The sequence below is a fragment of the Urocampus carinirostris genome, chromosome 13 (genome assembly GCF_059441175.1).
Source record: "Urocampus carinirostris isolate Australia breed hairy pipefish chromosome 13, RoL_Ucar_1.0, whole genome shotgun sequence".
Classification (NCBI taxonomy): Eukaryota; Metazoa; Chordata; class Actinopteri; order Syngnathiformes; family Syngnathidae; genus Urocampus; species Urocampus carinirostris.
Window position 1 is genome coordinate 4,468,171 of NC_142361.1, and position 72,089 is coordinate 4,540,259.

General features: G+C 41.7%; 2 protein-coding genes, 3 long non-coding RNA genes and 2 pseudogenes across 7 annotated transcripts; 5 read left to right on the plus strand and 2 right to left on the minus strand.

Moving 5' to 3' along the window:
* Window positions 1-5,261: 5,261 nt before the first annotated feature.
* Window positions 5,262-6,063, plus strand: LOC148353526 (uncharacterized). Its single transcript, XR_015852384.1, has 4 exons — window positions 5,262-5,401; window positions 5,535-5,627; window positions 5,709-5,788; window positions 5,931-6,063. It is a non-coding gene; the product is annotated as an uncharacterized LOC148353526 (long non-coding RNA).
* A 3,443-nt stretch (window positions 6,064-9,506) lies between these two features.
* On the minus strand, window positions 9,507-11,132 carry LOC148353527 (uncharacterized; annotated as a pseudogene). Its single transcript, XR_015852575.1, has 5 exons — window positions 10,940-11,132; window positions 10,345-10,488; window positions 10,125-10,236; window positions 9,849-9,963; window positions 9,507-9,636 (listed from the first exon to the last, which is right to left on the minus strand). The product of XR_015852575.1 is annotated as an uncharacterized LOC148353527 (transcript).
* Window positions 11,133-11,945: 813 nt separating this feature from the next.
* LOC148353528 (uncharacterized) lies at window positions 11,946-15,970 on the plus strand. The gene is made up of 2 exons (XM_088351454.1): window positions 11,946-12,640; window positions 13,440-15,970. Exons 1-2 carry the CDS (start codon window positions 12,200-12,202, stop codon window positions 15,435-15,437), a joined length of 2,439 nt encoding a protein of 812 aa, XP_088207580.1. The 5' UTR covers window positions 11,946-12,199; the 3' UTR covers window positions 15,438-15,970.
* Window positions 15,971-32,148: 16,178 nt separating this feature from the next.
* LOC148353529 (uncharacterized) lies at window positions 32,149-33,052 on the plus strand. The gene is made up of 3 exons (XR_015852578.1): window positions 32,149-32,340; window positions 32,406-32,783; window positions 32,900-33,052. It is a non-coding gene; the product is annotated as an uncharacterized LOC148353529 (long non-coding RNA).
* A 2,952-nt stretch (window positions 33,053-36,004) lies between these two features.
* LOC148353530 (uncharacterized) lies at window positions 36,005-51,308 on the plus strand (annotated as a pseudogene).
* A 2,768-nt stretch (window positions 51,309-54,076) lies between these two features.
* On the plus strand, window positions 54,077-56,154 carry LOC148353531 (uncharacterized). Its single transcript, XM_088351993.1, has 4 exons — window positions 54,077-54,263; window positions 54,405-54,656; window positions 54,826-55,015; window positions 55,364-56,154. The coding sequence occupies exons 1-4, from the start codon at window positions 54,077-54,079 to the stop codon at window positions 55,767-55,769; spliced, it is 1,035 nt and encodes a 344-aa protein (XP_088208119.1). The 3' UTR covers window positions 55,770-56,154.
* Window positions 56,155-56,709: 555 nt separating this feature from the next.
* LOC148353532 (uncharacterized) lies at window positions 56,710-58,355 on the minus strand. 2 transcript variants are annotated; one of them, XR_015852509.1, is made up of 3 exons: window positions 58,109-58,355; window positions 57,569-57,645; window positions 56,710-57,475 (listed from the first exon to the last, which is right to left on the minus strand). It is a non-coding gene; the product is annotated as an uncharacterized LOC148353532 (long non-coding RNA). The 2 variants fall into 2 exon arrangements; XR_015852510.1 differs by having other exon boundaries at window positions 56,710-57,435; window positions 57,516-57,645.
* Window positions 58,356-72,089: the final 13,734 nt, after the last annotated feature.

The following is a 72,089-nucleotide window of genomic DNA, read 5'->3' on the forward strand; positions in this document are numbered from 1 at the left end:
GGACATTTCACTGTATTTTGCACCAGGAGGCATTGTGTTGCAAGTCGCTGAAAATGGACCACGTCATGGAGGTGGTTGTTCGCACTGTAAATTTCATCCGGTCCAGAGGTCTGAACCATCGTCAGTTTGACAAACTTCTCAGCGACAGCAACATTACCCACAGCCTGCCATACCACACTGAAGTGAGATGGTTAAGCCGAGGCGCTGTGCTGAGGCATTTCTTTGATCTACGAGAGGAAATCGGACAGTTCATGGAAAAAAAAGGAAAACCGGTGTTGGAATTACAATCTCAGGAATGGCTACGGGACCTTGCATTCTTGGTTGATATTACTGAACACTTGAACAATCTGAACAAAATGTTGCAAGGCCGCAAAAAAGTTGTCATACAGTTTTCTGACAACATACATGCATTTAAGTTGAAGCTGACTTTGTGGGAGATGCAACTGGCAACCCTGCTCATTTCCCCTGTCTGAGAGATGTGTGTGTGACCAGACCTGATGCGGACATGAAACGGTACAAAGACAAAATTGCAGGACTACTGCGGGAGTTTGAGAAACGTTTTCAGGTATTAGGTGAACTTGAGACAGAATTTTCTGTTTTTCGCTCACCTTTCACAGTTAAAGCTTCTGATCTGCCGATCGAAATTCAGCTAGAAATAATTGATTTGCAGTGTGATGCAGATTTGAAGGGCAAATTTGCCTCTGTAGGTCTGGACAGATTTTATCAGTATCTACTACCAGGGTACCCAAAATTAACAGCCCTGGCTGCTAAAATTTTGTGCATGTTTGGGACAACCTACCTTTGTGAACAAATTTTCTCAGTGATGAATATCAATAAAACAAAAATGCGTTCAAGGCTCACAAACAAGCACTTAAATGACATTCTGAAAGTGACAGCTAGTCAGGACATGACACCTGGTGTTGATGCACTTGTACAGGCCAAAAGATGCCAAGTTTCAGGAACAAATACAAGTCCAGACTAGACTAACACCTTTAAAATGCTGCCTTAGATACTGTTTGCATTGAAAGAATACAGCTCTGTGAAGATGAATCCTTACTGTGACGATTTAAAAAATGTGCACTTTAATGTTAGTCAGCAGCTTCAAAACAAAAGTTGTGTGATGGAATTCTACTGTTCATACAACTCCATAAATTTTCAGTATGTATTGTATGTGTACTGGACTGTCTCAGAAAATTAGAATATTGTGATAAAGTTCTTTATTTTCTGTAATGCAATTAAAAAAACAAAAATGTCATACATTCTGGATTCATTACACATCAACTGAACTATTTCAAGCCTTTTATTATTTGAATATTGCTGATTTTGGCTTACAGCTGAAAAAAAATCAAAAATCCTATCTCAAAATATTAGAATACTTCCTCAGACCAAGTAAAAAAAATAATTTTATAACAGCAAAACTAAATCAAACATTTGAAAATGTCCATTGATGCACTCAGTACTTGGTTGGGAAACCTTTTGCACGGATTACTGCATCAATCCGGCGTGATGGAGGCAATCAGCCTGTGGCATTGCTGAGGTGTTATTGATGCCCAGGATGCTTCGATAGCGGCCTTCAGCTCATTTGCATTTGTAGGTCTGGTGTCTTCCATCTTCTTCTTAACTATACCTCACAAATTCTCGATGGGGTTCAGGTCAGGGGAATTAGCAGGCCAATCAAGGACAGTGATGCCATGGTCAGTGCACCAGTTACTGGTGGTTTTGGCACTGTGGGCAGGTGCCAGATCATGCTGGAAAATGAAATCCTCATCTCCATAGAGCTTTTCAGCAGATGGAAGCATGTAGTGCTCTAAAATCTCTTGGTACACAGTTGCATTTACTCTGGACTTGATGAAACACAGTGGACCTACACCAGCAGCTGACATGGCTCCCCAAACCATTGCTGACTGTGGGAACTTCACACTGGATTTCAAGCAACTTGGATTTTGCTCCTCTCCAGCCTTTCTCCAGACTCTGGCGCCTTGACTTCCAAATGAAATGCAAAACTTGCTTTCGTCTGAAAAGAGGACTTTGGACCACTCTGCAACTGTCCAGTGCTTCTTCTCCATAGCCCAAGTCAGACGCTTCTTCCGTTGTCTTGAGTTCAGAAGTGGCTTGACCATGGGAATATGGCTATTGTAGCCCATTTCCCGGACACGTCTGTGAACTGTGGCTTTTGATACCTGGACTCCAGCTTCAGCCCACTGTCTTTGAAGCTCCCTCAAATTCTGGAAGCGGCTCTTCTTCACAATTTTGTTAAGGCTGCGGTCATCTCTCTTGGTTGTGCAGCGTTTCCGGCCACATTTTTCCCTTCCAACAGACTTTTTGTGGATATGCTTTGAAACTGCACTCTGTGAACAGCCTGCTCTTTGAGAAATTTCTTTTTGTGTCTTACCCTCCTGATGGAGGGTATCGATGATGGTCCTCTGGACAGCAGTCAGATCAGCAGTGATTTAGTTTACTGAACCAAGCTGAGTGTTTTTAAGGCTCAGGAAACCCTCGCAAGGTGTTTCGAGTTAATTAGATGATTCAGGTGATTAGTTGAATAGCCTACTTGTATACTTTTTCATGATATTCTAATATTTTGAGATAGGATTTTTGAGTTTTCTTAAGCTGTAAGCCAAATTCAGCAATATTAAAATAATAAAAGGCTTGAAATAGTTCAGTTGATGTGTAATGAATCCAGAATGTATGACATTTTTGTTTTTTTAATTGTATTACAGAAAATAAAGAACTTTATCACAATATTCTAATTTTCTGAGACAGTCCAGTATGTATGTTTCATGTATGAAGTTTACAGATTTACAGGACAGGCGAACACTTTCTTCATTACACATTTAAAATCACTCTCCCTAGTTTGTAAGGTGTACGCAGGGATTAAATTTTGATTTTATATGTGTATGTGTAAGTGTAAGTGGTTTAAAAATTCCTTTCTTTAAAAGTCTCATTTAATCTTAAAAGTGCATTACTATATTTTTCAGTACCAATTAAAGTTTTGTGCCTTTAGTGGGATCAGTTGCAATGCATATTTGTGAATGATAAAAGTAAATTGCACATTTGTCTAAGGAAATATGAGGTGTTTTATGAAATGTTTTGTAAAAGGATAGTTCATTAAATTTCAATATTTTCATAATGTTCTTGTGCTTCTTTACACCAAAACAAAGGAAAGACATGATATTTTTGTTATTTATAGCAGAGTATGGTATAAATTTAATGGTCCGGCCCACTTGACATCTCCCTAGGCCATATGTGGCCCACGATGCGAAATGAGTTTGACACCCCTGGATTAAGGGCTATATAAATACATTTGACTTGACTTGACTTGAGGAAGAGAAAGGGAGAGGGGAAAAGAAAGTGTAAAATTGAGAGTGGGGTGGAGAAGGAGAGAACTTATGTGGATATTATGACATCCATGATATAACACTGTTGCTTTGACACATTCTTAATATTATGTTCATTTGCAGGAATAGCAGAGGCGTGGGCAGGAAAGTCAGTATATGTCTTGCTTTCTAAAATAGGCCCTTGTAAAATATTCTATGCTGACAAACAAACGGCTCCGAATGTAGAGGTCGAAAGTGAGGTAAGCAGAACTACGTTGTAGTTTGACATCAGTAATATTACAGTACACATTTTGTTAAGATATATATCTTATTCTATTTATCTCTTTCAGGTCCTTAATGGCTACATGTCCATTTTAGTGAGGGACTTCAATGAGAAGTCCACTGAAAAAGCTGTGGCACTTGACTCTTATGCCATGTCAAAACTTTGGCAACACAAAAAACAAAGAGTAAATGTTAGTAATCCCCTTTCCATTTTTCTGCACATTCCTATTAACTCTATAAATAATATTTATATTTTCAGTTGGATCCTCTGCAGTTCAAATACATCTTTGGCATCATCAACGAGGACAATCATTTCATGCTGACTGTAAGATAAACATTACCTCATTCATAGATGGACCATTCTCAATTAATTCTACCATATCCATTGCTCTCTACATTCCATTACAATGTTTGTAAAATAAGTCTTTTGTGTCTACAGTGAAGAAAATAAGTATTTGAACACCCTGCTATTTTGCAACTTCTCCCACTTAGAAATCTTGGAGGGGTCTGAAATTGTCATCGTAAGTGCATGTCTACTGTGAGAGAGATCAATTAAAAAGAAACATCCAGAAATGACAATGCATTTTTATTTAATTATTTATTTGTGTAATATAGCTGCAAATGCGTATTTGAACACCTGAAAAAATGAATGTTAACATTTGGTACAGTGGCCTTTGTTTACTATTACAAAGGTTAAACATTTCCTGTAGTCTTTCACCAGGTTTGCACACACTGCAGGAGGGATCTTCGCCCACCCTTCCACACAGATCCTTTCTAGATCAGTCAGGTCTCTGGGCTGTCGCTGGGAAACACAGAGTTTGAGCTCACTCAAAAGATTTTTGATTGGGTTCAGGTCTGGAGACTGGCTGGGCCATGCTAGAACCTTGATATGCTTCTTACGGAGCTACTCCTTAGTTTTCCTGGCCGTGTGCTTCGGGTCGTTGTCGTGTTGGAAGACCCAGCCAAGACCCATCTTCGATGCTCAGACTCAGGGAAGGAGGTTGTTCCCCAAAATCTCACAATACACGGCCCCACCCCATTCATCCTCTTTAGTGCAGTGCACTTGTCCTGTCCCATGTGCAGAAAAACACCCCCAAAGCATGATGCTACAACCCCCCAATGCATCAGAGTATGGATGGTGTTCTTCGGATTGTTAAAAAAATCATGCATTGTGATTTCTGGATTTTTCTTTTTAGTTAATCTCTCTTACAGTGGACATGCACCTACAATGAAAATTTCAGACCCCTCCATGATTTCTAAGTGGGAGAAATTGGAAAATAACAGGTTGTTCAAATACTTTTTTCTTCACTGTATGTGTGGGTGAATTGAATATCTGCATTAATTTCTACTTATGCATTTTATATCATTAAAAACAGATAATGATCCCACCACAAAAGAGGGCCCTCTTTCTTGATCTTCTTGGGGAATCCAAGAACCAAATAAACAGATGCCAAAATGTTACAAGGTATATATACATTCACTCGTTTAATGTCTATTGTAAATGTTGGTTAAACTCAGTCACTTGTTTAGAAAGAAGATACAGCTTTGAGTTCTGTCGATTACAAGTACAATAACATCCTATAAGAAATGCAAGTATTGGGTCAGTTGCTTTTTATAAAAGCATCTGCTAAATGAGTAATGTCCATTAGGACTAAGATCAAGAATGCATTGTAACAGTGCTTTGTTATGTCTTAGAGCGTTCATAAGAGCTCAAGGGGTCAACATTTCTTGATGGATACAGTCACACAGTCCTACACTCATGCTAGCCAGATGCCACTTCTTGTGGTCCTTTTGTATTAAAGGTAAGTGCTATTATTTAGTTATCTGTCAACGGGACGTAAAGTTGTGACAATTAATCCAAAACAAATAGTATTCCTAATAGTAACATAAAGGCAGCTTTGGAAGATAAATGTTGATCTCTACTCTTTTCTACAGTTTGCTGAATGTTTCCTTACAAAGGAAAGAATTACATTTCCAGCATCATTAGAATGCGTTCGTGAATTGCAGCTGCTCTTCTTGAGAATACAGGTATCTATACATTTAATCTCAACAGTAGTAATAAACAAATGTATAGCCATTTAGGAGTAAATTGTCATTATATTTTTGTAGAGGACCTTTCTAACCTGTGCCGCATCTGTGGCGAGACCGACCCTAGTGAAGTGGCAGGAAAACAAAGACAGACCGCCTGGGTGAGAAATGCTATTATCTGTTGATATTTTTTTAAACCCATGTTAGTGTCAGTGGCACAGAAATTGGTTGTATGTGCCAAGTTATCAAAAGTACTTGCAAAGTTCGGACTCTTCATTTTATTTTGTCAATATCATTTTTCAGATTACCTGTGAAAGCTGCGATTTGTGGTTTCATACAAGCTGTGTTCAGTCTTGCATTGCCACAAGTTGGTTTTACTGTCCTGCATGTATTTTTGACCAAGAAGGCCTGGAGAAACAGTAGTGGCTGGATAACCTTGATCATGTCTTTTATTTATATTATTATGTTATTCATTATTATTAAGTTATTTATTTTTACAAGTTCTATGTGTTAATAGTTATTTATACTTAATTTTACAATTTGCCCCCTCTCTCTGAATTAATTTCCCCCTATGTTACTACACGGAGCCTCCACTCGGAAAATGCTGGTCTACTTGTGATTCCAAGAGCCAAGAAAAAAATCTGCAGGCTCAAGAGCGCTCTGCCTCCGGAGAAAAGATCTGCAACCTCAGTGGACGTTTTTAAGTCTAGACTTAGCTGATGACTGATGCCCAATTCATACTTTTTTTGAGACACTCTGTGATTGAGAGCTATATAAATAAATATGACTTGACTTGACAAGTTCTATGTGTTAATGCGTAAATATTTGTATTTTTGATACAATCTTGTGAAACATTGAAAAGAACAAACTACAAGAAAACAAGAAAGTATACTTTTGCATTTGAAGAAACTTGTTCTCTGGTCTTATTTTTGAACACAATAGTTTACACAGTGATAATGTGGAATGATGCTAATAGGAAGAAATCAAGTCACAAATAAACAAGCACAACATAGTATACAACTTATCACACATTAAAAAAAAAATCCAATATTCTCATACGATATACCCTTAGGTATGCTATTAGGTTGCCTTAGCAGGAAGCACTACACAATATATACATGACCCTCTCCATAAATAGATAACATTTTAGGCTCTCTACATGGGGTGCACTAAACTGTAATAAAAATCTATGTGGTTCAATTTAAAAATTTAAGTTCAATTGCCGCCTTAAAAAATATGAGTAAACACAACTGAAAGATAAGCTTTGTTCCCACACACAAGGTTCAGTCAAACAAGTTGTTCAATTAATGATCATTTGTTGTTTAAACTTGACACTGAGTCAAAACAACTCATGTTACATTATTCATTTAAAAAAACTTGCTTTATCTTGTTGAACACACAATTTATAATTATTTCAACTCACAATTTGGAGTTTGGATAACTTTTACCATATTCAAAACAATTGCCAATTGTTAACTCATGTTTTAAGGTTGTAAATCAAATTGAATTATTTAATTAAGTGGACTAATGTTTTTATTTTCTATTGCTAATCGTGGCTATTCAGTCAAATATGCTCCGTGAACTCATGTCACACACCACAACATTTTAGCCAGAATAAATAGGCGAAAAACCGCTGCGGAGAGCGCAGAAAACTGACCTAAGTCATGATAATACTGCAATGAAAAAGAAGAGTGCATTGTAGCAATAGTGCAATGAAAATAAGTACTATGGCTTTTAGCAGCAGCAATTAAAAAACAGAATTCACAAGGTACAGATTTTTACAGTTTTGTGTAAAAGTACAGTATATATTATTCTCACAGTTTCATTTTAGTAACAGAACAGATCATTGGAGTTTTTTGCAACACAGGGCAGTCACAAGACAAAGGAGTTTTAATACGTCATGATTACGAGATGTGTTTATTTTCCTATTGTAAATGGATTCATCCCCAGGTCATGAAAAACGGAGATGACACGCTGGAATAAGGTACATATAGAAAGGAAAGGACAGCGCAATATACATTATGATTATGCGAAATTAAGTACAAAACCAACAATACATACACTGAAAATACAATGGTCGCCTGGTTACCAAACTAACCAGCAATCAATAAACAACTACCTACAATAAAAGGCACACATAAGGCTATTATAGTACATCAAATAAAGACCATTTGTGTACAATTAGTTGTGATCGTGGAAATCATAGCGTACATTGACGTTGGTGACTTTTGCATCCACGTTAACAAAAGCATTTTGTAAAATACGATCACGCTTTATTGTTTTAATAAACGCGTTATATAGACTACCCTCGCTTTATTGTTTAAATAAGCTTATTGTATAGAATGCGATCGCTTTTGTCGGAGGCACAGCAGAATGTGCGTTCACGCGAGGAGGGGAGGATTTTGCATGGGAGTCGAAATTAGGCACAACATCGGCGGAGGGGTCAGGGCCTCCAGTACCTGGTTGATTGGGAGGGTTACGACCCAGAGGAGAGATCCTGGATCCCTACGCGGCAGATTCTGGACCGTGCCCTCATAATGGAGTTCCACCCGCAGTATCCCCACCAGCCTGCTCTCCGCCGAGGTCGCCCGAGGGGCATCCGCTCGTCAGCCCAGTCTCTTCCAGATCCTGCTTCTGCCACGCCCCCTGATGCTGGTGACGGAGCATCGGTCCATTCGGAGGAATATTAATTTTTGTTTTTTGTGTTTCTGTTCTTTGAACTCCTTCAGCCACCCCCTGAAGCTGATGATGGGGCATCGGCTCACTCGGATTATTACTTTAACTTTTTTTATTTTGGTGTTCCTGTTTCTGGGGAGAGTTCTGCCATGATTATTCATTTGACTCACCTGTCCCCGCTCCTTTGGCGCCAACTGCATTGGACACTGATTGGCTCCCTGTCACGATTCGAAACCACTGCTTTCTGTCACTTGTTGTCACTACATCTGCGAACCTCATTCTACTCGAGGCATGCTTTCTGACTCACACCTGTTTTTGCTCCCGTCTGTTCCCCGGCTTCTAACAGTTTTTTGATCCTGATCACGTCTACTCTCCTCTCCGGTCTTTCGACTCGTTTCTGATCCCGACCACGATTTTTGCTCTCCTGTCCCGACAACTGACCCATTTTTTCCATTCCCGACATCGCCATCGCTCGCCACGGAAGTCCCACTTCCGCATTCAGAGCGACCTGCTTCCCGCGACCAGTGATCACTGGATCGTGGGTGCATTCCTTTCCTTTCTTCCAATAAAACAGAGAAACGTAACCCAATTGGTTCCTGTCTCTGTTCTGGTCCTGACTCAAACGCTAGCATCAAGTGAGCTACCTGAGATGATGAGTGTAGCATATGCATCTTAATTGGAAAACAGGTGAGACCAGTGCTGCGTCCCATTCTTCTCACTTTCCCTCGCTATTTGCCCTAGTCACTCGGTTTTGCGTGTGCAAGAGCAATGTGTCCCAATACTCTTAAGACCAAGGGAGAAGTGCCCTTTAACCTATAAAATAACCACTTCAGATGGAGGGAGGTCAGGAGCTGACTTGGGGCGAAGTGACTTCCTAGAAGGCTTTATGAATATTCAAAACACACATGGCTGGAAAGGAACCGCAAAAATGTAACAAACAAAGCATAATTTACAGCGAAATCAGTGAACTGTCAAACAGACAACACATTTTTTTTGCCTTCAGGATATAAAGTGCAAGTTACCAAATTTCTCAAAGAGAACTGCAAACATTCTTTTTTTGTCTAATTTTAAGAACATCAGTTGTTTTGTTTTTTTAAATCAATGCTTAAACTCATTACAAGGCAATTAAAACACACACGTACATTACAGGGAGACTGAGAGGCCAAAGCGTGAGGGGTCACAGATGACGGCACATGATGTCAAATCCCTCTCAGTCCAGGCATTGAAAAGAAGCGTCCCCTACGCTCTCCGGACAGGATTCATTTGGGTCCGAGCATTTCCTCCGGCTTAACCCAACGATCAAACTCCTCCTCGGTGAGGTGACATGTGTTCACTAGGGGAGGCAACATTATACAAAGTTATGCAAGAAAGGCCATCCAATCACTTCTTGCTCATTTGAAAGCTGGTGTGGCATCTTTTTCATGGATCAAGTCCCCCAGGACCTCAGTTTGTAGAAGGGAAAGAACAGAGGCCACGCATTTGGGGTAGGTCATATGTAATACATAATAGTATGCAATTATGTACAATGCTGCATCCCCTAGGTACCTTTTGGGTAATGGGATTGCTTCGGTTCCAAGGCAGAAAAAGGAGTCTAGATTTTCATCCACCAAAAAGAGTGGTGTGGTGAGTGGCCTTCTGTTCAGGAACGTCTCAGGTTCCTCTGTGGGCTTAACAGAAAAACACAACATCAGTAAGACAGGAATCACATCCCTCCATTCCCCGACTAAACATGACAATTTAGTATGAACAAAATAGTGGACCAACAAAAGAAGCAAACATATTTGAAAAAGTTTAGTAGGCACTTATGTAAAAGTTTCTGACTTCCCAGAAGAACATGGATGAGCGCTTCAGAGGCAGATATCATCTTCTTGGGCACAGCAACATTAGACGGGAACAGAGCTGGCAGCATGGTCAAGAGGTTTATTGCTTGCTCCTCAAAAAAAAAAAAAAAAAGAAATTAAATCAAATATTTGTCTCTCAGTATACAGAAACAAACAAAGATACAGATTCTATTGGTATTGTGTTGGCTGTCCTTACCAGCTGAAAGTGACAGTGGAGGTTTCATTGCCCTCTTGTAAACCCCATAGAAGCATAATCTCGATTTGAATTCGAGCCACCGCTCCCTCAGCTCTTGCACGTATTTGGAGTTGTTGTTGTCTATCATTCGTCTTGGTTCATCAAGAACCTTTGGTGGGGAAGACACACAGAAATGTTGTATGGAAATATCCAACACATAGTAGTTAAAGCATCACTTGAAAACGACAATTATATGTAGAGAGGTATTTTAAAAAACTATGTTCCCCCTTCCCCTCCTCCATTTGAGAAAATAATTCCATTCACACTGATGATAAAACGCAAATAGACAGGTGTGTTGCAAATAACTTGCGAAACAGATGGACTATCAGATATTCTAAAGAAGGAAAAATCACATCACAATGCATAAATGCTGTTTTCCCTGTCTACATGCAGAAATAAAACCAGATTGCTCATTTTCTTTTTTCGGAGAAAATACATGAACGGTTTACCTGCATGTAAATGGGGTCTGAAACAGCTATTTAATGTATCAAAGCAGTATGCATCCAATGTTCAATTTCTCTGTTCAACTGAATTAAAGTGTGAATTGTGATCATACTTACATGGTCAATATCTCTAAAGCATGGATATGCCTCGAATATTTTTGCCGGTCTGTCTTGTTTCCTTATTGTGTCCGAATCAATGAAGGCCCTCCTCCCCTCAAACTCAAGGTCAAGAAGTTGTGCCACATCATCTCTGTTCTGTTTGGTCTTGCGATATAGCTCCTGCAGTTTTGTAGTGTTTAGCCTGGGCCATCCGGCTGTCCTGCCTACATTCTAAAAAGGTAAAAGAAAATATCACAACACAGTTGAGGTCAAAATTATTTGCTTTTTGTTTAAGTTATTCATGCTATTGTTTCTACTGGAACAAAGATAAAATGTCCACTACATCTAATGAAGACATTCATTAATATTACATGAATAGAAACAGGAAAAGGCAAAAATTAAAAGGTCAAAATTTTCACCCGCCCGGTAAAAAAAATAGTATTTATGAGAGTTTTCTGGTATCTGGTCTTGTCCTTTTCTGCTTTTTCTTGTTTCTGTTCAGCCCACCAGTTGAAAATTTCAATAAAAGCTGGAGATTTTTGTCTGTGCCCTCTTAAAAGAAGTAGAACCATGTGCCGTGCTGATTTATCTTTGATTGTGTGTAATTTCAATAAATGGATCTACTCCACTGAGAATGCTACATTTTTTTTTATACAATTACCAAGAGCATCAGCTTGTTTTGCTGGAGTGATGGTTATGACTTGGGGGTCCCCTTCACTTTCTGGGCTGCTGATGGTGCTACTGCAGCTTGAGGAGACAATGACAGTGGAAGTGCTGGAGTCAAAGTCCCCCTCATCTTCTTTCTCTGTGGCGCCAAACTCAAGGAGTCTCTTTTTTCCCCTTGGTGTAGCCCCCTGGGTTTTGCGTGGAGTCCTGATGTTTTACTTAAAGAGTTTGAACTGAAACATGAATTATAAAGACCATGAGCAAACAAAAAAATTTAGGACAACGCATGGACGAACAAAGACAAACAATCCATTTACTTGTGTTGGTTAGGAGTGTGCAAGGGTACAGATGTTAATCAGGGATGTGATTTTTCCGCTAATTCGCGGAATTCCGCTTTTTTTATCTCCAAAAATAAAATTTTAAAATTTCCGGTGTTTTAATTGGTAAAAAAAAACGATTTCGTCTCGACAGCATGCCATTTGAGTGTTTCCGTAACTGAAATGAAACGTACTTGCGATTGGTTGAAGTCTCGTGTTGACCAATAAACGCGCTTGTTATAGGAGTGTGCCATTGTTCATTTCTCACACGTTTTTGCCGGGTGTTTAAAGAAAGATGTCCGTGATCGAACGCAAAGATGCTCCGCGAGCTAAAGAAATTGATAAGATTGTAAAAAACAAGTTTCGATGGGACTGGTTGGAGAAGGAATTATCTACGAATGTTGGAAAGAAGACTGTGACGAATTTGTTCAATGACTTTATTCGGAAGATCGATCGTGCCGGGAAAGCACTTTGCATTTGGTGTCATGATACCATCGACTATGGTGGGAGAGGTTTCAAAGCTCTTGAAAGTCACGCAAAGAGCAAAAAACACGTGAAAGAACTCCAGTCAAGAACGACAAATTATTCCATCGCTGGAAGTTTCGGTGCCCAAACGAAAACTCCAAAACTTTACGGCCTCCATCCCTTATTGACATCACAATCGGAAGCGGTAATAAAGAGACGTGATCCACCCCAACAACCTGTACCAGTTGCTGATAGAGTCGTGAATTTTGAGGTAGGTGGTAAACTTTTCAAATTTATTTGACAGTTTTCCCATTTTTTTCGAAAATATTATAACGTAATAAAAATGGCCATAAATATTTAACAATTACAATAATAGATTTTCATGTGTACATTACACCAACACTTTACTGTAGGGCCTATACTTATTGTACTTTCATTTATCAAATACTTGGATACGCTGCTATTAAAGAAATAAATTATTACATTTAAAATATGATTTAGGAAATTTAAAAATATTATTAAGCCTAATAGTAATCAAAACTATTGTCAGTATTTATATTTTTTAAATTAAGTACTTGTATGATATTCTACCATTGATTTTCTTAATGGCCACGATATTATTATGGTACATAATTTACTTAATATTAATAACATGGTTAATCATTGACACAAACTCAAATGAATGCTGCATGTTTGCACTTTTTAGGTTTCAAGATGTTGAGTGTCTTGATGTATGCAGTTACAGAGATGATCTTAGTCGAATGCATGATTGTGTTTTTATCAGAGCTTGCTGCATGAGGTATTTTATGTTTTTGTTATCCATTATGTATTAAGAATGATTGATTAAATGATTTATTGCATGGTAAATATTATTTCCAATGGTTTGTAGCTAATTTTCAACATTTTTTTGTCACCATAATAAATACTCTGACATGTGAATGTGCATGAAAGTTTAGACTAAATCCTTTTTTATTTACTTTGGTCGCATGACATTTTGGATTATAATTCAAATAATTATTTAAATTATTTAATTGTTTACTGATTATTGTTAAATTTCTTTTATTCTTCAGGCAATGCTGTTGGGAGTGCTGGCCGAAAATTCTCTTCCGTTCACCATGGCCCCAAAGCTCATCACACTGTCAAAGGAACTGGCAAGGGATCCAAAAGCTCTGAATGGACTGTCCATGGATAGAACCAGTGCATCCTACAAAACAAAGTATGGCCTTGCCCATACTATGCTTGATGAGACTTTAACAAACTTAAGATCCTCCCACTTTTCAATGAACATTGATGAGTCCACCAGCAACAATCTACACCGTGTCCTGTGTGTTCTCGTCAGCTATTTCTCCCCGTCGACAAAGTCTGTTGTGGTGGAACATTTAGCATCTTTGAGTGTTGTTAAAGTTGACGGCAAATCTCTCTTTGATGAACTCTCAGCCCTCATGACCAAGAACAATATTCCCTGGAGCAATTTGGTGTCTGTGTTGATGGACTCATGTGCAGTGATGCGGGGTTCCAAATCTGGAGTTGAGACGCGTTTGCGAGAGGGACCAGCACCACATCTCCTTGACATAGATGGGGATACCTGCCACCACATCCACAACGCCTCTAAGCATTTTTGCAAGCCATTTGAGTACAAGATTGAAGGACTCCATAATGATCTCTTCAACGATTTCAAGTGGTCAACCGATCTGAAGGAAGCTCTTCAAGAAATTTGCTTTCTGACAGGCATCACCTTCACCATGCCAGAGAGATTTGTCAGCCATCGATGGCTTTCAAACTATAATGTTTCAATGTCCACCTTACGCCTCATGGATGTCTTTACCATCTTCTACTATGCATTTCTTGGCAGAGGAGATAAAGAACTCTATCTTCCCACCATCATGGCCATCTACCACAAGAAGGATCTTTCAAGAGAAGTCAAAGCCAAACTCAAAGACATACAATCAGCTTTAGGCCAAAAGAACATGACTGAGGAAGGAAGGAAGAGGAAGCAGAGGATCTATGAGAAGATATTCTTCACAAGATTGGATACGCTTCTCACCCTCAACCTGTACACAGCAGTTCTGCCCTTGCTGAAGAACTATGTGATCACCTTTGAGACGAAAACGCCAATGATCCACAAGCTGAACGACAAGCAAGTGTCCTTCTTCAAGAAGTTCTTGTCCTGTTTCCTAAAGCCAGAGTCCCTTCAAGGCTGTAAACTGACAGAAATTGAACTGAACAACAAAGCCAACCAACTCCGAGAAAATGATATTTTCTATGGTGGTGTCACCAGCAAACTGATGGATTCTTCTAACAAGTCGTCAGTTGTGTTCAAGTTCAAAGCCAAAGCCAAGGCAGCATATCTGGCATGTGGTCTGTACCTTCAGAAAAAGTTGCCCATGAACAGCAAGCTTCTGAGAGCAGCCTCTGCCATTGACCCACTTGCCAGAGGACACAGCTCAACTTTAAACCAACTGAAGAAGCTGTCGTCGTTGGTCACCAATGTCCTTGATGAGTCAGAGCTGGGGAACTATGATCTCGAGGTGAGAGAATACCAGTTGGACAGTGAGTTGCCAACACCTTTGGACTCAGAGGGGAAGGCAATTGCACTGGATCGTTGGTGGGCCCAAGTCTTTGCTGTTGGAAGATACCCAACCCTGGCCAAGATGGTGAAGGCTCTCATGAGTTGCTTCCATGGGCCGCAAGTAGAGGGGGCTTTTAGTGTCATGGGTGATGTCCTGAACCCCAAAGCATGCAGAATGGACATAGCCACATACAGTTCTATCCAGACTGTAAAATATGCCCTAAGAGCAAGAAATACCACCTCTGTCAGCCATTTTGGAAGGAAAGACATTCTGATGGATCCTGTGCAGTCCATACTGTGCCTAAATCTGAGGACATCCTCCAAAAAGTACAGGGAGGAGAAGGATGCAGAAGCAGCTATGTTGTCTGCAAAACGAACAGAACTTGCTGTGAAACAGGACACCCAAATGAGCAAGGCTGCCTCAAGAAGAACCATCAAAGCTGCACAGAAGCAGGCTAGAAAGACCCATTCCAAAGCAATGAAGTCTAGGAGGAAGTAGTGTTTGGGTCATGTGAATGGATTTAGCTGTGTCCCGACGGATCACCACCTTATCGTGGTGGGGCACTTTGCGCGTCTCCATGACCCCCAGAGCTATGTCGGCGGGAGTCTCGTACTCCTGGTAGGGTTACCCAAGCCGAACAGGTCGAAGGGTAGAGTCCAGACTAAGAGTGATCCCAAAAGCTGGTGGCGGCACGCTTTGAGGCGGTTTCCTACAGACCTGGATCCCGTTAGCCGCCTGCAGTTGTAGAAAGATGCCGGTCGTCTAGGGTCTCCCTTGCCACTGGAACCATCTTCTTTACAATTAAGATAGTGGCGTTGGGGAAATGTTTTTTAATGTGACTGATTTTGAGTTGACTTAAACTGTAATTTTATATGGGATAGTTCAATATACATTGAAAATTTATGCTGTTGTCTTGTCTATTTCTTTGTCATCTGAGTGCATTGAAAGTACTTAAAAAAACCCATGAGCTCCGGGGGGGGGCTTCGCCCCACTTTTCCCCCCACCAGGGCACTGCCCTGGTCCTACCTGGTTTCCCCCCCCCCCCCCAGCTAGCAATCACCCCCCCCCCCCCCCCCCCCCCGCTAATTTTCAGATAATTTCACTTTGGTCAAATCACATCCCTGGTTAATACAAGATATCAATAAGTTTATCAAACTTCGTTACTTATCTATAGATAAGATAGATAGCATACTATCTACCGTAAATTCCGGACTATAAGCCGCTACTTTTTCCCGCAAACGTTCAACCCTGCTGCTTATTCAGTGATGCGGACAATTTATGTAATTTTTCTAACGGCCGCCAGCGGCTCTCGAGTACAAAAGGTAAGATTTAGACCGGTGGAATATATGCGCCGAGGAAGACTGCAACTTCTTGGGTTGTGCATACAGTAAATCAAATTAGCGTAAACATACCCTTATGATGCAAAATGCAAAAAGACAGGCACATGACGCAGCTTTCAAGCTAAAAGCAATCGAGCAGTCCGATAAAGAAACAGAGCTACTGCACGTAAATTTTACTCTACGAGCGTGTTGCTAGCATGTTTTTGAATAAGGGAGCGTGGGACGACGTCTACATGACAAAGTCTTTTTCCCATCTGAGGAAGACGACTTTGATGACATCAGGTATAAGGAGGAAGATGAGGACGGTTTACCTTGATTCATACAAGTACGGTATGTTTTTTTAACAGAGCCGATTACTGTGTTGCAAGCGTGTTTCTAGTAGCGTTTTGCTATCCTTCACAGGCACGGTTTGGAATGAAAGTTATAATATCATTATCAAAGCTTAGAAAACTCTCTCGTTGTACCGGCTCTACGGTAGATCCCAATTCCCACCCATATTGTCTGAGACTGGAAACAAACTCCCATCAGTCAAATTAAGTGGCTGACTATATCCAATTCATCAATTCATATAAAAAATAATGACAACAAAGGATACCAATCACCAAGTCATTGTACCCTTCCACCCATATTGTGATGAAATGATTACATGTTGAAATGCTTGCTTACCCATGGACGTTGTAGATCCATTTTATCGGACAACATTGGGTAATACAAAACAAGTCTCCTTGCCATTGACTGCAGGTCTTTGGTAGGGTATTTGATGAAGTCTTCGACGGTCAATGCCCTCACTATAGAGACCATGTTAGTCACTGTATTTCTAATGAGCCTACAAGACAGCTCTTTAGAGAGCTCACTCTCCTCCTTGTCCATTTTTTCATCTCATCTCATCAGCCGTACCGCTTATCCTCATTAGGGTCGCAGGGGGGCTGGAGCCCATCCCAGCCATCTCTGGGCAGTGGGCAGGGGACACCCTGAACTGGTTGCCAGCCAATCGCAGGGCACACAGGGACAGACAATTCATTCGCTCATTCACAACATGCTCTAATTCACTATCTGTAAATAATATATTGGAGGCTCGGAAGTTGTATGGTTTTGGCTGGACTTCTCTTTGTTGGTATCATCGTTTGTTGGGTGTTGGTTGTGGTTGCTGGATGAGGCCTGCTCCTATGAATAAATCCATGAAAAGAAGACAAATTTACCTTTGTTGAGATGGTGTTTTAAGAAAATCTTAAGGGACAATGAAACAAGTTTGTCATACCTCAGGATGCACAACATTCCAAATGGATTTTTTCCTAAGAAAATGTTCAGGCTCTGGAAAAAGGTCTTGCAGATCATCCCTTAAAAGTGTGCAGAGCATCTGCATCAATATGTGCCACTGTGTGACCAACAGAGACAGAGGAAAAATAATTGAAGAATAATGACAACTGATTAAGAATAATCCAGAGATTACGTAGTTCCAGCACTGTTACGTTCCTTAACCTAAAACTCTTGTCCCAACATGCTTAGAGGTTAAGACATGCAGGCCATAATAGAGACAGCAGCACAATATCTCTAACTTTTGTAGTACTGAATAAAACACATATTTCCTGAGTAACTAACTCAGAAATATGAGTAAAGAAAATGAACTGGGAAAAAGTTGAGCGAGGCAAAGACATACAATACCTGTGGAATCTATCCAGTAAACTTGAGAGTGGATGAGTGTTCAACATGCAGCAAAGAATACTATATTAATGCTGATATCTTTTTATCCAAACATTTGAAGTTTACATAAAATAAAATAAATCACCCTGTGTTGGTTAAGACTAGTGCTATACAGTTAAGCTGTGTGTGATGTACAAGTAGTGTGCTGTTGATATTGCTACAGTAAGAATCGTCTGCATTCAATTGTCAACACCTTGTCCAATTGATTCATAGTCTAAATATCCAGACCCATATCTACCTCTGGACATCCAGGGTAATTGAATGATGTACCTTGCTGTGGCTATAGCCAGACCACAACTCAATCTCCTCTAAGATTGAGAATTGATTAGGAATTTGTGTGGTGCACCCCTTGCCTGGCAAATGCCAGACCAAGCCGTTGTCATGCCCAACTTTGAACAGGACTGAGCAACAGGAGAAAAGCCAGTTTGTAGCTGAGGTAAGGCTGCAGGACACAATGGAATCCCTACCCAGGCTATGAGCCACCAATAGTTAGATCATGTGACAACCAAACCCAATGTAATTTGTTAAATAGTAAAATATGACATCATTCTTACCTGCTAGAATGTCCTTTGCCACCTGGTCCAATTTTTCTAGGGCATTCATGCTTCTGTTAAAATTTAAACAATTAATTTGATGCATTATACCTTGTTTAAAAACTACCCAAATAAGTTCATTACTACTCTTACTTTAGCAAAATAGTTTAAGTTAATCAATCTAATTAATAAATCAATCGACCAAATGTTAAGCTAAAGCAGGATATGCATGTGTGGATATATGAATTTATATTCATGCTGAACAAAGAGAGAAACTGTGTAACATGTTATCCTGGTTGCTTAGGGCCCGGTCACACAGCCTTTCACGGGCGTATCGAGGCTGAATCACAGCCAAAAATTTCTGCCTGTGAAGCAGACGCTGTTGGACGCTTTGAGATCGCCATACAGACGAGATACAGCCGTGCTTTACACGCGGTCGGAAATTCACACGCGGTTGGCCGCGCGAAGAAGTTTTGCGCTGCTCAAAACGTTAGACCACGTGTAACCGCGGGCGGCACACGTGGCACACACGAGGTAATGACGCGGTACAGACGCGGGACGACGTGCTATGGCCGCGGCCAGGGCATGGTTACACATGAATAGGACGCGAAATTTCAGCGGGTAATTGTGGGTGGAACACGTTCATAGCACGTTTGTTCTGCGCCTGTATCGCGGTGTTATCACGTGAATTAGCGTGTGTAACGCGTGTGACGGTCAAATGCCTTTCTCCACGTATATACAGCGCGATTTGCCGAGCACACGTCAGTTGTGCTCGAGACGTCAAGGGGTGAATCCCCGTCACCGTAGTGACCTCGTCTTGCTGCTCCAGCAGCATCAGAAACAACTGGTACTGGTCCATCAGTTCCTCATTGATAGAAGAAGACGAAAGAGGAGGAGGAGGAGGGTGGTCCGGAACATCTGGGTGCGCGACTGGATTGGCAGGAGACCTGAGCTGGGGCTGTACGATCGTCTCATGGTGGAGCTCCGTAACGAAGATCCAAGGGCCTTCCAGAACTTCATGAGAATGCCACCTGCCATGTTCGATGAAATTGTGCAGAGACTGACACCAGCCCTTACCAAGGAGACCACCAACTGGCGAGCACCCCTTGATCCAGGCCTGAAGGTCGCACTCACCCTGAGGCACCTTGCTTCTGGCACAAAGTACCGTGAAATGCAGTATGGCTGGAGGGTCCCTCACAACACCATCAGTGTGGTGGTGCGCGAAGTGTGTGTGGCCATCGTCAAGGAGTATCGTGATGAGCTGCTCTCGCCACCACAGACTGATGCAGAGTGGCGTCAGATTAGTGACAATTGGATGAACAGTTAGAACTTTCCACACGTCATCGGTGCAATAGACGGCAAACACATTGCCTGTAAAGCTCCTGCCAACACTGGGTCCGACTACTTCAACTACAAGGGCTTCTTCAGTGTCATTCTCCTGGCAGTCGTCACATCTGACTACAGGTTCCTCTGTATGGACGTCAGCAGCAAGGGGTCTTCGTCTGATACCCAAATCTACAATGCAAGTGATTTCAGAGAGGGTCTCCAGAACAATGACATAATTGGTTTCCCACAGCCTGATCCTCTCCCAGGTGACACTGAGGATATACCTTACTTTCTGGTGGGAGATGATGCTTTCGCACTCCGGACCTACATGATGAAGCCGTATGGTAACAGGGACATGACCAGGAAGCAGAGGATATTCAACTATAGACTCTCGCGAGCCAGAAGGGTAGTTGAGAATTCGTTTGGCATCCTTGCCAACCGATTTCAAGTTCTCCTGACTACCATGATGCATGAAGCTGACACTGAGGGTCCTGGTCAAGGCGTGTGTACTCCACAACCTGATGAGAACACGTTATCCGGTAAAAGAATATGTTATTATGCTGTGCTGCTGAGCGGTTGCGGTATGCGGTGTGCTTGTGTTGCCATATAAGGAGTGATTGAGTGCGAAAGCATGACTGGAATGTTACAGGAACACCCAGATGAGATAAAGAGGCGCCAGATCACCCAACAAGGCTCAACGGCTGCATACCACAGAAAGGAGGAGTCGCCACGCCATCCTGCAGAACAAAGAAAGCCAATCATAAGAAAGCTAAAGTTAACTGCAGCATATACATAGCCAATGATTTTATGCCAGGTTGTTGTCTTTCCATATTTAGCCATATTATTTGCATATTGTGTAATCTAAAACCGCCCTGGCCAACTCGGAAGAGAGAGTTCGTCTGCTGAGGTGACAGAGACGCACAGGGTTGTATTGAGAGGGACCCGAGATCCAGGTGTTTGTATTAGATTTGTTTGTAAAGGAATAAATCCACTCGTGTGTGAAAATGCCGGCTTCCTAAGACCTCTCAATTGCAGAACGAGCGCGCGTAATTGTTGGATGAATGGCGGGTAAGGTTACCGTAATTTGGAGTCAGATAAGTAACTTTTGTTTGTTTTGATAATAGACGAAAATTACCCAACAATTCTTTGGTGACCCCGACGTGATGCATGAGAGGTAAAGAAGTTTGGAACTTCGAGAAAACCACAGAGTCTGGGACTCAGGGTCTGGGACCCTAATCCACACCAGGTGACGACCTGAAAAAGGAAAATCCTGCATCCTACCTGTTTTCCTCTGGGTACCCACAACTGAAAGGTAAGCAGAATACCTGTTACTATATGTCTAAATTCTGCATATTGGAGAAGAGTATAAATTAAAAGAGGAAAACGGTGAGGAAGGGATTGCAGTAAATCTGGGATTTACGTGTGGATTATAGTAGGGTGTAAAATCTGGGATTTACCTACTAGAATAGTTTGGAACTATTCGTGGTTTTGATACGGTTTAAAATCTGGGATTTACGTATCGGTGTGAGAGTCGTGTGAGTGTGAGTGTGAAAGAGGTCTAAATTGTTCTGTATAAGAGTGATTGGGACACGCACGGGTGGATTGGAGAATGGCAGAAGGAAAGGAGTGTGATAAGGATCTCGGGTCCGGTGGCACAGACGAACAGGCTGACGTGTGGTCAGAGATTAATGGTCATTACTCGAAGTTGGAAACGCAATTGATAAGCGGGATTCAGAGTAAGAAAATTAAGAAGGAGAAAGAACGGAGTCGGAAGTTGTTTTTGAAGTTGAGAAAGGATGAATTGTTCCGCGGAAACCCGGGAACATGGGATATGTCGAAGCTGGCGAAACGATTACAGAAAAAGGAAATTAGAATGTTGGCTTGTATTCAGGAAATGAAGGGAGATAATGACCAGGGCGGATGGCGACACCGTAAGAAAGTTGAAAAGAAAGTGAAAGAGTTGGAAGAGGATCGACGGGGCATTCATCAGTTGGCAGTTATAGCGACAGCATTGGCGGTGATCGCTGAGGAAGAAAGTGAGAAGGGTGAAAGTAAAGAAAAAGCAGAGAAAAGTAAGTTAGAAAATGAGACGAGGAGTGGAGGGGGCATCTATCCACAGCTGCCCGCTCCTCACCAGTATGTTGTTGAGCCCCCGCCGTACCCGACCGGGCCAATTATGGCTCCGGTGGTTACACTGGGTGGCAGAATGGTGTTAGATGTGGAAGGAGAGGATACACACATGGCCCCTGCGTCGATTCAGTTAATCGAACAAGCAGTAAATATTGAAAGGAGGAGGCTGAGAGGAGAGCAGCAGGGAGTAACAGAGTCACCCGCGCACACGCCAGGGGCGGCGCGAGGAGGAAATGAGGGCACACCCAGCACAGGGGGCAGGCGAAATTTAGAGTTGTTAAAGAAGGAGGAGTCACGAAAGTTGTTTGAAGGAGAGAGAGTGCAGAGTGAGGAAAGAGAGATGTTAGAGGAGGTGATGGCGGAAACGCGGAAGCAAAAGCAGGCTACGCCCAGTAATAGGGGGGGCCGCGACGAAGCGAAGGAAAGTGATGATGATGATGAAGAGTTGATGAGAGAGCAGAAACAGATGCTCAGGGCTCTGAGCAGAGGGGAAGTATCTGATAATGAGGAAGTGAGTGTAGGAGGATACCAGACACGCAGTAAAAGGAAGATGATGCCACAACAGGAGCGCCCGCAGACAATGGCGCCCCTTGTGGTGACACATGCAGGTCGACAGTATGAGCCATTAGTGCTCCGGGATGTGGCTGCGTTGGTGGAGAAGTTGCCTCCCTTACACAAGGGGGCCCGAGCCTGGATTACTAAATTTTTGGCAGCCATGTCAGGACAGGGAGTAGCATTGGGGGATTTACGACAAGCTATTTTGGGATCATGCTCCCTTGTTCAACTACAAAGCCTTGAGGGGGCAGCAGGCACCCGCCAGTTGGGGAGAGAGACGCCCCTGGCTGAAGTGTCAGAGGCTCTCTTTCGGGAATTAAAAGCAGCTTTCCCCTCCCCAGTGGATGCGGTGCCAACAATTTTTAATCTTGGCAAAGATGTGACACCTGAACAGCATTATGCTCAGGCATTGGAAATTTGGATTGATACAACAGGTAAACATCCAGGTAGTACTCCTGAGGCTGAGATGATGTTCAGGACGGCGATGTTGAATGGCCTCCCAAATGAGGTACAGACGATTTTGAGAGTTGATCCAGATATTTTGGTTTGTCCAGAGCCGAGATTTAAGAGGCATTTGATACACCATTGCCGCATATATATGGAAAAAGCTAATAAAGATCAGAAGGAGACTGATGCTCTGGCGACTAGCTTGGTCAAGCTGCAGTTGGCAAAGTTGCATGGTGAGACAAAACAGGAAAAGGCAAAACAAAAACAGATGTTTCAAGCTCCAGCGGGGGCTGGACGAGGCCGGGGCCAGGGGTTCCGAGGTGGATACAGAGGGCGTGGGCGTGGCGCCCCCCCAGGTCAGGGGAGGAACAGATTTTCCCCTGGGCCGTGTTTCAACTGTGGATCTCCAGATCACTGGGCACGTGATTGCCATGGAAACCCACCTCCACCAGGGGCGGTGCAGCAGAACCAACCAGCGGGGCCCCCACCCCAAGGGGGACCACGACAGCCCCGCCCATGGCCCCAACCGAATCCACAGGGTCAGTACTACCAGGCTGATCCGTGGTATGGCCAGGACGAATAGGGGGGCCTGGGAAGCTCGGGAAGCACTGGCCAGGCAGAGCCAATGCTTCAGTTGACAGTGGCGGATACTCCAGTCCAGATGTTGGTGGACACGGGAGCGACACATTCATCAATTAATATGCCACTGCCAAGCTCAGCGTTGTCAAGACGAGTCACAACGTTGGTCGGCTTCTCGGGACGTCCTCAGACTCTGCTTTTCACTCGACCGTTGAAAACTGAAATTACGAACACTGGACAGAAACTCTATCATTCATATGTCCACGCAGTGGACACTCCCATTAACTTGATGGGAAGAGACATGTTGTCAGCACTGAGAGCACAAATTTTGTGTGGAGACAAGGGACTCACTGTGACATTTCCGGATGGCAAAACTTTGGAATGTTCCCAGCCAGTTACAACCAGGGGTCAGTGGTTGATGGCGCCACTCCCCACGGTGCCAGAGACGGCACGGATTTACTGGGCCAAGCTGAGTCCTGAAACCCCATTTGGGGGAGGCGTTTACTCCACTTACCTTTTGTGGAAACCCTGGATCCAGGCCCTGGCACCATACCATTCCCCGGTGGACCCGTTGCATTGCACTCTATATTATGATAGAAATTCGGATGATGTGTATAGAGATGCGTTTGAAGACATTGAGGGAGATGATTGGACATTGAGAGCACCATGCATCTTTGTGGGCCCCGAAGGGGTGGCAGCATATGTTCAGTTGTCGCCTGAGCAGGAGCAGTGGTACAAAATGAGCGATGAGGGTTTGCCTCACGTGTCATTGGCTGTGTCGCCAGGCCATGAGCCCCGCCAATTGGGTCCCATGGTGAAGCGGCTGACACAACAAAGTGATTGGATGTTAACTGAGATTCCAGATGTGTGGCATTCAGCCACGACGAAAAGTTGGAGGATAATGGCTAGGATGGTGGATGAATCAGAATTGGAACTGGTCTTTCTGGACCGTCATCATGGACGAGAACAGACTGACCATGAGTCAGCACAGGCAATGCTGGATCAAATGCCACAGACCTTGTGGTCACAGGGTCCATTTGATGTGGGATTTTGCCACACAGTGGAACCAATTCAATTGGAAGTTGATTGTTCCATTCCGGTGCGCCGTCCTCAATATCGCTGGCCGAAGGAAGCAGACAAAGGTATGGAGGATACAGTGGCGGGACTCTGGGATGCGGGGGTGTTGGAAACTTCGGCGTCCACTTGGAACACACCTCTGAGGCCGGTCCAGAAGGCTGATGGGGTGACGTGGAGGATGGCCCACGATTTACGGCCAGTAAATGATATCACAATAACTCCAGTTTTGCCGGTTCCTGACCCCCACCGCATTTTGTCCTCACTGGATCCTCAGAAACAGTGGTACACGGTGATTGACTTGGCCAACGCCTATTTCTGTCTACCACTGGCTGAAAATATAAGACATGTGTTTGCATTCACATATAAAGGGGTGAAATTGCAATACAAACGACTCCCACAAGGGTTTAAAATTCACCAGGAATTTTTAATCAAGTATTGAGGGATTTGCTGTTTTTATGTGAATTACCTCAGGGCTCGGTCCTCCTACAGTATGTGGATGATCTTCTCATTGCAGCAGAGACATCCCACCAGTGTGTGGAAGCCACACGTGCAGTGCTGTTGAAGCTTGCAGACCTGGGCTTCAAAGTCTCGAGGAAGAAGTTACAATGCTGCCGAAAGTCGGTGGTGTTCTTGGGACGTGTGATTACACCTGCCGGTTTGGCAATGTCCCCAGATCACCGTAGCTCCATTCTGCGACATCCACGTCCGGAAACAGTACAGGAAATGTTGTCATTTTTGGGACTGTGTGGTTATAGTCGAGCCTATATCCCATGCTATGTGGATAAAACAGCAGGCTTGCGGGCCCTGGTCAAACAACAGGGGGTCCGCAATTTGAAGGCTACACTGCAGTGGACCCCAGAGGACGACGCGCAGTTTGTAAAATTGATTCAGGAATTGGCATCGGCAGCATCCTTGGCCACTCCGGATTATACTAAGGTATTTCATCTGGATGTGGCCACCAATGAAAAGACAGTAAACGCGGCATTGTATCAAAAGCAGGGTGTCAACAGGGCAGTTTTGATGTATTGCAGTGTGCCCTTAGATGGAATTGAACAAAAGCAGGCGGATTGTGTGAGATATGCTGCCGGATTGGCGAAGGTCCTACAGAAAACGGCACATGTGGTTATGGGATATCCAGTTCAGGTGCTAACTGACCATGCAGTGTCGGCTTTTGTGGCCTCTGCAGCATTCACATTGACGCCGTTGAGACAAACACGGATGATGAAAACGTTAACAGCTCCGAATGTTACGTATGTGTATGATGGTGTTAACATGGCAAATCACCTACTTGAGGGCGCACATGAGTGTGCATTGAAAGTGCAGAAAGACCAGAAGGTCCGTGGGGACCTATATGCGGAACCATTGGAAGGTGGTCGAGTGATGTTTACAGATGGGTGCTGTTGGCGTGCAAAGGATGGAACACTCCATGCTGCGGCGGCGGTGGTGGAGTGGAAGGATGGTGCTTTTGTGCCAGTGAAAGCCCAACGGTTGACAACAAAACCTTCTGCTCAAGCGGCGGAAGTATTAGCCTTGGTGTTGGCCTTGGAATTGTGTCCTCAGCAGCAAGTGACTGTGTACACTGATTCGGCATATGCTGCGTCAGCAGCTCTAATTGACCTTAAAGGTTGGCTACACAATGGTTGGCTGACAGCAAAAGGCAAGGAAATTGCTCATAAAACCTTGATGGAGCGATTGTATGAAGCAATCAAGGGCCCTCACGAATTGGCAATTGTGAAGGTCCCGGGACACTCAAAAGCCAACACCATGGTTGCAAAAGGTAATGAGAGGGCTGACGCCCTTGCCAAGGAAGTGGCTGGGTACAGTCCACAGGGGGAGATGATGCTAGCATCTTCCGCTGTGGTGTGGGATGGCGAACCTCCTGATCTCCCAGTGGACCCCGAGGTGGCACTGGATGAGATCATGGAGGCTCAAGGTAAGTCGTCGCCCGAACAAAAATCTGTGTGGATTGCGTCAAAAGCAGTTAGGAGGTCGGATGGTCTCTGGGTGGGACCCAGGGGCCAGCCGGTTCTCCCGGAAGGACAACTCATGACCTCAGTGTTGTCTGAGGCCCATACTGTAGCACATGTGGGGCCTCAGGCAATGCTTCCCAAACTCCGACAATGGTGGCATCCAAAGTTACAGGAGGTGGTTTGGCAGTTTGTGGCGGCCTGTAACCTATGTCAAACTTTTAATGCCAGGCCAACATTAAAACCTAAACCTGGAGCATTTTCTCCTGTGGCTTGGCCTGGTGCTGAAATTGTCATTGACTTCACAGATATGAATGAGAGAGTAAATGGTAAGCGCTTCCTTTTGGTCATCGTTGACTCATATTCACGTTGGCCAGAGGCTTATCCGTGTGCCAAGGAAGATACCACGTCAGTGATCAAAGCTCTAGTGAATCATTACATCCCGACACATGGCTTTCCTGCATTGATCAGGTCAGACAATGGGACTCATTTTAACAATAAAGCAATGGCCAAAGTTGAGGCCCTTTTGGGACTGAAACATCGCTTTGGGTGTGTTTATCACCCCCAAAGCCAAGGCAAAGTGGAAAGATTCAACAGGACTTTAAAAGAGAAATTGGCGAAAATCATGGCTCAAACCAAAATGACGTGGTTGCAAGCTTTGCCCTTGGCACTTTTAGTTGTTCGCCAAACTGTTCACAAAATGACGGGTTTTGCTCCGTTTGAATTATTGACTGGTCGCCTCATGCCTGGTCCCGCCTCCACTCTGGTGCCTCCAGCCGACCTACCGACACCGGATTTGTCACATGCAGCATATTGGAAGTATCTTCATTCACTTGTTTCCAGTGTGTCTGTACAGGTCGCTGAAAAGGCGGTTGCAGAGACGTCTTCATCTTCGCCTTCTTTGGACTCGGACATCACGCCATACGTCTACCTCCGGGTGCTCTCCCGGAAGTGGACTGAACCGCGCTGGAAGGGACCGTTCAAGGTTCTGGCTAGAACCTCACACGCCGCGCAATTGGACTCGAAAGGACAAAAGTGGTATCATTACTCGCAATTGCGGCCTGCGCCTGATTTTGTGCCTAATGATGGTTAGTTTGAAAGTTGCCTGCCCGGACGGGCAGGTCAAGAGAGGGAAGGTAAAGGTGGTTCGAAGTGAAAAACCTACTAAGGGTGACCAACAGGGACGCAAATGTCCTTTTTCTTTTCTTTTTATTATGATATGCTTGCTATGTGTGCTTTTTGTCTGTACGCTGATGGCCTTGGATAATGTGATACAGGATGAACGAGATGATGGAGTGGTGCTGGAGAGAGTGGTGGAGTATCATTCCTGTAATGGAACGGTGTGGTATGAAGCAGAGCAAGATGGTGGTAAAACGCGGACACAGACACAACAATTGCTGCTAAATCTGAAATGTAAACAACCAATGCAGTTTTTACGGCTATTATGGTGTTGTGCGGATGTTGTTGTATACCTTGTATCAGATCCCTGACTGTAAGGACCATCGAACGCACGCTGGGCCCACCGCCAAAAGGAGGGCAGTACATGCTGATCCCACAAAAAGAGCCACAGGATGACGGTGGTGCTGTCCCTCTCCGAGCATCGGAGCTGTAAGAACGTGGTGTAGGTGATGACCTCAGTAGTCTGAGGTCATGAGAGGGAATAAAAGAATATGTTATTATGCTGTGCTGCTGAGCGGTTGCGGTATGCGGTGTGCTTGTGTTGCCATATAAGGAGTGATTGAGTGCGAAAGCATGACTGGAATGTTACAGGAACACCCAGATGAGATAAAGAGGCGCCAGATCACCCAACAAGGCTCAACGGCTGCATACCACAGAAAGGAGGAGTCGCCACGCCATCCTGCAGAACAAAGAAAGCCAATCATAAGAAAGCTAAAGTTAACTGCAGCATATACATAGCCAATGATTTTATGCCAGGTTGTTGTCTTTCCATATTTAGCCATATTATTTGCATATTGTGTAATCTAAAACCGCCCTGGCCAACTCGGAAGAGAGAGTTCGTCTGCTGAGGTGACAGAGACGCACAGGGTTGTATTGAGAGGGACCCGAGATCCAGGTGTTTGTATTAGATTTGTTTGTAAAGGAATAAATCCACTCGTGTGTGAAAATGCCGGCTTCCTAAGACCTCTCAATTGCAGAACGAGCGCGCGTAATTGTTGGATGAATGGCGGGTAAGGTTACCGTAATTTGGAGTCAGATAAGTAACTTTTGTTTGTTTTGATAATAGACGAAAATTACCCAACACCGGTGATGCAGAACAGACTTGTGGATTTCGAGCGTCAAAATGGAACCCTGGTGCCTGGCGCGCAGGAAGGAACCTTGACGACACAAGACCTGACAGAGTACCAGGAAACAACAGAGATTTCAGGAAAGCCAAGGCTCAGACCTCATCATGGAGTGGTGCAACTCACCGGCTGGAAGGGTTCCATGGCAGGATGACATGCTCCTACCCCGTTTCTAGTTATTGTGACAGTGACACTGATATTGTGATTGCTCATGCTATAGAGCTGTGACATTTAATCTATGGACTGATGATGGTTAAACTAAGGATTATTCTACAATTGTTATAACATGAATGTATAATATGATGTCGAATTTTATTTGATTGTTTGTGCGTTTATTTGTGTTGGGGGGGTGGTGGAAATATAAGAAAACAAGAAATAAATATTGGATTAAAGCTATCATCTTCTGATCTTTCTCCGCGTATATACAGCGTGATTTGCCGAGCACACGTCAGTTGTGCTCGAGACGTTACGGGGTGAACATGGATCCCCGTCACCGTAGTGACCTCGTCTTAATCCATTTTTATTTATTTTCATTTCATAACAAGATGATAAAATAAAAATGAAAAACTATTACAATAATAACATATTGGCTTCTTCTTCGGTGCCATAGCTTGAAATCTTTATCTTCACGGGACTGTGTCTCGAGCGGTTATGATTTCTACAGCCCGGCTCGGCAGCTTTTATACCCGTGGTCCACACGCGGAAAGGACGTGGAACTGACGCGATGAGGAAGCGGAACAGTCGCCGGCATCGGTTTTGCGGGCATACCACGGATGAACAGCAGGTTGGCCAATTATGCGCATTTTCTACCGCGGGCAACCATGGGCAAAAAAAAATAACAAATAATTTTTTTTTTTTAAAACGCAAAATTTTACCGGCGATACAGACGCAAAAAGCTGTGTGACCAGGCCCTTAGATTAGTACAGGGCTCTTGTCGTAATGTAGTTTTAATGTTATATATTTTAGTTAACGGTTTAAATCAACGACCGTTTATTAAGGGGTTAGCTCAAGACTTGAGCTAAACCCTTACAAAATGGTCGTTGATTTAGACCGTTAACTGCGCATAAATACCGTTGAGAATAATTTTTATTCTTAATCACATTGTTTCTTGTTAAATGTTAAGACAATACAAACCTTTTAATTGTAAAAGTATTTTCACTTCTCTCAAAGTCAAAATACCGAATGGAGTTCGTCAAACGTTGAGGTTGTATGAGCGAGTCCAAGTAGGTCCGAAAAAATGGGCGGAACCATATAAAGGAACGCAATATACAATTATTAAACAAAATCTATTAACTATCTCAGGGTAAAAATGTAGTGTTCTCATTTATAAATATTAAATTTGTGTTTCGAAGTAAAGACTATTCAGTTTTAGTTAGGACACCGTACGGTCACTTGCATTGTAAATGGCATCCCTATTGTTTTGATATGGAATTACCGAGCGCGAAAAAAGGCGGAAAATAGCACCTACTAACGTACAACACCATCAACACAACCACACTCGATTTGATTACAGTACTGCTGTAGCAGCCATGGGTGGATGGCGCTGCCTTATTTGTTTTGCATTTATTGCGTTGACTTTGAAGGCACTCCTAAGTCACATTAATATAGCCCATGGACGTAATAGGAACTTTCGTTTAATTTGATGAATGCAGAGAACAGTACAGAGTATTCAATTTGTTTTACTATCACATCAAACGCAGGCATGCTTCATATATGGCCAATGGACGCCCACCCATGCAGTGCGTGCCGTTTCGCTCAGGCTGGGTTGGAGGTGAGAGGTTCGACACAGCAATATTCAATTTCAAACTGTAATACACCCACCAGCAACCAAATTGAAGAGTCGACCTCAAGTACTGTGACTAGTGATGATGCAAATTGCAATTAGGCCGCCTTCTCGCAAAAAGATGCTCTCCATGGTGAGCGCGCCAGAATGCCAAACCAAGAGCAAATCCACGATACTCAGCCAACTATCAAGGAACAGGTAAGCTCTCATATTGAAAGCGACGAAGTACAACAAGTTGGCTTTTTTGTGATGCAGTTCAATTAGTGTGTTAAGCTAAATCTAGGCTCCCACAGCTAGTTCTGTTTATTGCTAAACAATAAGTTGAACTTAGCTGCTAAAATATGACCATAGGCTATTTTGTTCATGTCATTTGTACTTTTGACATGATGTGCACGTTTGTTGGAACATGACAATATCCTACATAACTTAGGTTCTTGTCAGATATAGGCCTATTCTGATGCACCATAAAACAATATTTAAAAAGTCCACTGCACAGAAATCATATAGGGTTAAGTTATGGAGAGATGTGGGTAAGATGTCCATTTTAGAATGAAGAATAAATCATTAACGTCGAGACTAAGGCTGAGTCCCATTCTTCGCACTTTCACTCGCTATGTGCCCTAGTCACTCGGTTTGCGCGTTCAAGTGAAAATGGGGTGTGTCCCGATACTCTCAAGTCCGAGGCAGAAGTGACCTCAAACCATGTCGTAACCACTTCAAGACCGAGGGGGCTCTCGACCTCACTTGGCAGCGAAGTGACTACCCAGAAGGCTTTGCGAATTTAAAAACAAACCCACATGGCTGAAGAGCGAACGCACAAATGTAAAAGTTTTCTCCAATTAAGCATGTGTTTGCAGCGAAATGTGTTGAAGTATCCTAGCCAAACTTAATTGCAATAGAATACCATTTTCTTTGCGTTAAAACATGAACATCGCTAAATCGCTACTTAGTGCACATATCTCCTGAGAGAGCCCCGGATATCTTTTCATACTCCCGACCTTGGAGTGGGATTATTCGTGCAGGAAATCACTGTTTTCCCTGTTTTCATCTTTAACGAGTCTTGCCTTTACACCTCAATGGCCAAAACGCCAGTCGCTAAAGCAGCATAGCCACAATAATGTCATTCATAATTGTAATAGCACCGTATTCTACTGCACACAATTTCGTGTGTCCTGTCATATTTACAATGTGATGCTTTCATGTGAGACCTAAAACATTATTGCTAAAAAGCATTAGTTCTCAGCATGCATCATGAGTCAATGTCTCCGTGCTTCACGTGGAAATACAGTTGAAACAAATAACTATAACATAGCACACTGTCTTCTCTGTCAACACATATGAAATAAACTAATTACTTTTTCGAAACGTTGTCCAAATGTGGAGACTATTCTAAAGCACATATTATGCTGGTCAATAGATGGCTCATACAGCCATAAGAATAAGATGTCAGGTTTGTGTATCTATTCACCATTAAATAATATTTCAGAACACATTCCAAACATTTCTGTCGCACATCAAATTGAATTGGCCTATTGTCTAATGTGCTCATATGGGCTAATGTTTCAGGGACTGTGGAGCACACCAAAGCCCTGATACAATTCAGGACTGAAAACGAGGAAAAGTTCACCAAAAAGAGGTTCACCACAAAAAAACTGTGGGAGTGAGTAGCCTAACCCGCAGTTCTGCAATCAAGTGATGATGCATTAACCCACTCTGATCTCATAGGACAGCTGTCAAAGTGATCGGCCTGGAGGGGGTGATTACAGGACAACAGGCAGCAAAAAAATGGGAAAACCTCAAAATGAAATACAGAGTAATCCTAAATTCAAAGTATCTACACCTTCCTAACCTCTAAGCTGTCATTATGTAGATCCTGTTTCAAATACATACACAATATATTACAGTGTCATGTAACTGTGTGTGTTGTGATTTCAGAACCTAAAAATGCCAAAAACTGGATCAGGGACCTCTAATGGGGAACAAACTGTATCTAACTGGCCTTATTATGCGGCCATGCATGCCATTCTTGGTGGGAGGCCATCCATTGAGCCACCATCATTGGTCATGTCATACATGACATGTAAAACACAAGAACCACAAACGGTAAATTGAGAGGAGCCCACTCGTAACGTTTTGTTTATTCACAACAGTATGTAACAGACCATGTACAATACACTGCCATTAATTGATTATTCTTGTTTTTCCCCCCCGAACTCAAGGCCAGTGTAGAACGTCCCAATGAAGACCTGGCACCCACCACACCATCAACACCACCGGGCACATCATTACAAGCTTGCAATCCAGGACCAAGCTCCAAATCCCCCCCCAAAAAAAGGAAGTCGGATGAAATATTTGACTTTCTAAAGGAAGAGTTTGCCAAAGAACAGAAGAGGCACGAAGAAAGCGAGGCCAAAACGGAGCGGCTCTTGGTGATACTTGAGAAGATGGTGGACAGAGAGCCACGGATGTGATATCCCTGAAATGTTTCCTTTTATAAACGGTTCTATTGTATTTAATTAAGAACTCTGTGAAGTTCGTTTTTATTTTCCTGTTTTATGGAAATATTGGTATATTATTTTCACATTTTGTGACATATTATTTATTACTCTTATGTATTTTGGACCAATTTGACTTTGTTTTGTATGGAAGTAAATTATTATTTCACTCAAAGTGATTTGTAGTATTCTTCTGTCCAACGATCACACAGTATGTCACATCATTATGAAATTAACCACCACGGTATTGCTCAAACAAACACGTTTATTGAATAGTAGTTGTATTTAAACAAATAATCATGACACACAGGTCAAATATGTACATTCACTTGTGAAGAATTCAGGAAAAATACAGCTGCAGTAATGAATAGTGATCAAGAATAAGAGGAACAGAACTATTTACAAGTTGACCAAACTATCTGATGCAGGGCTTGCGCTTTGTCACATCAGTGAGGCGAGACGATCCCTTCTGGCATTCCCAGAGGTTTCATTTGAGTCAGGAAGTTCGGGAATTGGCAGCTGCGGGTACATTTGGTCCTCTGTTATATCCTGATCGGGTTCTAAGATGTCCCTGTTATCTATGCACACATTGTGCAGAAAGGCACAGGATGCAATTACTTGGGGTGCAAATGTGGGTCTAACTTCCAGAGCCTTGAACAGTGTCGACCTCCACCGTGTTTTCATGATCCCAAAAGCTCTCTCAATGACTGATCGTCCCTTAGAATGGTGGTGATTGAACCTTTTTTGCGTCCTGTCATTGACAGGTTCCCTGTAAGGTGTGATGAGGCAGATTGGTGTCTCTAAACACGGGTATCCTCCATCACCCAACAGAAAGTATCCGCTTGGTGGATACCTTTGATCAGTATAAAAGGAGCTGCTTTTCAAAATCCGTGTGTCATGGACAGACCCTGGATATCCCACAAATATGTCCAAGAACCGCCCTGAGGAGTCACAAATGGTCTGCATGTTTATTGAATAGAAGCCTTTGTAGTTCAGTTAGTCCAATCTATGGTGTGTTGGGGGCTTAATACGGATGTGGCATCCATCAATAGCACCTACAGCTGTGTTGAGGGCGGGTGTACCACATAGTTGTCCAAACCCATCACCCACAGTGTCCAAATTTGCAGGGCTTGGAAAGCATATGGCTTTTGGCAAGTTCTTCAAGATTAACTTGGCAACCCGATGGACAATTCTGTGGACGGTGGACCTGGGAACACTGAAGACCCGTGACACCACACGATAGGACAGACCGTGGGCCAGCCAGTACACGTAAATCAGGACCTCCAATTCATGGCCCCAACCGTGGTCCTGTTCCCTCTTCAGCAACTCCTGCAGGGCATGCATGGCCTTCCTGCTCAGCCTGAAGTCTTGGATGAGTTCAGACTCCACATTGAACCATAAGCGCAGGATGGGAACATGCCTGTCCAACCTACAGTAGCTTATGGGACGGCCACTCTGGAAAACAATAAACATTTTAGGCATAAAGGTTGGCATGGAAAAGAAAATGTCAGCTTTTCACTGTTTACTGTGACTGTATGCATAATTAAAAAAGGTAGTAATGATCGATTTTACGTCTAATGACAACTTGTTTGAATTAAATTACTTAAGAACAAAGATGTGTAGGTGCTACAGGGAAGATTTGTTAACGATATTACGTCAGCTTTATAAGTGTCATGTGTACTGTTTTTGCGTTTGTTTACTTTTCATCGTGTCCCTTGTTAAACATCCCTGCTATATTTCATGAAATGGTAATAAGATACTAATGAGTAGGATGTCATTTATTTCTACACAATCATAGGGTATGTAAACGTGTGTTGTACGTTAACCCTTCCTGAATTTAGCCAAAAACGTCATTTTTTAATGTGTGGACGTACCTCGTAATAAAGTATCAGGGCTGCAAAGCGCCGAAGCCGTCTTCGGTTTAGCACATTTCTCCTCCGTTGTTTGTAGAGACGGATAAGAAGCGCCCGGACAAGCGGTAATGGCACGGATGTAGCTGGCATTTTTTTAACGTTGAACAGACTTTCCAACTCGAGTTGTTTACATGTGACGTAGGCCTATACGTCACTAAGCTCTACAGCCAATTAATATTACCGCCATCTCCTGGACAGGGGTGGAACCTTGCAAGTCTTGTCCAAACCATCTCCACTTTGCACTCCACTCGCGGAGGGCACTCCTCTATCAAGGGACCTCACTGGAGGGTTCTCAGGGCCGAGTGAGAGAAATGGGATTGGGCCTAATAGTTTGATGATTTGAAGGGCACAATAGTTATTATAAGGCTGAATATATTTCTTTCTGGTGATCCCAAGAGCCAAGAAGTGTTCCACAGGTTCGAGAGCGTTCTCCATCCATTTTGATTAAGCGCTATACAAATAAAATGACTTGACTTGACTTTTAACAGGACTTGTCCAGACGTGCAGCTGCCCTCACTGTGGATATTCGTGAAAGATGTTGTCTGTCTCGGGTAGGCTATATGCATCTAGTAGACACTTTCTAGAGTGAGGAGAAATCATATTGTCACAATATTAAAAATATTTGTGACCATACAAAAATACTTATTACTTGAAATTGAATTGTCCTTCAGGGGCTAATAAAGTATTCTAAATCTGATACTACTGTCATCATATTTTGCACTTTTCTTGAGAATTAACTGATTAAAGGACAAGGTTGTGTTAGACATTAAGCCTGGTTTGCAGATTAAAATGGTTCTTATTAAAATACTTACAAATGCGTCTGTTCCATGACCCCTCTACCCAATCACATTACTTGTGCTGTAGTTGATTGATCTTATCAAATGGGTTCTCTTTTAATCTCTCTCTCTACAGAGGAATGAGCATTGTGTCAGAAGTACAACAATTTCAATTTCATCTTGTAGAAACCTTGAAAGAAAGAGTAAAGACATTTTTGACACTCATGGCCATTCAGACAACATAGAACACCTACGGCATGAGGCTCTGGCAACATTTGATGACTTTCCATATCCATTCTCCATGTTGACCACAACATTCATGCAGGACCAAACTATTAAGGAACATTTTACCCCAGTTGAACCGGAGGAGGTTGTAATATCCCAAAGACTGTGTTGAGTTAAGAGAGGTTCTTCACGGGTTCTTAAACTCAAAAACATTTTTTTTCTATGTTCCTCTCATCAAGAGCCTAGAGCAGCTGTTGTCCAACCCAAGAATACACAGTATGGCCAGTACTCCTCCAGAGAATTGTAACAAAGATGGATTTCTCTGTGACATAGTGGATGGTAGACTTTTCAAAAGTCATCCGTTATTTTCATTGAAGCCCACTACTTTTCAGTTGATATTGTACTCTGATGAGATAGACTTATGTAACCCTCTTGGACCGCATACTTCTGTGAACACGTTACTCATGTTTTATTAGACACTAGGAAACACAGACCCCAGGTTTAGGTCAAAGCTGGCTGCTATACGACTATTTGCTATTGCCAAAGCTAAGGACATTGCACAAGCTGGTGTTGATGTTATTTTAGAACACATTGAAAAGGATTTAAAAGAATTGTACAATGGTGTCAAAATTGGGACAGGTCAAATTATATATGGTCCAGTAATCTCTATATGTGTCGATACCCTTGTTCAGCATGAACTGGCTGGGTTTAAGTCTGGAGTTGGGTTCTCATTCAGTAAATGTAGGCATTGTTAATGTGATTATGAGACCATGCAGAACAATTTTGATGAAAAGAGTTTTACCATGAGAACGTTAGAAAATCACATGAGAGTGTACAGAAAGAGAGGGGCAGAACAGACCACGTTAAAAATGCTCTTAAGACTACCTATGGTATTAACAGGAGGGGTAAATTTACAGATTTTCCAGCATATGACCTTATCCAGCAAACTCCTCAAGATATAATGCACGTTATGCTTCAGGGTGTTGTGCCCCTAGAAATTAAATGTGTATTGAAGTTCCTAATTTTGTCAGGAGAGGTTGATCTGGATCATATTAATTCATGTATAAATTGTTTTAGATATTCACCCAGTGATATAAAAGACAAACCATGCCCAATCAGTGTCATAACAATGACATCTAATGACAACAAACTTAAACAGTCTTCTGGGCAGATGCTGATACTTTTGAAGATACTTCCTTATATTTTGAAAAGTATCAAGGACCATAGCCATGTTAAATTCATCGAAGAGTTGATTGAGATAACCCAGATCCTCTTTGCTCCTCTTTTATTTAGGGAAACCCTTCACAAACCTGAAGTGAGTGATGATAGAGAAGCATCTTAAAACATTCAATGAGCTGTTCCCTGAGAACAATATAACACCAAAGCAGCATTATATGTTGCATTTCCCTTCATAAATTGAGGCGCTGGGTCCCTTAACAAGGCACATATGTATGAGATTTGAGTCTAAGCATCAAATTTTTAAAAAGTGGTCTTCAAAATTAAACTACAAAAACGTTTGCAAATCTCTTGTAGGTTACAGTAAAGTGGTAGAAAGTGTCCATAGTCACACAAATGAATTTTTTCACATGAGAAAGAATTGGGTCCTGTATCAGAATTGTCAATCTTGGAATTTGTGAATTCAAAGATAAGAAATTTCTTAAATATTGACCATTTCCAGCAGATCATATCTGTTAAGTGGATTATTATCAATGGTAACAAGTATATAAATAATAAGACTCTCATCATCACAGATTCAAAAGAAGGGCTTCCTATTTTTGTATTGATAAATAATATTTTTGTTGTAGATTCTTTATTTTGTTGCGAATATCAAATGTATGATTCATTGGATTTTAATCCTTGATTTACTGTCTTGTGAAATTGCTGTACCAAATGCTGCTCTGACAACAGAGTTCATAGATTTGGAGAAGTTAACAGATTACACTGCATACCCCTTTGTACCATTTAATGACAAGATATACGTTTTTAGAAAATATGACTTAACTGATGTGCTCTTGTATTCGAATGTTTAAAATGACATTATGAATGGCAGAAATTGTGCTAATTTGTGTATGTGTTTACATTTTGACAAAGACTAGATATATTTGATATTAGGACTGAGCCTTGTGGGTGCTATCTGTATGAGCAAGGCCTAGCTGGCTCCAGACTTTGGAAGCAGAATTAAATGTGATGCTATGCAATTTTAACATGTTCGTTCTATGTTGCCACTTTGTGCATGTGATCGGCAAGATATTTGTGTGTATTTAGCCCCTGCCAAGCTGATACAATGTTAATATGTGAACAAACCATGTGGCGAAATGCAGAGCTGGGGATTAAGATGGAAACTGCATGAGTGTTGCTGTGCCTACAAGCCAATAAAACTTAAGGACCTCTTACACAAATCTCCTGATTATTTTTTTTAACATTATATTGGTGTTATCCCTATGGGGTGGGGCCCTCTCCTTGTGAGAGGTAAGAGAATTCTCTCACCATGCTCCGCTGTGTGTCGTAAGAGGCGACTTAAGTGGAGGGAGCTGGGGATCCTCTCCTCTCTATCTCCCTAAGAGACAGCAAGGCAAAGAAAGGGGGGCGGGAGACCGAAAGGTCTCGCAAACCCTAGTTATAGGGTCAACTAAATGTGAGAGGATGTGGAAGTAAAGCGACTGAGTGGAAGAAAGAGGAGATCGGAAGGATGATGACTAAAAGGAAGGTTGATGTGTTAGCCTTGAATGAAACAAAGATGAAAGGAAAGGGTGAATTACAGCTTGGAGGTATGTATGGTAGAAGGTCTGGAGTTGCGGGTGGACATGCTGGAGAAGGAGTGGCTGTGCTTGTGAGTGAGAAAGCGAAGGAAAAACCGTTGGAGTGGAAAGAGATATCTTCCAGATTGATGTGGGTGAGGTTGAAGTGGGGTGTAGAAGTATGGATGTTTATAAGTGCATATGGACCTGGTTCAGAAAGAAGCGCTGAGGAGAGAGAGGAGTTCTGGAAGGACTTGTCCGAATGTGTGACAAGTGCGAAAGAAGGGCGGAAAGTGGTAAAACTAGGTGACCTGAATGCTAGAGTGGGTGATGAAAGGTTTGAAAATGTGATTTGTAGATATGGAGTACCAGGAAGAAATGAGAGTGGGAAGAAATTGAGTTATGAGTGGAAAATGAGTTGGTGATTGGAAATACATTGTTTAAAAAGAGGGACGTGAAAAAGTATACATTTGTCAGAGTGGATAGTGGCAAGATGGTGGACAATGCTCTGATGGATTATGTTGTGGTTAAGAAAGGGATGTTAAGTAGATTGTTGGATGTGTATGTTTACAGAATTGAAATGAGTCGTATGTCTGATCATTTTTATGTGGAAGGAAAACGGAGAATAGATGGATCGTGGAGGGCTAGTTATAAGAAGAGTGTGAGGGAAGAGGTGAAAATGTCAGAGTTGAATAAGGCAGAAAAGGAAAAAGTTTAAAGAGAGGATAAGGGAAGAGTATGAACGGATTAGTAGAAAAGAAATGGAGAGTGTGGAAATGGAATGGAAGTGGTTTAAAGAGGCAGTGTTGAGTGCAAAAGAAGTGTGTGGAATGGGGTAATAGGAAAGGAAGTGAATGGTGGAATGATGAGGTATCAAAGGCTGTGACAGAAAAGAGACATGCCTTTGAGGAGTGGCTGCAAGATAAGAGTTGCGATGCGTACGAAAAATATAAAGTGAAGAAAAGGTTGGTAAAAGCGACAGTGGAAGCAGCGAAAAGGAAAGCAAACGATGAATGGTGTCGGAAGATAGGAGTAAACTTTGAGGAAAGGAGAAAAGTGTTCAGGAGAGAAGTGAAAAGAGTAAAAAAACAGTGAGTCTGGAAAGGAATAGAAGGTGAAAGATAAGGATGGTAGATTGCTGGTTAGCGGTAGTGCAGTCAGGATTAGATGGGCTGAGTATTTTGAGGAGTTGCTACGCGGCAGCGTGTTGGGGAGGCAGCGTCAAGAAGAAGGATGCCTCTCGACTCAATAAACTGGCTAGGAAAGCGAGCTCTGTTGTGGGCAAAGAACTGGACAGCCTAACAACAGTAGCTGAGAGACGAGCACTGAAAAAGCTGAGGTCAATCATGGACAATCCATCGCATCCACTACACAGCATTATCTCCAGACAGAAGAGCAGTTTCAGCGACAGACTGCTGTCACTGTCTTGTACTACGGACAGACTGAAGAGATCTTTTCTTCCTCATGCCATGAGGCTCTTTAACTCCACCCGGCAGAGTAAAGGCCCACATTAAACCACACCACCTACATTGGATATTACCGAATCTTACTGCAATATGTATTCTGTGTAGCACTATTTAGTTACTCTATAATAACACGCTACAGTGGGCATTTGCACGTCACACTGGGTATTTGTATATTGTATTCTTTTGGCTTTATTATTGTACTGTTCTCAGCTCAGGGATGCTGCTGGAAATGTGAATTTCCCTTCGGGGATGAATAAAGTATCTATCTATCTATCTATCAAATGTGGAGGATGGGAGAGAAGTGAGAGTCAGGGGAATCGATGGTATGGAGAGAATGCCCATGTTGGGTAATTTAAATGTGAAGCTTACGGAAACATGGGAGGTGCAAGAGGCAGTGCAAGAAATGAAAGGGGGAAAGGCATCTGGGTTGGATGGTTGTACTGCTGAATGCCTGAAAAAAGGTGGCACAGCCATGATTGACTGTTTAGTACGCTTGTTGAATGTATGCTCTTTAATAATAATAATGATAATAATGCATTTTATTTAAAAGCGCCTTTCAGGCCACCCAAGGACACTGTACAGACAATGAAAAAATACAATTTTAAAAAGTTGTAAGCGAAATAATAAATAAAAACAAGACATAAAATCATAAAAACATAGGAAATGGAGAAGCTATGTGTTGTAGGCAGTCCTGAACAGGTGTGTTTTTAGACGGGACTTAAAAGTGGAGAGGTGTGCAGTTTTGGAGGTCCGGAGGTAAATTGTTCCAAAGCTTTGGAGCAGCGCGACTGAAGGCTCTGGCTCCCATGGTGCTCAGGTGGGCAGGGGGCACTGACAGTCGGAGGGAGGACGAGGATCTGAGGGAGCGAGTGGGGACGTGCACCTGGAGAAGGTCGGACAGATAAGGAGGGGCCAGGTTGTGAATGGCCATATATGTATATAGGATCAGTTTGTAGCTGATGCGATGTTGAACAGGAAGCCAGTGTAGCTGTTGGAGAACGGGGGTGATGTGCAGCTGGGAAGATGTTTTTGTGATGATGCGAGCAGAGGCAATTTGAACCAGCTGAATTTTATGGAGGGACTTTTGAGGAAGGCCAAAGAGGAGAGCATTGGGCATTTAAGTGGTGTGGTTCCTGTTGATTGGGGTAGTGCATGTGTGGTGCCATTGTATAACGGTAAAGGTGATAAGTATTAATGTAGCAATTCGAGAGGTATCAGTTTGTTGTCTGTGCCGGGTAAGCTGTATGGATTAGTCTTGATTAAGAGAGTGAAGGAACGAATGAGGTGGTGATGGAGGAGCAGAGTGGTTTCAGGAAAGGAAGAGGATGTGTGGATCAGGTGTTTGCAGTACGACAGGTGTGTGTGAGAAATATTTTGCAAAAGGTAAGGATGTTTATTGGCTTTCATTGACTTGGAAAAGGCGTATGACAGAGTTGATAGAGAGGAACAAAATAGGCAGGTTGTGCGATTTTAGGTAATTTGCCTATTTACCATAGCATTAAAAAACCCAATTTAAACAAGTCTCCAAAAATCAATATAAAACGCTTTGACTGCACTAATTTTACGATATATTCTTTTAATTCATAAACATTGCATTATCAACTTAGTCCTGTCTATTAGCACTACTTTGTAAATATATCTGCTTATCCATCTTGAGAGTCTTTTCATCATTTTTGCTCCTTAAAATCTTAATTTTCTAGTGCCATGCCTAATCTCGTTGCATGGAATGTTTTCTAACATTGATATCAATGACAATTAAGACAGTTGAATTGTATATGAGCACCTTACATATTGGTAATGTTAGTATTCTATAGTTGTTGTTAATAGATTCTGATTGCACTATTAAACAAATGTAAATACTTTGTGCCTATGTTAATCTAATCAAAGTCAGTGCCAGTTTTGATGTGACAAACTGTGACATGTAGTTTTTCAAGTTCCATGCCAGCAACTTCCACATCTGTCTGTAACTCATTTTTGAGTTGCATGTAAGAAGTGCCATATTGTCCATGCCATGACCACTTGGAACCCATCGATTGAATGTTTCTTGCCCCATCACAGGAATCTTTTGTCCAACTTGTTAAAATTTGTTCATTTTTTAAAAATCCATTTTTTTCCATATTCACAGCGAAAAGATTTTGCTCTTATGTGCCGCCTTTTAATAGTTTCAGTTATCTCTCACAGGGAGTCTAGTCTTTCAAAAAATGCCTACTTGTGATTTTCAGTGCAAGTCAACATCTTGATGAATCAAATCATGTTTAAATAATGAGATATCTACTAAATTAGTGTGGCTTTTCTAACTGCCCAAAATTTTGCGCCAGATAAATAACCCAATTAGTATAAATTCATTAAGCTCGATCGATGTTATTCATATTTTCTCCCAAGCTGAAACTTTCCTGATATTTTTATTTTAAATATATTATTTTCTTGACTTTAATTGATTTATCTGCTACTCATTGTTTTCCGCAAATGCTCTCTCCATTAGGTAAGCTAATCAATCTTATTTTTACGCAAGACATGAATCAAGCGTGTGACGTTCATGTTAGAATTTGTCAATTGTATAGTGCTCTTACTCGTGAAATTACGGTAAGACATTCTCCAATGTGTGATTTCCTCATGCAAGCACAGTTTTGTTTTTTATATGTTGATGGCTGCGGTGTTGTGTTGGACGTAACCGAGTTCTTGTTCGCACATTAATAAGAAGACACTGTCATAGCCTTAACAGAATGTTGCTCCTGTATCTGTTGACTTATGTTTACAAAATCTGTTTAGCAAGTGCACAAGTTCATCGACTGACTGACGAGGAGTGAATGAGAGAAATTAGTTTAAATAGGAGGGAAGCCAATCAAGCAACGAGCCGCAGCTGGCGCCAAACGGGCGGGGCCAAGTGAGGGCAATGGGCAACCGTGACATGTAATTTATTATTTCAGTTTATCAAGTTAAAATTTCCCCAAGTTAAAATATACCTACCTAAATTAAGGTATTTATACAGATACTTGCTCACCTTCGTTGTGAATAGAATGCATACTTTGAGCCACAAAGATATTAATTCACTTATTACGAGTAACTTCAGCTTGAACTTGATTTGAGAGCACAGGGGATTAATATGTACTCACATTAATATATCATGCATTTCATGGATAAATTACCCCCCAAATCCATGCCTCACTTTTATATGTTCCTGACGTTGACTGATTGAAACAATATAAACACTTGTGAAACTTCTACAGAACGTTTGCTACACTTGACACTGACAGGCCCCCATGAAGAAAAGAGTCTTCAAGTGTTAGTGTCTTTTTGCGTAGGATACAAGATATAGTGCCTGACAATATGCCTCCTTATATCCCCATATGGATCAATGGGCAAGTGACAGGAGCATCTGGACAGATCCATGTTGACCAAATAGGCCAGCTTTTGCAACAGTAGCACACGGCCCCAAGCATAGAACAAGGTGGTGAAGGAAGATGCCAATCAACACAGGTTTTATACCTAGCACTTTAAGATTTCATTGAAATGTAATGTGCATTAGACTTTATATGGTTTATAATTACTACTTGTACTACTTATGCTGCCAACCTACACCTTATATATTGCACTAAGTGGAAGATGTCGGATATCATTGGCACATACGTGAGCTGCATTATAATGGCTATCAAAACAACCCTGTGAACTTGTGCAGTGAGGTAAAATTCGCCTTGTCAAATAAATGGTGAACACAAGCAATTCTTTACAAATACTTCCCTACTGAAACAGTCCAGTGGCTGAGGTATAAAATATATTTTTATTAATCGGTTAAACATGTTGTATGTCCAACATTACTTTGACCTTCACCACCCAAGATGAAATTGGTCACTACAGTATATCTGAGGCGTGTTCAGGAGAGTGAGCGATTGCTATCGCTAGCTATCGCTAGCTTCTGAACGGCCAATGATTATTGAGCGCTCGCGTGCCCGAGTAATCACGGGAGAAAGACCGCTTACTTTGATTTCCAACATGGCGTCGACAGTGCTGAACATGGAGGATCTCACCCTGACGAGTGCTGTTGGCGATGTAATATATCGTCTTACATTGCCTGGTAATGTTTGTGAACAATGCAAGACAGGTATGACCCTTCCACTGCGTTTAGGATAACCTTAACTGTGTCAATATGCGAACTGTCGCTCATATCAGCCAACTCGCTCAAAGCAAGCTGTAGAACGAAATCCATTGTACTGTCGTCGGCCATTTTGGATCAGTAAGGCAATCACAGTGAGCGATTACAAAACGTTCAGCAGTGCGCGGCAAGCGATTAACAAGCGACTACATGTCTGATTACTCTCCTGAACACGCCTCTGAGGTGTCCTCAAGCTTTATGTGATATTGGTTGCTGAGTGAAGTTGTTGGATGGCTTGCTGCTGATGAAAAGGATAGCATGTCCATGGATATAAAGTGTGGATCCTTCTATAGAACACTTGTGCTTTGCAAGTCAAAACACTAAAAACAGGATATGAACTTTAGCAGGGAAGACAGTGCTTGAGAACTGTAAGATTTGTTGATACATTTATTTTGTGCTGCATGGCTACAGCAAGGCAGCACGTGAAGGGACAAAGGCAAAGGCTCACTTTTTGTCTGAAAACCGCGACACCGAGAAGAAATGGATGTCAGCACGTTGTGTTGCATACAAAATTTCAACTAGATATAACCTAAATATATCCGTTATTTGGCCTCTTAAGAAATTTGGTTGTGAGAGTATGTTATGGCACAGATAAAAATCTTGACCCAGAGGAAAATTAGTTGACAAATGAGCAAAAACATTGAAACTTGATTTCATTGTTGATGTATTGCCTTTAATGGGAATTAGCTCCTGCCAAATTGCAGTGAGCTGGACTGTTTTAGCGCCCCACTATATTATATATTGTAGCGTGTAAGAACGGGAGTCCGAGGCGGATTAATAAAAGGCGGAGCAAACAAGGGCTCTATTGACATCACTCTTCAACAGGGCACAAAAACAATGGTATGTTACTACTATCTCTCCCTCACCGCTAGAAGGTACCGCGCAACTCACTAACTTTGTCCCCTCTGGACAAGTGTTCTGTGGGTGAATTATGTAAACTCACGAGGCAAGCGCTCCCAGAATTCACCCATTGTCAAAGAACCACTACCCGCCCCCGACGGGTAAGAATGGGAGGGGTGGCAGGGGTTAAAGGGGCAGCGGGCCTCACTGCCTGGTCCAGCGGGGCAGACGGCAGAGGTGTTGGCTGGGTTGCAGGGAGTCTGACTGGGTCCAGGAGGCTAATAGGGCGCCCTGCGGCGCAGGCTAATTCAAAAGGCTCGGAAAAGCCCTCGTGGCAAGTTTAATACTATCGACCGATAAAGTCTCAGGCCTACCACTATGTCCATGACAAGACTGACCCATGATGCATGACTTTAAAGGAACCATTGTAGGGGGGATGCAACGGTCCCCGGTGAGAGTCATGGCGAACAAACACAAAATCTGCCGAGCGTAGATTGGGGAGCACCAGGAAATTAGGGGTACCATGCTGAGATGTAGGGATGGGAGCCAACTGTAGACTTGCATTGTTCAGCAGTAATATTAATAATGATAAGCGTAATTTCTGTGTTAAAAAAGTAATGTCTCCTTGAGGTTTTATGTTGCAGTTTCATCCGATTGTACAGTGTCTCACTAGTGAATAGTCAATAAAGTTGTGTGTCTGCCTAAGGGTACTTCAGGTTCGTACAAGATGGGGGACCGCTGTATTTCAGTCAGCGATTTTGGCCTTATCATTTGACACACAGTTTTGTATCTGTCAAGGCAAAAAAAAGGGGGGGCGGGAGACCGAAAGTTCTTGCAAACCCTAGTTGAAGGGTCAATAAATGTAAGAGGATGTGAAAGTAAAACGTCTGAGTGGAAGAAAGAGGAGATCGGAAGGATGATGACTAAAAGGAAGATTTATGTGTTAGCCTTGAGTGAAACAAAGATGAAAGGAAAGGGTGAATTACAGCTTGGAGGTATGTATGGTAGAAAGTCTGGAGTTACGGGTGGACATGCTAGAGACGGAGTGGCTGTGCTTGTGAGTGAGAAAGAAAAGGAAAAACTGGTAGAGTGGAAAGAGATATCTTCCAGATTGATGTGGGTGAGGTTGAAGTGGGGTGTAGAAGTATGGATGTTTATAAGTGCATATGGACCTGGTTCAGAAACAAGTGCTGAGGAAAGAGAGAGGAGTTCTGGAACGATTTGTGCGACTGTGTGGCAAGTGCGAAAGAAGGGTGGAAAGTGGTAATTCTAGGTGACCTGAATGCTAGAGTGGGTGATGGAACGGTTGAAAATGTGATTGGTAGATATGGAGTACCAGGAAGAAATGAGAGTGGGAAGAAATTGATTGAGTTATGTGTGGAACGTGAATAAGTATACCTTTGTCAGAGTGGATGGTGGTGAGATTGTGGACAGAGCACTGATGGATTATGCAGTGGTTAGGAAAGGAATGTTAAGTACATTGTTGGATGTGCATGTTTACAGAATTGAAATGAGTGATGTGTCTGATCATTTTTATGTGGAAGGAAAACTGAGAATAGATGGATTGTGACGGGCTGGTTATAAGAAGAGTGTGAGGTAAGAGGTGAACATATCAGAGTTGAATAAGTCAGAAAAGGAAAGGGTTTAAAGAGGATAGGGGAAGATTATGAATGGATTAGTAGAAGAGAAGTGGAGAGTGTGGAATGGAATGGAAGTGGTTTAAAGAGGCAGTGTTGAGGAGTGCAAAAGAAGTGTGTGGAATGAGAAAAGTTGGTCGAGGTATTAGGAAAGGAAGTGAATGGTGGAATGATGAGGTATCAGAGGCTGTGACAGAAAAGAGACATGCCTATGAGGAGTGGCTGAAAGATAAGAGTCGTGATACATATGAAAGGTATAAAGTGAAGAAAAGGTTGGTAGAAGCGGCAGTGGAAGCAGCGAAAAGGAAGGCAAATGATGAATGGTGTTGAAAGATAGGAGTGAACTTTGCGGAAAGGAGAAAAGTGTTCTAGAAAGAAGTGAAAAGAGTAAGAAAGAGCGAGTCTAGAAAGGAAGAGAAAGTGAAAGATAAGTATGGTAGCTTGCTGGTTAGCAGTAGTGCAGTCAGGAAGAGATGGGCAGAGTATTTTGAGGAGTTGCTAAATGTGAAGGATGGGTGAGAAGTGAGAGTCGAGACGTTCAATGGTATTGAGAGAATGCCCATGTTTGGTGATTTAAATGTGAAGCCTGTGGAAACATGGGAGGTACAGTGAAAGAAATGAAAGGGAGGAAGGCACCTGGGTTGGATGGTTGTACTGCTGAATGCCTGAAAAACGGTGGCACAGCTATGATTGACTGGTGGTGTGGTTCCTGTTGATTGGTGTAGTGCATGTGTGGTGACATTGTTTAAGAGTAAAGGTGATAAGTATAAATGTAGCAATTCGAGAGGTATCAGTTTGTTGTCAGTGCCGGGGAGGCTGTATGGAAGAGTCTTGATTAAGAGAGTGAGGAAAAACGAATGAGGTGGTGATGGAGGAGCAGAGTGGTTTCAGGAAAGGGAAAGGATGTGTGTATCACGTGTTTGCAGTACGACAGGTGTGTGAGAAACAGCAAAACGTAAGGATGTTTATTTGGCTTGCATGGACTTGGAAAAGGTGTATGACAGAGTAGATAGAGAGGCGTTGTGGCAGGTGATGGTAATGTATGGAGTGTGTGGAAAGTTGATGGAAGCATTGAAGAGTTTTTATCTGAACAAAGCATGAAAGCAGGGGTGTGTGATGTCACCACGGCTGTTTAATGTGTACATGGGCATTTGGGTTGGCCATGGTCCAAAAATGTTTCGGTGTGTTTTTTTTTTTTTTGCTACTGTCTTTGTTTTTGTATGTTCGTCTTGCTGTTGGTCACCCCTCTAGAGGAATATGACCAAGGTAGATAGATAGATTTAAGACTAGGGACCACCGTGCATTTATATTATTGACTTTAATAAAAACTAGTTTACTTTTTTTGCCATGTTTGTGTCAATATAACGTTTAATTTGTATTTGCCGATATTAAGTTATGGTAGAGTCTACCAGCCTCTTGCCCTGTCTAACTGGATATCTTTTGGCTGCATCAGGCTGTGTTCTTCTAAATGCATGCTTTGTGGTGGTCATTTAAGATTGTGTAAATGAAATATCAGGCAGAACAGAGCAAATATATCTACTACAAGTGATTTGGTATGGGCCGTACCAAGATGATTAATCGAAGTTCTGCAATTCTCATAATAGGGGGCAGCTTTAAAGGTATCCTAATTCGTTGCCTTTTAAATGTAGCGCATTCTTTAGCATCATGTTTGCCAGGACTAAAGTTGGTCAGCTGCTTTTGAATTGGCTGAGAATCAGAGCCGTAGAGTGCACTCGTACTGGTTTCAGCAGAATTGGCAAATAAGGTATCAGCCCATTTTGATAGTCCTGTCTGTTCTTGAGGTTTTGTACCATGTAGAAAAGTCTTACTAGTGTATGGTCAATAAAATTGTTGTGTGTCTGCCTTTGGGTACTTCAGGTACACACATAGTGGGGACTCCTGTGTTTCAGTCAGCAATTTTGGCTTTCTGATATGACACACAGTTTTGTATCTGTCAGGTTTAACACTGTTTTGTTTCAATTATTTGTACTGGATAAATGAGAGGTCAAATTAACATGATACATCTTTTTTTAACATGTTTCTACACCACAAAGCAAATAACTTAACACAATGCCTCAATTTACCAATTCACACACACACTCTTAAGTCTGATGTGCATGACTAACCAATTCAACAAAAGTATTGTCGGCGTAGAATGTGAGTTGCGCATGAATTATGTCAGTAGGGCGACGAATGAGTAGGGAAGAGCGAAAGTTTAGTTCTAGAGTTCGGTGTGTTTTCAATAAACGGGTGCTGATGGTTGTCGCTCTCGAAAGATACCGTAAGTGTTTGAGCAATCCATCACCCACAGGAAACACATACTCAATTGGTGGCAGCAGCGGTTTTTGTTTTAGATTTTTCCCCTCCTCTTTTTGGAAATTTATCAAGCGCGGCTAGGCTAACTGAATAGCAGTATGGGACGGAAGCAGCATGTAAAGTCATGTGAAACACGACTACAAGCTCAGAGCTGGATAAAGGCTGGTTCGGGGGAGCATCTAATTGGACGGTAAGTTCAAGTAATGTACGAGTGGACCTCCTGACGCCAATCAGTGGGGACTGTGAAAAGCGTTTTTTTCACGTGGATTAAACAATTTGAGGAAGCCGTTCGTGCGCAGGCGAGGAGTGGAAGTTACCGTGCAGTCTTAGTGAACTTTTTCCCAATGGGTCTGGACGGAGCGGCTTTTTATGTTGTGTGACAGTTTGGCGTTGGATGTCAAGGGGGATTACGAACAAGTGAAGAAGATATTGAAGGAGGCATTCGGTCAAAACTGTTTTACTATACTTCCAAATGTGCAATAATGAGCGGTCACGTCAGACAGGGGAGAGTTTAGTATACTACAAGTAAAGCTTTAGGAGCAGGCGATCTAACATTCAAAGTTAAGTTTAGTATACTGCTGATCTATCTAGACTGGTGGCCGAAGCATTCCCAGAATATGATGGCCAGAGATGGGGAGACTTTCCGGCTGGTCTGGACCCTGCTCTGCAGGCTAAATGCCACGAACAGGGAGCCACAGACTTAGAAGAAGTGTCAGGCAGGCCTTGAGGGTAGGCACATTTTCTACCTCCTACTGCCCTGTCCAAGCCATTTTGCTGGGCTTTGAGTTTATGCACACACTTCTCTGGGCAACTGACTTCATTTCAAATTGTTATAATGTTTCAATGCCTGTTGACGTTACTCTTCCCCCGCTCAGCAAAATGATCGTCCCGGTCAAAATTGAGTCTCCTCGCGTCTCCGGACCGAGGTTGGGTTCATATCTAGGCTATGTAGAACCCAGATTGCATGAGAGCACAGGACTTGTTGTGGCGCATTCTCTGGCGCCGGTGACAAATGGCCTACCGTACCGGCCCTGACCAGCGAAAAGAAATAAATAGGCAGGTTCAGCACTTATTAGAAGATTTAGTGATTGAAGAGACCTGTAGCCCCTGGTCTTCTTCCGTGGTTCTGATAAAGAAAAATAATGGTTTGCGGCAATTTTCTTGCATTGATTATAGGGGCCTTAATCTTAATGCTGTGGCCATTAAGGACTCCCATCTGCTTCCACGCGCAGATAATTCACTGAACGCCCTGGCTGGGGCCCTATGGTTCAGTGCCCTGGATTTTTCCTACTGGGACTGGCAGGTGGAGGTGGTGCCAGAAGACCGCAAAAACATTGCTTTCACCACTGGTCAAGGTCTGTACCAAGTCTGCCTGGTCTACCTGGATGACACACAGATTTTCAGTAAGGCTTTTGAAGATCACATGTCTGCTCTTGAGGAGGTCTTCTCCCGGATTGGGTCGGCTGGACTACGGCCGAACGCAAAGAAGTGTCCTCTTGTGTGGTTTTCCTTGACCATGTCATGTCGGCCGAGGGGCTTTGCCCAGACCCTAAAAACACACAAGTCAAATCCTGGCCACAGTCTGCCATCAAGGTACACACTTTCCTCAGGCTCTGTTTGTACGATTGAAGATTTGTGAAGGGTTTTTCACTTTCTGGCTGCCCTCCTTACTCAGCTTATGGGGAAGGACATGCCTTTAACGTGGTCTTCAGAATGCCAAGAAGCTTTTGAATTCTTTCAGCATGCCCTTTATTCTGAACCTATTATGAGACATCTTGATTTAAAATACATTTTCATTCTGCTTACTAATGCATCACAGTTAGCAGTTGGAGCAATGCTGGCACAAAATGTTGATGGCCTTTAAAGAGTGATGGCCTATGCCAGTCACTCTCACAGCGGTTGAACAGCGGTGGTCCACGTATGACAGGGAGCTGTGGGCGATAGTCTTTGCAGTCCGTAACTTCCAGCACTACTTGGGCCTTCGCCCCTTCACCATTGTTACCAACCACCGGCTGCTGGTGTGCCTTTGGCGTCTCCCCATTGATAATGACAGAAAGGACTGGCAGAGCTGATGAGCACTGAAACTGGACCCGTATGATTGGTTAATACAACACAACGAGGGTTCACAGCATACCAACGCTGACGCTCTGTCGCGCAGCGCAGGCCTACTTCCAGTGTTCTACTGGATGATTCCTAGGGTACAGCGGAAAGTAGCGTGCACATCAGTACTCTGGCAGGAGCAAATGGCGGCCCCAGTACTGTATGTGCAGTAGAGACTCCTACCGAGGATTCAAAAATCTAGGTGTTATATTTCATCCTATTCCATCAATTCAGTTAGATGTGAAAAATATTACTAGAATAACTTCCTTCCACCTCCGGAATATTGTGAATATTCGTCTGAATCTGTCCCAATCAGATGCAGATTACTTCCGGTTTCCAACATGGCGGCGCGTGTTTACGTTGCGGCTAGTTGCTATCCGGCTATCCTACTATTTACCACTGTCCTCCTGCTTTCCTTTTTGGATACATGCGTGGCCAATAAGACCTACAGCCGGGAAGAGCTCATCCGACTGGGTGGGCATCTAAATTTTGACTTTTCGGGCACTTTCTATACCACCCATGACATCCCGAATGAGCTCCAAAGGGACTCGGGTTTGCCCTGCTTTCCTGCTCCACCGAAGAAAAAGAAAAATCGAAGACGAAGACGGCGCAGAGACAGAAAACAGAAGCGGGGATGTCGTGCAGGGAAGCGTGTGAAGTTGAAGGAGCAACGACATGAAGATCTGTCTAATCCAACCATCATTTCTTCGTCGATTCTGCGAGTCAACTGACACCTGAAGCCCAACGCACACGAACGGCGACATCTCATGACGATCTCTACAAAGACTACAGCTAAGTTAAATGATTCAAAGCTAAAATTTGGTCTTTTGAATGTTAGATCGCCTGCTCCTAAAGCTTTACTTGTAGATAATATTATTCGCAATTATAAACTTCACTGTATCGGTCTTTGTGAAACTTGGTTACGCCCGGATGAGTATTTAGCGCTAAATTATGCTTCTCCCCCAGACTACGAGACTAGCCATGTAGCACGTTGAAAAAGGGTGGCGGTGTCGCGCTCATTCCTGAAAAAACGCTCAAATTTACTCCTCGTACCTCTAATAATCACAAGTGGTTCGAGGCTCTTGTTATGAGGTCCTCTCCGTTGTCAATCTATGTGATAACTATCTATCGCACACCAGAGGCGTGTTCAGGAGAGTGAGTGATTGCTATCGCGAGCTATCGCTAGCTTCTGAACGGCCAGTGATTATTGAGCGCTCGGGAGAAAGACCGCTTACTTTGATTTCCAACATGGCGTCGACAGTGCAGAAGATGGAGGATCTCACCCTGACGAGTGCTGTTGGCGATGTAATATATCGTCTTACATTGCCTGGTAATGTTTGTGAACAATGCAAGACAGGTATGACCCCTTTTAGTCTATTTTCACTCATAATAAACACTGATTCATAATGATACACTCAACACTGATACACATTGACATCTCGCACACAAAATTTGTGTCTTCATTAAATGTAGACAGTGTGTATATGTTTTTTTATTTCCCCGTTTTTCTGATTATTAGGAACTAGGATTATAATTACCATATGGGTTGCAAATCAGCAAGCTGATATCTTTTTATGTCAACTATTTGTTATTTGTAAAGAGGAAAAACTAAGGAATCTCATAATGATTATATATTTCAGATGAAAACACAGCCAGCATTATATTTGCTGTGTTACAGGCTTCATTCCCGACTGACGAGACAGGAATGAGAGTTTTAAGTGAGTAGACCTATATTTGATTCCATTCACTGTGTTAGATGAATTGGGTATTTTTCTGATATTGTTGACACACACAACTTTTATAAACTGTAAGTTTGGCCAAAGTGCAATCGAAGGGATATTTGACGATGCATTTAAAAGGAATTTTATCTGCAACGATTCTCATGAAAAGTGATAAAATCACTGGTTTATTAGATAATACATTTTAGTCTGTGTTCTGAGATAATATTGTTCAAAGTGAACTAAAATGTTATGAATTTTCAACTAGATAGGATTAGATCATGGATATTGATCTTGTTTATTTATCATTCCTGCAATAATCAGGCTCGTAATATTACTGTCTTACTTACTTTTTTTGTTCTTGAAAAATGTTGTGAGAACTTGCTAAACAGGTACATTATACTTATTTCAGGTGGGACTGGTAATGTATATATATATATATATATGTATTTTGGACATAGATATATCCTTATTGTGCTTTGTAGTATAGATGTATCTGGTGAACTTTTGGTTGTGGTTCCTTACATTCTGTCTTTCTACTGTCAACACTTCCTTTCCCTATACACTGTCATGATTTCAGAACTTCACTAACTTAATGCTTTTCAGTACTGATACATGGATATGTAGATTCATTGGTTATATGGATATGTAGTTCCATGTACTTCAATATTTCAAATGTAAAATGTAAATCTGTAAATCCTGATTGGGCATGCTACTTATCAGATATTATCGTTGGTAACATTTTGGTTAAGAGGTACTAGTATTTAATCATCACCTTATCACTGAGTTTGACAATTCTACCCGTTAAGACCATGCCAATAACAGTAAAATATTTGTGCCCATTTTGGATTAACTTTGAATAAAAACTAATCAAGATACAACCATGTTAAACTTTTAATGTCTTCATATTAACATAAGTAGGTTTTGAAAAGTTATTTTAGTAATCCTTCTCTCAATGTCTAGATATCCAGGAGTCCCTGCAAGTCATTCTGTCTCTGAACCTTGTCCTTGAGTGGGAGTCGATGGCCAGACGGAATGGTGCAAAACTTGGCAAACTGGCAGAGTTTGACCACATTGCACAGACAGCCGCAACAAGAGAAGATATTGATGATGACGTGCTCCACATGTTGGGGAAGAATGCTCCAAAAGCTTTATCCAGTGCGGAAAAGGTGCGGTACATGGAGATTGCTGTTTCTGCTTTGCCTGAAGGTAAGTGGCTTGATTCTTATTTAGAATAGAAACTAAGCCAAAACTGTCCATATTAAACCATAGTACTGTTAAAACCAGTGGTCATTTCTAAATTTTCTCAAGCCCTACAGATCCTGTAATATGCAAATGATTAATTATCAGCTTCGTCGACCTCAACATCAACCTCCTTGTCAGCCTCGACATCAGCCTCCTCGTCAGCTTCAACATCAGCCTCCTCGTCAGCTGTGACATCAGCCTCCTCGTCAGCTTCGACATCAGCCTCCTTGTCAGCTTCAACATCAGCCTCCTCATCAGCTTCGACATCAGCCTCCTTGTCAGCTTCGACATCAGACTCCTTGTCTGTCTCGGTCTCAACAGATTCCCAGATCACTAACAGTGGTGGTGATGATAATGGTTGGTATTATTAAACTATCCAGTTAATCTGAATTCAGTCATTACAATAACCTGTCTTTACTGCATATCATATCTCTTTTTGTGGTTGTAACTTCCATCAAATGTTACCAAATGATACTGTCTTCAAAGTGTCATTTGCCTGTGCTAAAATTAACTTAATTTTCTTTAGAGCGTACATTCTGGCAACATGAGGCAGTCCTGTTGTTGGTGGAGTTGAGGCGGGAAATGGAGCCTGTTTTCAGCAGTAGCACCATGACACACAAGCAGGCATGGAAGAAGCTTGCTGAAGAAATAAAGAAGAGGGGACACAGATACGGTTTTACAGAATGTGAACGGAAGTGGAGAAATCTTAAGGATCGGTATGACAATTTCTAACTATAATCTGTTATCAACTAAACAAAATTTGATTAGTAAAGATTTCACCCTTGATAAAACAATTTATATTTATTTGGGATTTGTTTATTTATAAAGCTATCTTCCGAAGTCATTCATTCACTTTAGTGTATCCGGAATATTCAAGATTAGTTAATTAATGTTTTAAAGAGATCAGCTCAAACATCCAGAACATATTTGTAGGTATTTGCTATACTTGAACAGAAATTTCAAAGTCTGCATGAAGTGTGAAATAAGACAAGAGGGATGAGTATGTGACCTTTAACTTAAGAATTTGAGCATTGTAATATTCAAATATTTTCTCTTTTTGGCAGACATAGGAAAATTAAAGAGAACAACAAACGCACTGGAAGTGGCCGGAACACCTGGAAATACTTTCAGCTAATGGAGGATGTTTCAAGAGGTGATCCTGCCGTTGAACCTATAGCTGCCTGTGGCAGTATGGAGCAACAGAGAGAGGAATCCTTGTCACCTCTACCAAACAGTCCTTCATCTCCTACTGCTCTCCCTGATGTACCACCTTCTACACCACAGGCAACACCAGTTCTTTATCAAACCCCACAGAGGAAGAGGAAGAGAAATGGAAATGATGACATCCTTGTACAGTTACGACAAGATTTAATAAATCAGCACGAGGACAGAATGGCCATCGATAGAAGAAAGGTTACTGCCCTGGAGGGAATTTTGGAGGCCATCAAAGAGAAATCTAATAGAAAATAAATACCCCAATCTACTTAACTGAACACAATTGGTTTCTTTTGAATTTCGGGAATTTATATGGGTTGTTTATCAGGTTGAATACGGTATACAAACTATACTTCTATGTAAATACTTAGCTCAATAAGTGTTTCAGTAATTTGTAAATGTTTTAACAGTTTTTCATATTAAATTTCGTTTCTCGAGGATGTAGAATTGATTAAACTGAATTTCAGTTGATAAAATTTGTTGGCTTTAATATGCATTACGACAATAATGAGAATCAGATCTTATTTCAATATTCAAATCCATGTTCAGTAATGTTAAACAAGAATAACAATATAAGTGTAATAACATGTTCAGTTCTCTGTTATTGATGTTATTAAACCTTGAATTTGATAATTCATAACCAGTTATTGTCTTTCTTCCACCAGTGGCCATTCCTTCAATGTGAACACTTGTTTTAGTACTTGATCTACGTCTTTGAAATAATGCCATTTAGATAGTGAACAAATGCAACAGAGTATTAAGAGTAATAATTTTTTTACTGCCAGGGACGAGTCCCATGCAGGATTCGGACCCGCACCCTTTGAGTCAGGTTGCCCATAAACAATACAAGCCGGATTTTATAACTGAATAAAGAAGATCTTTTACTTTCGGTGTCTATGTAACTTTCAGACTCATCTAATGATTTTAACTCTTAGAGTGCTGAAGTAAATATCAACAATAGAAATGATGTATCCTCATTTGTTGTAGTTGGTATCAAAACAGCTTTCAATCAGCAGCGTATTTAACAGACTGCTAAATTAGCCTCAAGGGTAGTTGTGCAACCTATCATGTGGCCCTTTCTTGAAATATTTCTTGAACATATGATGACAAGCGCTGGTGTTAAACTGTTTTAGCACAATTCTACAAATACAAATGATGCCACAAATTCTTATTACTCTTCATATTTATTACAAGATATCCAGACAGTTCATGACACCAAGAAAATTCATGCTAAAAGAAACTTGATGTGATCTCTCTTATCAAGGGCATGTTTGTCTTGGTGTTTGTTTTGAACACAACATGCACTTGGCATTTATTCCTCTGGGGCACATTCCTCAATTTCCTGGTCCAGCTCAACATTTTCATACTTAAGGATGAAATTGTGTAGTACGCAACATGTGATGACAACTTGTGGAATGTCTCTAACATTTCTCATGTCGAGATACTTCAGTTTTCTAAATTTACCCTTAAGAAGGGCAAAACATCTTTCAATATCAACACGGGTTGAGCTGTGTTTGAAATTGAAGGTTTTTTCCTCACTTGTCAAGTGACCATTGTCTCTATATGGCACTATCAAAGATGTTGAGAGGCCATAAGCAGAATCTCACAATAGATGGTATTCCGGAGGTAAGGGATCACGCTCCAACTTCATTGCCAAGTAGCTGTTTCTGAATACCCGTGCATCATGCACAGATCCAGGATAGGCACAGTACACATCCAGGAAACTTAAACTACTGTCGCAAACACACTGGAGATGGAAGGCAGGATAACCCTTCCTACAAATATAGGAGTCTCGAAAGCTCTTAGGTCCAGGTATGGGGATGTAAGTACCATCAATAAATCCAATGGCTCCTGGAAAGCCATTCCGTGCTGCATTTCTTGTAGCTATGGGCTCCAAATCCTCCTTTGTGTGACGTGGCCACTTGATAAAAGTTTTCAAGATGTCATTTTTTGTAATTGTTCTAGAAAAAATCATCAAATAGTAGTGTAAGGATCCCTTACTGAGCCCAAATCTGTCGGCAACACTGCGGAATGTTTCTGTATTACTTAAATACCATATACAGGCCAAAGTTCTCTTCTCCAGTGACATGGTCCTGACTTCAGTGAAGGGTCCAATAACTTCTAACAACTTCTGTAATGTTCAAAATGTCAGCATTAAAAACAACATTGGAACAATACATATGAAATACATTGTGTCTCAAATAAAATAAACTTCACTCTCTCAATTCTTGACAAAAATTGATAAATTATAAATTATCAACGGGTAAATAATCACCATACATTTTTAAAATAACAGTGGTCCACATTTCCCAAAGTGTATATTTTGAAGAGATAAGGGTGCAAATTTGATTGTTCAAGAATTAATACATTAATGAAATATGTTTACATGATTTGTTTGACCCTATACAAAAGGCTTATACCTTTGAAGGGAAATTATATGCTTGACATCATTCCTTCGGCTGTTTCTTTAGGATAAAACATTAAAGGCAACTATTAAATCCTCGCAATGGAAACCCAAATCAGGCCATTAAAGATCTGATCGCTATTTGAAGCTTTCGAATAAAGGCACTATTACATGTGTACGTTAGATCTACCTGAATCGACGATCTTGATAACCTGAAGTGAGCACGAAAGAGTGGGTCACTGTAGGTCGGGACAATGTCCTCCACATAGTTTGTGATGCGGCCAGTCCCCAAAGCCTCTTCTTGACTGTTAGATGCACTCCCTTCCACTGCGTTTAGGATAACCTTAACTGTGTCAATATGCGAACTGTCGCTCATATCAGCCAACTCGCTCAAAGCAAGCTGTAGAACGAAATCCATTGTACTGTCGTCGGCCATTTTGGATCAGTTAGGCAATCACAGTGAGCGATTACAACCGTTCAGCAGTGCGCGGCAAGCGATTAACAAGAGACTACATGTCTGATCACTCTCCTGAACACGCCTCAGGACCATACACAACTTTCTTAGGCGAATTTGCTGAACTTTTGTCTGAACTAGTAACCTATGCAGACGAAATTATAATTATGGGAGACTTTAACATTCATATGAACTCCCCACTCAGTTCACTCACTGTTGCGTTTCAGTCAATAATTGATACATTTGGTTTTAATCAACTGATTGATTTCCCGACCCATAAAGATGGAAACACGCTCGACTTGGTTCTGACTCGACGAGTTTCAACCTCAAACATGACTGTGCTATCATTTACTACAGTTATCTCGGATCATTATATAGTTACATTTGAGGTGCTAGCTAAATGTAGTACCAAAAAAACTGAAGGATTCACTGGACGCAATATAAGCACGGGCACAGTTTCTGAGCTCTCCGATATTCTTCCAGGAGCAGTCGCGTCCTTTCCTTCCTACATAGGCTCTATCGAATTACTCATAAATTAATTCAATGCTACCCTGGCTAGTGCCCTGGATTCAGTAGTGCCCATCCGGCTTAAATCACGACCTAAAAGACGCACACCTTGGTTTAATGATTAAACTAGATCCCTTAAACGAGAATTAAGGAAATTTGAAAGAAAATGGCGCGCTACCAAGCTTGAAGTTTTCCATCAAATCTGGTGTGATAGTTTGTTGAAGTATAAAGCGGCCCTGGCCTCTGCAAAATCAGCCTACCTTTTGAAGGTGATTGCGTCACAAAAGAACAATCCCAAGGTCCTTTTCGACACTGTAGCATCGCTTACAAGGCAACAGACTATCCCAGATAGCTCCACTCATTCTGCCCACGACATAATGGTCTTCTTTACGAAGAAGATCCAAAGCATACAGGAAGAAATCGCTAAAGACAGTATTAATTCAACACATACTAAAGCACTCAAATCTATAGATACACGACATGGTGGCTGTCCAGGGATTTTGTCCCGTTTTAGTGAACTGTCACTCGATAATCTTAAACAGATGGTGAATACGGCCAAACCGACGACTTGCCAGTTCGACCCGCTTCCAGGTTCACTTATTAAAGGTCTCTTTGGCGTTCTTGCACCTTCAGTTCTAAATATTTTAAACATATCACTCTCCTCAGGTGTAGTTCCAGCGGCTTTTAAGTCCGCCGTCATTAAACCCACACTGAAACGACCCAACCTCGATCCAGAAAACTTATGTAATTATAGACCTGTGTCAAACCTACCGTTTCTTTCTAAAATACTTGAAAAAGTAATGGCACAGCAGCTGAATGATTTCATGTCCGAGAACAATCTCTTTGAATCAATGCAATCAGGATTCAGGGCTAACCACTCTACTGAGACAGCTCTGATTAAGGTAACCAATGATCTCCTACGGGCAATGGACTCTGGCGCATCATCACTTTTGCTGCTGCTGGACCTTAGTGCTGCATTTGACAAAGTGGACCATAATATCTTGCTAGAACGGTTGGAAAAATTGATTGGTCTCTCAGGAAACGTCCTCTTATGGTTCAGATCCTACCTCTTAGATAGGACACACTGCGTTAAATATGGCAAATTGACATCTAAGCCATTTAGTGTTACCTGTGGTGTTCCGCAGGGTTCAGTGCTTGGCCCCCTTCTCTTCAGCATTTATATGCTTTCACTAGGTGATATTATTCGCAAGTATAATATGAGTTTCCATTGCTACGCAGATGACACTCAACTCTATCTCCCGATGGAGGAATCTGCCACACTAAACTGTGGAAATTTGGAGGCCTGCCTCACTGAGATAAAAGAGTGGATGTCACTCAATTTCCTGCGTCTTAACCCTGAAAAGACTGAAATGTTAGTTATTGGTCCTTCTAAGTCCCATGACTTATTCTCTAAAACCGCAGTGAACTTGGACAATTGCCACACCACACAGAGTGACTCACTTAAAAATTTAGGTGTCATTTTCAACCCCGATCTGTCCTTTCAAACACATGTGAAGAAAATTACTAGAACCGCTTTCTTCAATCTCCGTAACATTGCTAAAATTCGTCCTATACTTTCTCAGTCGGATGCGGAAATCATATTTCACGTGTTTGTTACCTCCCGTCTCGACTACTGTAATGCACTACTTTCCGGTCTTCCGATGACCAGACTCAAGAGTCTTCAGCTGGTACAAAATGCTGCAGCGAGGCTTTTAACAAGGACAAAAAAGTACGATCACATCACCCCAATTTTGGCTAACCTGCATTGGCTCCCTGTTAGCCTAAGATGCGATTTTAAGGTTCTCCTATTACTATACAAAATCATACATGGACTTTCCCCCTCATATCTTTCAGATCTGATTTCCCCCTATGTCCCGGCCCGAAGCCTTCGTTCCGAGAGCGCCGGTCTCCTGGTGATCCCAAGAGCCAAGAAGTGTTCAGCTGGTTCGAGAGCGTTCTCCATCCGGGCACCGGTGTTGTGGAATGCCCTTCCCCCTGAGATCTGATCTGCAACCTCAGTGGAAATGTTTAAATCTAAGCTTAAAACTCACTTCTACTCTATAGCATACGAAATACCTAAACTTCTTATATGTAATAACTTGTGAAGCCCTTAGAGACTATCTGTGATTAAGGGCTATACAAATAAAAATGACTTGACTTGACTACTGAACCCTGCGGAACACAACAGGTAACACTAAAGGGCTCGGATGTGTCATTTTACCATAATTTACACAGTACGTCCTATCTGAGAGGTAGGATCTGAACCATAAGAGGACGGTTCGTTAGAGACCAATTCATTTTTCCAATTGGTCTAGTAAGATATTATGGTCCAGTGTCAAAGGGAGCACTTAGGTCCATTGCCAGTAGAAGATCACTGGTTACCTTAATCAGGGTTGTCTCAGTAGAGTGGTTAGCCCTGATTCCTGGTTGCATAGAAGCAAAAAGATTGTTTTCAGATATAAAATCATTCAGCTGCTGAGCCACAACTTTTTCAAGTACTTTAGAAAGAAAAGGTAGGTTTGACACAGGTCTATATTTGCATAAACTTTCTGGATCAAGGTTGGGTTGTTTCAGTGTAGGTTTAATCACAGCAGATTTAAAAGCTGCTGGAACTACACTTGGAGAGTGATATGTATATAATATTTAGAACTGAAGGTCCAAGGACCGCAAGTAGACCTTTAATCAGTAGTCGGTTTGGCCGCATTGACCACCTGCTTAAGATTATCAAGTAACAGATCACAAAATTGGGTAAAAATCCCTGGACAGCCACCATGTCACGAATCTATAATTCTCAAACCTTTAATATGTGACGTATTTACTTGGTCTATAGAAATATCTTATCGTATGCATTGAATCATTTAATTAAAGAACACCATAAAGTCGTGGGCTGAATGGGTAGAACTATCTGGAATAATATGTTGCCTCGTTAGCAATGCTACAGTGTCGAAAATGATTTTGGGGTTATTCTTTTGTGCCGCAATCACCTTCGAAAAATAGGCTGATTTTACAGAGGCAAGAGCTGCTTTATATTTTAACAAGCTGTCACAACAGGTTTGACGGAAAACCATTTTCTTTCAGATGTCCTGCAGTCTTGTTTAAACGATCATCAGTAATCCAAAGCATGCGTTTGTTAGGTCGTGATTTAAGCTGTAGGGACACTACGGAATCCAGGACACTAGCCAATACTACAGTAATGTCATGTACTCGGAAAAAAGTGCCCACTATACAAAATCTAACTTCCTGCAATGTCCGACATCCCGAAAAAAAAATGTTCGTATCTACCATTTTTCGTAACACGAATAGCCATAGGAGAGCGTCTGTACTCAGGTTGAAATTTGTGTATCAATTCTAAGTTGGTGATATTTTTAATGTAATACAGTAGTCTTTATTATTACATAAATTAACACCTCTCCAAGTGGAGGGCTGGATAGTGAATGTTGTGTGAACATATTGAAATTTGAAATGATGGACTCTCCTTGCATGATAAATAAAATACACTGTCCAAGTGTTATGGATTTGATTCTAACTAACTTTAAATACTTTACAAAGATTTGAATAGCACATGTGGCAGGGAGTTTGGAACTGGGCATGCAGGAACAGCTTGCAGACCAACAATCTTAACGAGAAGGCTGTCGGCGCAGTCAATTTATACAAGGTCCTTACAGGTGTGGATAATTGGATGCAGGTGTGGGGATTCCCTAGTCACTTAAGCCGTTGGCACTCTGGTGAACGGTGCCGTGCTGGATCGATCATGACATTTCTTTGAAGTCAAGGAAGTGTCGTCTATATGTATCTCCGCACGTCTCGATACTTATATAAGGATAAGGCGAGATTGGTGAACTGTACAATACATAAAAGTTTTTTTTGGTCAAGTATATTTCTGCATATACCATCACTGCATTGTTCTCTTCTAATTTGTATAATATACTAATTGTACGGGTGATCAAACTGATATTAAATCATTAAAAAAAGAAGATGCTGAAAATATATAATAAAAAAAAACATTGTATCTGGCACTGCTGCAACTGCATCTCTTTGGTGCACCCCTCTTCATCCTTTATTGTTTGTGTTATTCTCTTTCATTTGTCCGCTGCCAAATTGAGACTGAGCGAGCTCCAAATGGCTTGTGAGCGCAGACGGAGACACTTCCAACACTGTGCCTCTCTTGAAAGAAGCATCATTTTGTACATTCACTCGCATGTGCACAAATGCATAAAGCCCACAGGCTGACTGGCTGGCTATCAGCAACCTGCAGCTCTGCAATAAATCATCCTTTGTATGTCGGCTTTCAAGGGCATAAAAGAAGCCATGAACGCACCGGTACATTTGCAACATCAAGTATGATCTGATCTGTTAAATGCAGTCATATCAAAGAAATTCACTTTTTGTATTTTTGTTATGACTCAAGTTGAAGAGTTGGTGCAAATTAGTCAAGAAAAAGAGGAGCTGCATCGGTGTTAAAAGATAACCTGCAATAATTGAAGGAGTAACTGTGTAACAGGAGTGCTGTTTTATTAATGCATTTCTCATTGCATAATGCTTGCTTTGTGTGTAGAAAGTTTGGAGTTTAGGTGTGTATCAAACAGTTTATATAATTATCACATGCATAGTCATTCAGTAGTTATCTATATTTACTTTGAGACGAGTTTTACTGACTGGCCTCATTCGTAATCTCCTGGTGCCACAAGACATGCACGGTGTGTGAATTCAAGCAAAATGTGCTTGTCGAAGATTTGCAAGAATATTACTTTTAGGACCACCTATTAGGGGTGGACCAAATTACTTGTTTTTATCATGTCAATACGCTTTTGATGTTCTCATTAAAATTCGGTTCAGCACCAACAGGATGAGAAATTTTCGTCTTAAATGCAGACATTTTAATGCTTTATGTATGTTTTACCTTGTAAGTTTTTGTCGTCTTATAGGAGTTGTGGGTAGTAACGAAGTACCTTTACTCGGTTACATCTACTTGAGTAAGTTATGGGAAATTTTGTACTTCTAGGAGTATTTTGAAATCCCTTTACTTTTGCTTGAGTAAATTTGTAAAGACAAAAATGTTACTTCGCTACGTTATTGAATATTGAAGTCATCCCTTCTTACTTAGTCAATCCCCTCCATGTAAGTACGTGTCCGTCTGTCTCCGTTAAAGCCCATTTATTTTGACAGAGACCTCCACCAGCCTCTACCATGTTTAACCAAGTCAAACGTAGCAGCCTCTATACGTGACCATATTTAACTTCAGCGAGGGATTTTAATTTTTTTTTTTTTTCGGATTAAACAGATTGAAAATGTCGCTAAGCAAATCCGACGATGAAAACACAGAAGAAGAGGAGCACCCCTGGCCTCACATCCAAAGCATGTTCCCCTTAAAAAAATGCAAGGGTGGGTAAATACAAAGTGTTACAATTCATGAAGGAAGCTTCATGAGTTTTCAGAGAGCGATGCGAACAGGCAGGAATGCCAACAATCCAGCACTAGGGATTTGTCCACCCTGTCCTTAAATGCTGGAGTTTTGATGAGAACCAGGGAGTGCCTAATCAGGTAATAAGTCCCTTGGCACCTCCTGGCCAACGTTGGTACGCTGGGACCTCATAAAGTCCAAAGTATTTGTCCTGGCTTAGACTAAAATTTTAGGTTTTAATTGACAGCAATCGGCAAGATGAGGGACAGATCAGTGAATGGCAAAATGTTGTTTCAACTACAGGACTTGTCAGACCAGGGGGTTCAAATCCTTACAAGAATTCATTCAAAACCAATTAGATCTTTATCCATACAGATTCCTTTTAATCTAGTGAAAATAGAAACCCAAAAGCACAAAGGGTCCAAAAATGTTGTCCCTCTGTAAAGTTGACTGTTTTTGGTTGTGTATTTCTCAGACTTCCATGCTATGAAATTAACCTGTTTTTATATTCCTAATATAAAACAATCATCACACATAGTCGCGTTTCAAAGATCAGTCTAATTCTATTATTTGTAAATACGTTTCTCAATTTTATTTTACTGTGAAGTCGCGCTTATGTGTGACTTCATTTCCTGATTATGTGTGAAATCAATAAACCACTCCTACTGACCGGATGTTGTCAGTACAGCCCTGGAAAGATGGCAGCTCGGCCGTGGTTGCTCCATTCGCGAGGGAGGTTAAAACTTCAATGAGTATTTTTATCTGAATAATTCGGCCAAAAGAGCGTTTATATCTCGTATATCTCTCACACCCTCCTGTTCATGCCATTGTTTTGTACATTACCTTGAAGAATGATGGACACACAGCATGTTAATAGGTGGGTCAAATGAAAACCTGTGCGCCAGTCTCCTTTTATACTTTTATTTCAAGCAGTTTCTGCAAATGTCCTTGAGGATTTTTACAATTTTTATTAATTGTTTATGGTGTCTGTGATTGGGACACTACATGTAAGGAACCCACTCAGGGTGGTGCAGAGGGAAAATGCAGAAAAATTGGTTAGTACTGCTAACAGATTGTTTTATCAGGCAGGGTTTGGTAAACAGAAAGTCAAGAAGCCAGGCGATAATTGTGACCGAGGATGTAGGCGAAGCCTCGGTGTTGCAGTTGGTCTAGGATTTCGTTTTGCAGTACTCAGAAAGGCAGGCAAGGTTTTGATATGCTGGGACAAGAGTGATTAGGACGTGGCATTAAGCCAACAAAGTAGAACTGAACCAAAGAAACAGTGTTTTAATACTGAGGAGGGAGAGGCCTAATTGGAGGGTAATCAAAGTGACACCAAATGTTGGGGGGAAATAAGAGCTAAAAAGTGAGTGACCAAATAAGGTAAGGAGAAACTAAAAGGGGAGATTGATGAAACCAAACCTGAGTGCAGGATGTGACACTACCAATCATTCCCGTGTCATAAGCATGCAACAGTTACCCAGTTCCCTGGTCTTAAAAATAAGTCAGTTTGAAACGCAGCCCTTAGGTTACCGGACCACACACTGGCGATATCTTTGTTAAAGCTTATGGGATTTGCTATCAAATGGATGTAAGGACAAATTGAATGGAACGCCAAAGAACACCCCTGGGCCTTTAATCGAACACCTTGAACATGTCCGTCCCCTCCCTGCATTCTGTATAATTTCTGTCAGGCTTTAAGGGAATTCAGCAGTGTAAAAGATAAACAGGTAGGTTCAAGATTTCCTCAAGACCAGGGGTCACATACTGCGGCCCATGGTATTTTTCTACCCCTCACATGAATGAGAGTTTAAAGAGACAGCGTGTCCAGAAATTTGAATTTATTTTGCATAACATAAGCCTCACCTAGAGGAAAATGACGTTTTGGCCCAATCTCATCCAGACCCTTTCTCCAGCGGCCCCCTAGTAAGTTGATTTTGAGACCCCTGCTCTAGAGAAAATGTATGAATGCGTTTGTTGGTTTAATGAATGTATTTATTGCCTTTAAGTTTACCTGTGCTATTGTGTGTGATTTTGTGTGTTAATGACCTTTGTGTGTGTGACAGCTGTGTCAGGGAGAGAAAGGTCAAAATAAAGCTGATAGATGTGGCAAAGTCACACAACAAATATAGGTGCAAATTGATGGGTAGACAGGCATGAGTCTGGACAAGTCTGTAGTATGAATTGAGTGACTTACTTTTGAGGAAGGACTGCGAGTGTCGGCGATCACGGGCAGAAGTGACACTGTATGGATGAACTATTTAACCCTCATGCAGTATTGCACCGAATGCTGGCGTTTTCTTATAGTACTGCTCATATTATAATGGACTAATCACATAATAAAATCAGTTAGAGGGCTGATAATTATAAAAAATGTTGAAACATGTTAAAGTTCAAAATGACACCAGGTAAAGTGTTTCCTGTCATTATTTTATGTTTTGTTATTTATTACGGGACGATATTATTCAACAGACTGTCAAAATGACAAATTTTCAGAGACAGTGTGTCATCTTAGGCTGGAATAAAATCACAGCAGAGGACTGTGGCATTACTTTGGGCTGTTGATTCTCGCAGGACTCTTTTTTATCTCGACATGAAGCAACTGCCGGTCTTTGGCACACACAAACTGAAGTCATTGTTTTCTAAAGGAACCTTTGTCTTGCATGCTGTGTTTACAAAAGTATGTAGTTTCAGATGGTAACTTAACCAAGAATCGCTCCAGTTTCCCTCCACAATCGAAAAACATGCATGTCAAGATTATTGGCCAGTACAAATTGTCCCTGGGTTTGACTAAGGAAGTGAATTGTATGTCTCTGTGTGCCCCTGCGACTGGCTGGTAGCCATTCAGGGTGTCCCCCTGCCCACTGCCCGAAGATGCATACAGAGGAACACATATCTGCTTGGCAGACTGTTGGCAAACTGCATTAATGAAGTTCATAATTAATTCATATACAAAGTGTATGAAAAGCTAATCTTACTCTAAAAATAGATGACTTAATATAACGCAATAAACTGAAAACAAAAACAAAAGATTAGCATTTAATGTTGAAGTGTTGCTTTATGATCGCTAAGGCAGACCAAGGCCCAATCCCATTCCTCTCACTTGGCCCTGAGAACCCTCCAGTGAGGTAGGGAATTCCCCTTAGTGAGAGGAGTGCAAATGAACATTGTGGCCGAAGAAATTGGACGGCACTTGCAAGGTTCCACCCCAGTCCAGGAGATGGCGGTAATATTAATTGGCTGTAGACCTCAGTGACGTACTGCCCTACGTCATATATAAACAACTTGAGTTGGAGAGTCCGCGTAACGTTAAACATGGCTGCTGCATCCGTCTTATCACCAATCGCCTGGGCGCTTATCAAGCCCTGCAAATATGGACACTGTGGGTCATGGGTTTAGACAACTATGTGGTACACCTGTCCTAAACACGGCTCTTATTCTGGATCACTATTCATTACAGCAGCAGTATTTGTCCTGAATTCTTCACAAGTCAATGTACATACTTGACCTGTGTGTCATGTGTATTCGGTATATGGTTTCTCTAAGTACAACTAATATTTATTATTATGTTTTTTTAAAGTAACACTTTGGTGGTTTATTTCATAATGATGTGACATACAATCTGTATTTATTATTTCACAGATGCAACAGCATTTCAAGCTGTGCATCTGTTAAGAAATCGTCAACCTATGCAGATTATGTAGGGTCAGATCTTTTGTGTAAACCTTATAAGTGGTTTAGTCTCCAATAAACATCGGACTGTCTTTTTCAAGAATTGTTACAAAGTATGGAAATATTAAAAAAATGTAATGGATGAAACTAATATAGCCAATTTTCCTTCCATATACAGTACATTTCTTTTGGGATAATTGCTAAAGTTCTCACATTAGTGTCTACAGAAACCGAAAGCAATGATGCTCCTTCTTTGCCAGCTGATGACAGTTATCCAGCATCTACCTTCCCTACACTGTCGAAACCTGATGAACAGTCAACATGTAGTTCACAGTTGAGACCTCCCACCTGCAGAAAAAGACAGCCTTGCTCCTTCCAGTTCTGACCAGGATTCATCAATACAACAGAGAGATCACACACCCTTTTCTACTACTTGTAATATCAGTTCTGTTCAAAAGCTCTAAAAATCTTCAACTGCAATTTGTCATTCAATGTTCTTATATTCTTAAAGGTGCATTTTCTTATATTTTAGTAGTTTATTTCTAGAATTCATACTGCCCACTACCACCTGTTACGTTTTTCGGAACTTCCCACCATTATCAAATTCGAAGTATTCACTTTTGATGCATTAAAAGTGGGATCTCCCTACATGTCTGGTACTTTGAATCTCCAAAAATATACATTTTTTACAAAACTTACTGTACTCCGACCATGCTTCTAAATATTGCTTTATTTCTCAGAAAATATTCATGAAAATCTGGTTGTAGGCAGCCCTAATTCAATAAGCAACAAAGGTGCAATTACTACCAATGGCTGCCATCCCACACAGTGCACCCTAAAGTTATGTATAAAATGTGTTTGGTCTTTTTAACTCCGTCATCACCGAGCTTGAGTAAGACTAAAACATTTTCATTATGAAGTAGATGACGTGTGTTAAAGATAGTCATTATAAAGACTCTTCGGTGGCTGTATTACATGAGTAAAATACAGATATTAAATTAAACTACATCGTGATAGCAGCTGCAAAATACTCACGAGGCTGAAAGTTGGTCGAAACAGAGCCTCCCAAACGGTAGGCGTGGTTTGTTATGCGTCAGTGAAAACAGGAAAAGGAACACACATGAGCACGACTTCACAATAAAAGAATATAAGATTGATAAACGTACAAAAGATGTAATTAGACTGATTATTGAAACGTTATTTTATGTGTGTGTGTGTGAGAAAGATTGTTTTTATATTTAGGAATATAAAAACAAGTTAATTTCATTGCATTGAAATTCTGAGAAATGTACATCCAAAACGGCCAACTTTACACGTGCCACCCTTGAAAAAAGGTTTAATCACCTCAGATGTAGGGCTCCACATCGATAACCGTTTATAATTTGGAACCGGTTCCACAGTTGACTGATTTCTTGGAATCGGTGGTAAAATTCTAATTCGGTTCCACTATTGATCCTAACATAGCAAACGAACGCACCCCAATCCAGGGTCAGGTGAAGTCGTTTCACGTGCTATTTGTTGTTTCTGCTCGACCACTCATACCAGCTGCAGAGATGTCGCCGGCTCACAGTAAATGGTCATGTTATCAGTGCCCTGCTATTAATTCACATGACTGCATTTAGTGATGTTGACATATTTACCCATTGTCTGTCAGCAGACCTCTCAGGCCCACAGCTGTGACACACACACGTTGCAGAGATCATCTGTAAAGACAAAGAGTAAAGATCCACACAGAGTTTAACTTTTCTTCCAAAAACATGCATTTTTAATATTGTCGAGTGTCGTGTAGGAACTTTTCAGCTACCAGCAGTGTAATATAAACTACAGTAACAAATGTTAACCCTTTTATTAATTGATTAAGGAGACATTATGTATATATATATATATATATATATATATATATATATATATATATATATGTGTGTGTGTGTGTCTATCTATCTACCTTGGTCATATCCCTCAAGAGGGGTGACCGACAGCAAGACACACACATACAATAACAAAGAAAATAAAGGGGAAATAAATAGCAAAAAAAAACCACACAAACATTTTTGGACCATGGCCAAACACCCAAACAAGTTAGGCACCTCAGCACCCAAGTCAGTCATGCTTTCATCCCTCCAGATGAAATGGGACACCAGAAAGCAGCCATGTCACTCGGGTCAGGTTGACACAACAGACTCTTTTGTTCAACAGCAGGGCCCGACAGCTTTCACTGGTTTACCCCTGCCGCATCATACGGGTGTCCAGCACATCCTTAAGAACGTGTCTACAATCCCACTATCCTTTCACAACACCTCTTCACTCCTTTCTATCACAAACAAGAGCTCTTTCCTGCAGTGCACTCATAACACCATCCATCCACGTCAATCACGGCATTCCTTTTGGTCTCTTTCCATTGACTTCTGCTCTGTAGATCCCATCAACATTCGCTCCTCATCCATCCTCTCCATGTGTCCAAACCAACCGCGTACTCTCTTATCAACACGCTTGCTCAGTTCCACGACTACTCCAGTTCTGTCTCTCACAATTTAATTTCTCAATCTATCCAATCTTGTCACTCCTAACATAGTCCTCAAACACTTCATCTCAAAAACATTCAACTTCCTTCTTAAATCTGCGTTCAGGCTCCAAGTCTCTGCACCATACAACACAGTTGGCACTATCACACTCTCATACAGTCCCCTCATACTCTTGTTGTTCATCACTCTCCTCAGAGCACCCAAAACCTTGCTTAATTGATTCACTCAGTGCAATACCTTACACTTCATTCCACCAACTGCAGCCACATCACAACCCAAGTACCTAAAGCTTTCAACTTCTTCCAGCACCTGTCCATGCAACCTGATTTCTAACGTCATGCCCACTCTATCACGTGAACACTTCATCACCTTACTCTTCCCAACATTGACACATAACTTACGCCTATCACATACTCTTCCAAATTCCGTTACCAACCTTCTCAATGTTTCCTCAGAATCAGCCACAAGCGCTGTGTAATCTGCAAACAACAACTGACTTACCTGCCACACTGCTCCACTGTCCATCATGTCTACACCTCTGCCAAATACTCTTGCATTCACCTCTCTCACCACACCATCCATGTACACATTAAAATGGGTCGCCAGTTTTTTAAGTCAGTTTTGTCTCCTTTTTTGTGCAATACAGTAATTATCCCTATTCTGAAACTGTCTGGCATGTTGTCTCGACTGGAAAATTCGTTAAAGACAGTAATCAGATCTGGTGCTAAAATATCCCAAAAAGTCCGATAAAATCCGAGGTTGAGCCCGTCCTTCCTGGTCGATTTGCCTTTTTTCAAAGTCTTTATGCAATCATTCAGTAGGTCTTGGGTAAAGTCTGATGCTAAGGTGAGAGGAGAGAGAGTGGGAAAGGTGAGATGGCACAACATTCATTTGGACAGGTAACTTAAAATTAGTTTTACCTGGTTATATCAGTATCAGAAATTATTTTCCCCCCATTTTATTAACACTCCACTTATTGAAACATGAAGATTTTGTTTGTTTGTTTGTTTGTACATGATTCAATTGTTTGTTTGTTTGTACATGATTCAAATTGAATCTTTTCTTCCGGCGCCGTCACGAATGGCAGCCACTCCAGCAGCTCCCGTGTTATTTTCGATTGTTCTCGATTGTTCTCAGCTCAGGGATGCTGCTGGAAATGTGAATTTCCCTTCGGGGATGAACAAAGTATCTATCTATCTATCTATCTATCTATTAAACAGCCATGGTGACATCACACACCCCTGTCTCACATCAGTCAACACAGGGAACCACTCACTTGTCTCACTCCCTACTCTTACACATGCTCTGCTGTTCATATAAAAACTCTTCAATGCTTCCAACAACTTTCCACCATCACTTGCCACAACGCCTCTCTATACACTCTGTCATACGCCTTTTCCAAGTCCATGAAAGCCAAATAAACATCCTTACTTTTGCAAAATATTTCTCACACACCTGTCGTACTGTTAGTTTTCAACATAGCACGTGTACCCGGTTTGGCCCCGTCCCTTTTCACGCCTGAAGGCGTACATATCCAGGGTTCCGTCCTTATTTGGAAGTGTTTTTAAGTTTATGCCAGTTTATGTCACCTTGCCCTTTGCCGTTATCTGTTGTC

Coding starts and splice junctions, on each gene's coding strand:
- LOC148353528 (XM_088351454.1), top strand. CDS start 12,200: ATGTCCGTGATCGAACGCAAAGATGCTCCGCGAGCTAAAGAAATTGAT. Junction 12,641..13,439: donor ATAGAGTCGTGAATTTTGAG/GTAGGTGGTAAA, acceptor TTTATTCTTCAG/GCAATGCTGTTGGGAGTGCT.
- LOC148353531 (XM_088351993.1), top strand. CDS start 54,077: ATGGCCAGACGGAATGGTGCAAAACTTGGCAAACTGGCAGAGTTTGAC. Junction 54,264..54,404: donor TGTTTCTGCTTTGCCTGAAG/GTAAGTGGCTTG, acceptor ATTAATTATCAG/CTTCGTCGACCTCAACATCA. Junction 55,016..55,363: donor TGGAGAAATCTTAAGGATCG/GTATGACAATTT, acceptor TCTTTTTGGCAG/ACATAGGAAAATTAAAGAGA.